This window comes from Artemia sp. Qi Xiang Cuo, chromosome 10, assembly GCF_049724085.1.
Source record: "Artemia sp. Qi Xiang Cuo chromosome 10, ASM4972408v1, whole genome shotgun sequence".
NCBI lineage: Eukaryota > Metazoa > Arthropoda > Branchiopoda > Anostraca > Artemiidae > Artemia > Artemia sp. Qi Xiang Cuo.
In genome coordinates, this window is record NC_142803.1 from 61,180,301 (window position 1) to 61,252,389 (window position 72,089).

At 35.1% G+C, this 72,089-nt stretch overlaps 1 protein-coding gene across 2 annotated transcripts; it reads right to left on the reverse strand.

Moving 5' to 3' along the window:
* Positions 1 to 12,482: 12,482 nt before the first annotated feature.
* LOC148947988 (uncharacterized) lies at positions 12,483 to 34,480 on the reverse strand. Of its 2 annotated transcripts, none has more exons than XM_089095638.1 (2): positions 34,360 to 34,480; positions 12,483 to 14,077 (listed from the first exon to the last, which is right to left on the reverse strand). In XM_089095638.1, exon 2 carries the CDS (start codon positions 14,073 to 14,075, stop codon positions 12,963 to 12,965), a length of 1,113 nt encoding a protein of 370 aa, XP_088951764.1. In that variant the 5' UTR covers positions 14,076 to 14,077; positions 34,360 to 34,480; the 3' UTR covers positions 12,483 to 12,962. The 2 variants fall into 2 exon arrangements, with proteins under 2 accessions (XP_088951764.1, XP_088951765.1); XM_089095639.1 differs by having other exon boundaries at positions 34,248 to 34,376.
* Between the last annotated feature and the right edge of the window lie 37,609 nt (positions 34,481 to 72,089).

Consider the following 72,089-nt stretch of genomic DNA (forward strand, 5'->3'; position numbering starts at 1 on the left):
TTGGTTACAAATGTTGGCCTTTTTTCAGCCATGCCAATTTTTGGAGATTAAGTGTTTGTCCCATTCCCTCACTCCGGTTTCAATAAAATAATTGGCTTGGAGGAAACTCTAACGGAAGACCCATACATCCTTTACTCAACTAAGCCTATTTTATTTTAGAAAAGTGAAAAAAAGAAGATTTATTCTACTAATGACTATACACTAGATTTATTATCATTTAAGAGATAGTTGGAAAAAAAATGCCGAATAAAAATTTTAAACATTCAGCTAAAACCTTCGGAGAATTATCGTCCCTACATCCTATAATTTGTTATAGTTAGAAAACCAGTCTCGCCTTTCAAATAGGCCAACGTTTAAATAACAAAATTTCATAAATTGACTTTCTATTTGAAATTCATTTAAATCTTTTTTGTCTTTTTGAATAAAATTAAATCCTGAAATAGGAACTAAAGGAAGAATTCATTTATCATTACCCAGACGTAATTGTTATTCAAGCAGTTCGTGGTAGCGAACTGTAAGTAAGCAGCGACACGTCTCAATTGTAACTAAAACTAAAAAAAAGGAATGTTAATGCCAATAGATATAATAAAGAACTGCCCCCCTCCCCTCCAGAGTCCCAGGGGAAAGGTCTTTAAGTTATAAAAATGCCCTTTGTTTACCCATAGGGTTTGTCATTGGGAAGTATGCATAAATTTTAGGGTGGGAAGAAGAAATTTCTGCTGGGGTTTCTTTCACGGGGGCCTTTCCTCGGGACTGGATAACTTGTCATAGGATTTTATACCCTGGGAGAATGTGCCAGAATTCCTCGACAAAATTCATTTTATATTTCTTGCTTTCTTTTTTTCGTCTTAATTTTACGCGTGGAGTAGTTACGGGTAATTTTCCCGGGTAAATATTCACCGGTATTGATTTGTCTAAGGGATGTATCTATGGGGAAGGTATTTCTTTATAGTGGTGGGGCTAGATTTCCTGGGATTGTTTAAAATACTATCAGAAATTAAATAAAAAAAACAAGTTTTTCAACTGAAAGCAAAGAGAAACATTGAAACTTAAACTAAACAGAAATTATTATGTTTATGGAGGAAATTGCTCCCTACTCAACCCTTCACTCTTCAAGCTAAAGTTTTGTAGCACTTTTAAAAATGTTTCGTATTGTTTAAATTAGTCGACCCTTGTGTTTCAAGAGTCGTTCCTAAAGAATTGGGACACAATTCAAATTTTAGCTTAAAGAGCGAGTTGTTTAGGAGGGGGTAATCCCATTCATATGCGTAATAATTTCTGTTCGTTTAAGTTTTAATGTTGCTCATTACTTTTAGTTGAAAAAAATTCTTTTTTTATTATTGACTTTTTCAAAACAACACCCGAAAGATTTAATACGGACATAAAAATTCACATTTACTTGGATTTTTTTTTACAGAACTAATTACAATTTCCATTTTAAGTATTCATTTCAAGAAATTGCCAATCATTAGACTTTAAATACAAGCAGGAAATATGATTATTTTGTACCAAAGTCCCAAAAATAAGTGGAGTTTGCAAATTATTCTCTTGGGCATTAACTTTAGTCCGAATTTTTGGCATGTATTTCCACTTAATACATAATATTTGGTGACAAATATCGGCCTTTTTTCAGCCATGCCAATTTTTGAAGATTAAGTGTATGTTCCATTCCCTCACTGCGGTTTCAGTAAAATAATTGGCTTTGAGGAAACTCCAATGGAAGACCCATAAATCCTTTACTCAACTAAGCCCATTTACGGAGAATTATCATTCCTACATTCTATGATTTGTTATAGCTAGAAAACTAGTCTCGCTTTTAAAATAGGCCAACGTTTATATAGAAAATTTTTATAAATTATGACTTTCTATTTGAAATTCATTTAAATCTGTTTTTTCTTTTTGAATAAAATAAAATCCTGAAATAGGAACTACAGGAAGAATTCATTCATCATTACCTAGACGTAATTCTTTTTCAAGCAGTTCGTGGTAATGAACTGTAAGTCAGCAGTGACACGCCTCAATAGTAACCAAAACTCAAAAAATAGAATTTTTATTCTAATAGATATATTAAAAGAATTGCCCCCCCCCCTCCATAGTCCCAGGGGAAAGGTCTTTAAGTTATAAAAATTGCCCTTCGTTAAAGTATAGTGTTTTTCATTGGGAATCATGCATAAATTTTAGGGTGGGAAGAAGAATTTTCTGCTGGGGTTTCTTTCACGGGGGCCTTTAGATGGGAAGGCAGAACTTGTCATAGGAAATTATACCCTGGGAGAATTTGCCAGAATTCCTCGACAAAATTTATTTTATATTTCTTGCTTTCTCTTTTCCGTCTCATTTTTCCGCGTGAAGTAGTTACGGGTAATTGTCCAGGCTAAATATTCACCGGGATTGATTTGTCTAAGGGATATATCCATGGAGAAGATATTTCTCGATGGTAGTGGGGCCAGATTTACTGGGATTATTTAAAAAACGATCAGAAATTAAATAAAAAACAAGTTTTTTCAATTGATAGCAAAGAGAACTTAAACTAAACAAAAATTATTATACATATGAAGAAGATTGCTTTCCACTCGACCCTTCACTCTTCAAGCTAAAGTTTTTCAGCACTTTTAAAAATGTTTCTTATTGTTTAAATTAATAAACCCTTGTGTTTCAGGAGTCGTTCCTAAGGAATTAGGACACAATTCAAATTTTAGCGTAAAGAGCGAGTTGTTAAGGAGGTGGCAATCCCCTTCATATACGTAATAATTTCTTATCGTTTAAGTTTTAATGTTTCTCATTATTTTCAGTTGAAAAAATTATTTTTTTTATATTTAATTTTACAAAACAACACCCGAAAGATTTAATAAGGACATAAAAAAGAGCGTTAACTTATTTCTACATCTTCCCTACTCCTTCATGAATTTCAGAACTTGAGAGTAAAATCCGAATTTTCAACTATTTCTTGAATTGAAAGCCAGAAATTATCCTAACTTTTCAACTGAAACGAAAAAAAGTAAAATACAATTTTTTAACTGAAAACATAAGATAATGATTTCATTTTATAAAAAAAGTGCTTGGTTTCAGTGAGTTTTAATTATTATTTGTTTCGAATTTCCATTGTCTTCCATTTTCTCACCTTTGAAACATGTTTATTTTCGAATTATTAACTTAACAGAAGGGCACGAGAGCCATGATTAAATAGAGTAAAACCAAGACAAATAGTCTCGGTGTGAGAGGCAAAGCTGGCTTAAATTTTTCAGAGTTGTATGAAAATGATTAGTATCAATTCTTAATAAGAGTATGTTATCCATCCTAGGTCAGAATAATATTTGTAGGCATGAATATACAATGAGTCAGAGTAATAGGCTTAAGATTGTCTGTGCAGGATTTCAACTCTTGTTGATAGAAGAGCATTTCCAAGTCTGAAAACCATGTTGTGACCAAGATGGGCCCAGAATTGCACAAAGCCTCCGTTCATGGAGGTTCCAGGTACTTCTTCCTGTCCCCGTCCTACACTGGTATCGAGGATCATTGCTTTTCCTGAGGCAAAAATAATTTCAATGATTTCTGTGTTTGGTCATAAGGTGGCTCATAAGTTAACACGGTATTCACGTGATGGTAAGACAGTAAAAATTATTGATAATGTTATAGTAAACCGAAGACTGGCAGGATCAATACAAGATACGATGGTATATAGGAGTGCCGTTATTGATGTTGAAAATAAAGATCATCATCTAGTAGCGTCAAGAGTTAATTTAAAGCTGAAATATCGGAAGGGTAACTACCTCCCGGGAAGTTAAGATGTTGGTAGACTCCAGGATGAGAATTGAAGATAAACTTTCCAGGAATAGTTGAATACTAAACCTGAGATTTTAAAATTTGATAGTGTGGAAGATGGTTGGAATAATTGAAAAAAAATAATTTGTGTGAAGCTGCTGAAGGTGTCTTAGGGAAGAAAGCTAGTATTGCAGCTAAGAATATTAGTGAAAAAGTTTTATGTTTAATAGAAAGGAGAAAGGACTTGTACAAAAAATTATCTGATTAATAGATCATATGAAAACACAAGGAATGTAAAGAAAGTAGAGAAAGCATTAAAATATGAACTAAGGAGGTGTGAAGTGGAGACCATGGATAAAATTGCAGATGATCTGGAAGATGCAGCTAGACGGCATAATAGTAAAATATTGTACTGGCATGTTAATAAAATGAGAGGGAGTAGTCAATCCAGACTTGGCCCAGTTAAAGATAGGAATGGGGCCGCAATTAGCGATAAAGAAAAAACTAAAGAAATAGGCCGAAAATTTTTAAAAATTTGCTCAACCGAGATAGAGTTGCAGGAAAAGATATGGAAAAATGAAAAAGTTTGTGATACTTTAGATGTGAAGGAAGATTTGTTTTGTGAGGAGGAATTAGCGAAAGTACTAAAAGGTTTTAAAATAGTAAGGATCCAGGTGCGTATAGTAAATGAGTTTATTAAGTATGCAGGCTCTGAGGTTAGAAATAAGTTACTGAAGATTATGAATATGATTTTTGAAAAGGGGGAAGCACCTAACAATTTTAGGAAAACCTTAATTAAGCCAGTTTATAAGAAAGGTGATAAAAGTAGGTGTGGTAATTATCGAGGTATTAGTCTGGTCTCAGTAAGTAGTAAATTACTTAGTGATATGATACTTTATAGACTGAGAGATGCCATAGACACAGTTTTGAGAGAAGAACAGTGCGGTTTTAGAAAAGGTAGAGGAGGTGTCGACCAAATTTTCACTTTTAGGCTAGTAATTAAGAAGTGCCTGAGTTTTCAAACGCCTTTGGTCCTCAGTTTTATAGATTATGAGCAAGCGTTTGATTCTGTTGATAGATGAGCTTCAGTAAAGGTTTAAATTCATTAAAGTGATGAGTGCTATGTAGGAGAATAACACTCCTGTTGTTAACATAGGAAATGAAGTTAGCAGCTGGTTTTATATTAAATCACGAGTTAAGCAGGGTTGTGTTCTATCCCCCTTTATATGGATTATTTTGATGGACTTAGTCTTAAGGAGCCCAGGAAAGGCAATGGTAGACCACGGAATCAAATGGGGAGGAAAAAATCTTCTGGACTTGGATTATCCTGATGATTTAAGCATCCTAGATGAAAGTGTGAGCAAAATGAAAGAAGTTTTAGAGGTTTTGCGAGTTCAGGGTGCTAGAATAGGTTTGAAAGTTAATGTAAAGGAGACTAAGTCCCGAAGGCTAGGAATAAGTGAAGATGAAAAGGTAACGTTGGGCAATGAAAAGATTGATCACGTGGGGAGCTTCACTTACCTTGGTAGTATTATTAGTAAAGATGGTGGGAGCAACGAAGATGTTAAAAGTAGAATAGCCAAGGGTCAGGGTGTTTTTTTTTTCAGAGTTAAAAAAAGTTTGGAAGAATAGGAAGATAAGTCTGCAAACCAAGATTAGAATATTAGAAGCTACAGTGATGACAGTTATTAAATATGTCTTTGAAGCATGGACGCTCCGACAAGTAGATGAAGATTTGTTAGATATTTTTCAGAAAAATTGCCTACGGATTGTTCTGAGTACCCAGCTGACTAACCGTATCATAGGCAGCGCAATCACGCTGCTAAGTAAAGTTATTTTTGCTCATGTTTAGTTAAATGGATTTCTTTACTTTTCTTTGAAAACTTATTTTGTGGAAAAAGTTTTTTTAATTAATTTATATTCGCCTTATATTGACACAGTCTTTTCAGGGAAAAAGAAAATAATAATTTAAATCTTTTCGTTTTTTTAAGACTTTATAATTTGGCCTGCTATTTGTATGCTGGAGAAATTTTTCCAGCAATTTTGAACAAAATACACCCTTTTAAAAATCTGGACACAAATGGTAGTGTTTAATTTAATTCCATACCTTCTCTAGTTGACCTGAAATAGAAAATTTGATACCATTCACAACAAAATCTGTTTACTTTCTTTGATAGCTTGGATACACTTACGCTATTTTGATTTCGTTAAATTTTAAGAGCAGAAGTAGCCCCGAAAGTTTTAACATAATTACCTCAGTCGTTCTTCGGATACTGCTGAGATGCCTTATTGGGAATTAGCATTACCACAGTGCATTTTGATTTAAACTTAAGTTAACATTTAGTTTTTAAACATAATGGGCAAATGAGAGGGTGGGCGTAGGGTTAGTTGCCCACCAATCACTTTTGACTATTAAAAAGGACATCAGCCCTTTCTATTATCAATCTAATGAGCCCTTTTCGAAGTTCCCAGGACAACTCCTTCGATACGAAGTGCCCTGGTCTAAACAACAAAAACAACTAAAAAATGATACATTATACCCACATCGATCTTTATTATAAAAATGTCAAGCCTTCCAATCCCTTTCGACTATTAAAAAGGGCACTAGGCCTTTCGATTTCTAAACAAATGAGCTCTTTTTGAAACGACAATGCTTTCTATAAGCACCTTATATGCCTCTACGTCATAAATTACAACCCTTACCCTAAGGGCTGTTAGGGTGGTTGTCATCCTTTAAGACCTAATTTCCAGAGTTTTCAACTACGTTGAATAAACTGGCTATCTCAAAAGTTTGTTTGGATATGTTTGGGGAAATGGTGGGGGTGAGAGGGGCGTTAGTCGCTCTTCAATCAGTTTCAACTATTAAAATGGCACTAGCCTTTTCCATTTCCAATCAATAAAGCCCCTTTGAAGTTTCTACGACAGCACTTTTAATAAAACCTTATACGCATCCAGGCCATAACTTACAACCCTCAATTTCCAATTGAATGAGCCCCATTTGAAGTGTTACGACAACTCTATCTATAAAGACCTTATATGCCCCCAGGGCATAAATTATAACTTTTGACCTGGGGGCTCTGGGGGGTTTGTCATCCTTAAATACATAATTTCAAGAACTTTCAACTACGTTGAAAAAATGGCTATCTCTAAACTTCGATTGAATGTTTTTGGGGAAATGGTGGGCATGAGAGGGGGTTATTTGCTCCCCACTCACTTTCAAGTATTAAAAAAGGCAATGTCAATTTCCAATCAAATGAGCCCTTTTTGAAATTTCTAAAACAAATTTCTATATAAACCTTATATGCCACCAGGGCATAACTTACAACCCTTGCACCTAGGGCTCTGAGGGGTTATAATCCTAAAAGACCTTATTTCCAGAATTTTCAACTACGTTGAACAAAATGAATATCTCCGAATTTTGATTGGATGTTTGGGAAAATGGTGGGAACGAGAGGGACGTTAGTCACTCTCCAATCACTTTCAACTATTAAAAAAGGCAAAAAAGGCCCTTTTGGTTTCTACGCAAACACTTTCAATAAAAATTTTATATGCCCCCAGGGCATAACTTAAAACCCTTGCCCTGAGGGCTGTGGGGGGGAGAATTATCACCCACCCCCCGTCCCCATCCAATTTTGATTGGATGTGTTTGGGGAAAAGGTGGGCGTGCGACGGGGTTAGTTGCCTTCAAATCACTTTTGACTACTAAAAAGCGCACTATCCCTTTGAATTTCCAATCGAAAGAGCCCTTTTTCAAGTTTCTGCGACGAAGATTTCAATAAAAACCTTATATGCCCCCAGTTCATAACTTATAACCCTTGCCCTGAAGACTGTGGGGGAGTGTCCTGCTCAAAGGTAGAATTTCCTGAACTTTAAACTACATGGATCAAAATTACTATCTAAAAATTTTGTTTAGATGTGTTTGGGGAAATGGTGGACGTAGAAGGGGTGTTAATTGCCTTCTAATCACTTTCAACTATTAAAGAGGGTACTAGTCATTTGAATTTCCAATCGAATGAGCCCTTTTTGAAGTTTCTACGACAACGCGTTCTATAACAACCTTATATGCCCCTAGGGCATAATTTACAACTCTATATGCCCCCAGGGCATTACTTACAACCCTCGCCCTGAGGGCTGTGGGGGGTTGTAATGGTGAGCGTGGAAGGGGTATTAGTTGCCTTCAAATCATTTTCGACTATTAAAAAGGGCACAGGCCATTTGAATTTCCAATCGAATGAGCCGTTTTTGAAGTTTCTACGACAACGCGTTCTATAAAAAACTTATATGTCCCAGGGACATAACCTACAACAATTACCCTGAGGGATGTGGGGGGTTGTCATCCTCAAAGACCTAATTTACAGAACTTAAAACTACGTTGAAAAAAATGGCCATCTCAAAATTTTGATTGAATGTGTTTGGAGAAAAGATGGGCGTGAGAGGAGGGTTAGTTGCCCTCCAATCACTTTCGACTATTAAAAAGGGTACTAGCCCTTTGAATTTCCAATCGAATGAGCCTTTTTTGAAGTTTCTACGACAACGCTTTCAATAAAAACCTTATATGCCCCCAGGGCGTAACTTAAAACCCTTGAAGTGACCTCCCCGAAAACATATTTTCTATCTGGAAATCAAGTACGCTGAGCAAAATGGCTAAATCAAAATTTTGATTGCATGTGTTTTTGGTAATGGTGGGTGTCGAAGGGGTGTTAGTTGCCTTCAAATCATTTTCGACTATTAAAAAGGGCACAGGCCATTTCAATTTCCAATCGAATGAGCCCTTTTTGAAGTTTCTATGACCATGCGTTCTATAAAAACCTTATATGCCCCCAGGACATAACTTAAAACCCTTGCCCTGAGGGCTGTGGGGAGTTGTCATCCTCAACGACCTAATTTCCAGAACTTCAAACTACATTGAATAAAATGGCTATCTCAAAATTTTGATTCGATGTGTTTGAAGAAAAGGTGGGCCTGAGAGGAGGGTTAGTTGCCCTCCAATCACATTCGACTATTAAAAAGGGCCCTAGCCCTTTGAATTTCCAATCGAATGAGCCTGTTTTGAAGTTTCAAAGACAACGCTTTCTATAAAAACCTTGCATGCCCCCAGGGAATAACTTAAAACCCTTGCCCTGAGGGTTGTGGGGAAGTGACCACCCCAAAAACATATTTTCTATCAGGAAATCAACTATGCTGAGCAAAATGGCTATCTCAAAATTTTGATTGGATATGTTTTAGGTAATGGTGGGCGTGGAAAGGGTGTTAGTTGCCTTCGAATCATTTTCGACTATTAAAAAGGGCACAGGCCATTTCAATTTCCAATCAAATGAGCCGTTTTTGAAGTTTCTACGACAACCCCCTCTGGCTCACCCCCTATGAAAAATTCCCTCCCTTCACCAAAAACTCCGTGAAAATCTACTAGGCCTACCGTGTAAAATACACCGCCTTCCCCTCTTAAAATTTCTTGCCGACGATTCAGCGTGAAAAATTAATTTGAAACAGACTTTAATTTCTAATAATGATTTTTCTGATCACTCCAGAAATTCCACCTTCCGTGGAATTCCAAACATGCTAAATATACGCCCTGAACAATTCCCTAGGAAAAATATCCCCATGCAAAATTGAGTTGGCAAAGAAAAAGTAAGTAAAAAGAAGTAAGTATGACGGCACTAGACCCTTAAGGTCCAAACCGGCGGTGCCGATCTCCATTTCGTGGCCCTTCAGTCAGGAAGTGCGATGGGGGCTGGGGGCTAGCCTTCCAGTACTGCCGAGTCACTACGTAGGCAATAATCCTCCAAAGAGAAAGTAAGACAAATATAAAGAATTTCGTATAGAAATTAAGTCAAATTTCTCCACTACCTTACCCTTAAAAAGCTAGCCCCAGTAATTTACTTCCCCACGGAAACTCTCTCCATGGAATCCCGACCCCAAGAACAACATCCTCCCACTCAAAATAAGTCTGTATACTTCCCTATAACAAATACTATACGCAAACAATGGGAAAATTTCATAACTTCCAGGCTCCAGCCCACGGCTGTGGAAGGGGGGGGATCTTGTTACCCCTAAGGGCATAGTTCAACTATGCTGAACAAAATGACTATCTAAAAATTTTGATTGGACGACTTTGGGGAAAAAATGGCCGTTGGAGAGGCCCCCTCCCATGGCATTTTTCTTGCAAATAACCCCCCGAGGTTGGTTATTTGCCCCCAATCTTTCAGGTCACTTAAAAAAGGTACTAGAGGTTTTAATTTCCATTCAAATGCGCTCTCTACCGATCTTTTATGACCATTATTTCGGTACGATCAACTCTGGGCAAAAACAAACAGAATAAACATGCATCCATTGTTCTGCCAAAATATAAATGCAAAATTCTACATTTTGCAATATAGGAGCTTCAAACTTCTACAGTAGGGTTCTCGGGTACAATAAATCTGATAGTGGGAATTTCATTAAAATTCCTTGACTTTTAGGGGATGTTTACCCCCTTTTTCGAAAATCATTCAAATTTTCTCAGGCTCTTAACTTTTGATGGGTAACATTAAAAATAAATTTTGTGATTTATGATTAAGAATAATTTTGTGACAAATTTTATATATTTGGTATCAGCATGATAAGACAATTCTTTTGATGTACATATTGATATCATAACTTCGTTTTTCAGAGTTTTGGTTATTATTGAACCGAGTCACTCCTCACTGACAACACGAACTGTTTGATATACAATTAGTTCTAAGGAAGAGACAAGGGGAGGGTGGAGGTAAAGATTGATGTATAATCCCCAGGGCCGTAACCAGGAATTGTTTTTTGGGAGGGGGGGGGGTACTAAAAAAACACATCAAAATGTGAAATTGATATTTAATCTCTCTTGATTTCTAGGAATATTTTTATTGTACGCCGTTATCATAAAAGTAAAGAGTAACACTTAACCCCAAAATGAGCATTCCGTATAGGAGGGGAATTTACTCTTCTCCAACCTCATGGTTGTAAACGTCGGCTCCCTCCTATCAGATCTCTATAAAGATTAGCATCTTTATATTCCTCTATAGCCGTCAACGAAGCAGTTAAGTCAAGCCGTAATAAAACAACCCCATTAGGAATAGACTTCTGCATGTCAAATTAAACGAACCTGTTTGTCAAAGTTACGATAGACACAGGGTTTTGACAAAATTGGACGTAGTCATTGAAAAAACCAAGGCAACATATAACACTATTATGTAGTAAAATAGTCAGTACCTGTTTAAAAATACATATAAAAACTATTAAACTCCGCGGAGCATTACTAACTTTATAAGCTGTAATCTGACTAAAAATAAAGTTAGTGGTGTCAAAAGAGGCCGTTTTCCCAAAAACTAAAACACAAGTTTTTGAAGAAATCAGATGACATAAATAAAATCCGATTCGTGCATTTAATTTAGATAACAAAGCCATTTCAAAATATATACCACTGTTATTTTCATTTATTTCTATCATCTTGAAAAAGAGCTTTTTAGAAGTTAAGAGTGCGTGCAACAGTTTATTTTTATTTAATTACCAATGGTGTTTTTTGGAAAAATACTTCGTACATATTTTTAGCCGTGTTTAGGAGTATACACATGGAATTTCTCACTAAAAAATACCAATTCCCGAGAAAAATATTGAACATTATTTAAGATAGGAAAATAGCATTAGATCAAAATGGAGCAGATCCACCTTAAGTCAGAATTCTGAAAATGCTAGATATGACCTAAAGACGTAATAATTGCGACAAAAAAAAATTTGTGAGTTTTCTTCTGTCATGATGCCATTGATACAAAACGATAATTTGAACTGGCTACTAGGTCAATTTCATTAATTTTTTTTTAGCTTTCTTCAAATTAGTGCGTGATTTCTACAGCAAGTAATCGATAGCAACGAAACAAAATCAGAGCAGGGAAACATACGCTAGTGTTAACCTGTCTATAGCTTATTTGTTTCTGATACATTTAAGGGTACATAACATACACGATTTCAGTGCTTGACTGGCTGCAATTTCAATATTTTCTTACTGATATCAACGGTAAATTACATGTATTTTAAATGTAAGCAAATTTTTTTCTTTGTATTCTGATCTAAGTTTTAAACCTACAACACTTGTTTGTAGGCCCACAAAGGGTTGTTGCGAAACTTCGTTTCGCCTGTCCAACCTAGTTTGTCTTAAGGTGCTTTGTCGTCACATGTATCACATAGCCGAACTGACTTAATTAGAATTTGTACGCAATGTTATATCCATCAATGTAAAAATACATAACTAGAGAAAAACAGAGTCGTAGACATTACGTGTTGCTGGTGCATGGATAGCATTATCAAAACTGCTCATAGGATGACTATTCTAACCATGGAAAATCTTAAGACAAGTCCAACTAATGACAAATATTCCAATACATGGATAATTTGGTGCATGGAGAAATTACGTGTTGCTGATGCATAGAGAGCATTAAGCATGGTGTGTGAAGAAATTACGTATTGCTGGTGCATGGAGAGCATTCAAACCATGGGAAATCTTAGACAAGTCCAACCAATATCTACATTTTTGCCCACTGATGTTTGACATATGTCACGCTCATAAATAAACACTATGTTAATTCGAAAATGAACAGAGAGCTAATTAAAATATTTCCCTTTCCTAAAAAAAATTATAAATTCAAATGAAAATTCATTCCCCTAATCATGTCTAGAATGAAAATATTATGTCTAGAAAATGAAGATCTAATACGATCTAGAAACTACGATTCTTTATTTTTAAAATCAGCACACTCAAAAGGGACCAATTTCTCAAGTTTGATTTCTTTTGCGTACAGAAATTCTTTTTTACAGAATTGAAAACTTTTTTCTACAAGCAAATCACTTAAATTGTTTTTTCTCATTTAAGTCCTTAGGTATTTCTATAAAAGGGAGCAAGAAACAATACTTGTAATAAATGATTGTGGGCTTCAAAGCCCACAATTCCCTTTCCAGAATGTCAAATCCGAATTTATTTTAGACACTGCGAGTTGTTTACATGCTGCAAAATCAAAAGTTATTTTTCCAGCGCAATTTCTATGTAACAGAAAAATAATAGTGAAATTGAAGTTTTTCCCATTCCCAGCATTAAACAAGTGTGTTCTCTGCATGATTTATTTAGTGTTTCAATAGACTGAAACTTAAGACAAAGCTTTCGGTACACGAATTACATTGCAATGCCTTCTCCCCAGTGTAAGTTATTTGGTGCTGATGAGTAGGGATTTTTTTGCATAGTATCCGGTATGCGTTCTTAAGTGTCTAGATAACTCAGAGCTGAAATAGAAGCGTCTTTCACATAGTTGACACTCGAATGGCTTTTCCCCAGTGTGCGTTCTTTGGTGTGAGGATAAATATGAATTGGTAGAGAATCTTTTTTCACATACTTGACACTCGAATGGTTTTTCCCCAGTGTGAGTTCTTTGGTGTGAGGATAAATGTGAACTGGTAGAGAATCTTTTTTCACATACTTGACACTCAAATGGTTTTTCCCTAGTATGCATTCTTTGGTGAATGTGACAACCTGAAGCAGAAGTGAAACGTTTTTCACATACTTGACACTCAAATGGTTTTTCCCCAGTATGCGTTCTTTGATGATAAAGTAAACTTGAAGCAGAAGTGAATCGTTTTTCACATACTCTACACTCATATGGTTTTTCCCCGGTATGCGTTATCAGATGTGCAGATAAATGCGAGCTAGACATGAAGCGTTTTTCACACACTTGACATTTGAATGTTTTTTCCCCAGTATGCGTTGTTTGATGTTTAGAAAAACCAGAACTAGTAGAGAACCGTTTTTCACATACTCGACACTCATATGGCTTTTTCCCAGTATGAGTTCTTTGTTGTCTAGATAAAAGACAATTTTCTGTGAAGTTTTTTTCACATAGTTGACACTTGTATAGCTTCTCTCCGTTGTGAAACTTTCTGTGTATAACTAAGACAGATTTACCAGCATAAGTTCTCCTACATACATCACACTCGAATGGTTTCTCTGTAGTGTGAGTTTTTCTGTGTACAGATAAAGCAGAACTCCGAGTAAACACCCTCTTGCATATATCACATTCGAATGGTTTTTCCACAGCAAGAGTCCTTTCTAGTGGTATTGTTTTTACTGAAGAACTTGACTCTTGTACAAGATTTTCATTTTCTCTGACAATATCTTCAGCAATTTCGCAAAACTCGATCGCCAGTCCATTATCAAAATCAAGATCCTGTTCTTGCTTAATATATAAATCAGTAGAACTTGGTACAAAAGGTGCTCTGTAATCTTGCTTTGCTTGAGAATCTTGGAATACCAACTCCATAGTCATATCTAGAAAAAAATAATGAAAATCAAACATATTCACAGGAAGGTTTGGGGTGGGGGAAATCAAATCCCTGGTTGATAGTTGGCAAGTTTAGGTAAAGCAGGGGAAGACAGAATATATTCATTAAAAGTGTAGCCATTTTCAATATGTAATTTGAAAATTTCTAGAGTGTTTTCGCTATTAATTTGCTTGAAGATTACTTACTCCTTATACCAAACATCCAGCTGTGTACCTGACCTGTATTTGAAATATATTGCAATTTAAAATTTATCAAAAATCATTCAGGTTTTGGGCACTTTTATTGCATTTAGTTTAACTTTCATTGAGTGTCTGAAAGGGAATTATTGAAACAGGAAAAAAAAAATTCCTTCTTTTTATTAGTGGGCGGTTCAGCTGTTTCCTTGCTCTTTCCCCTTTCTTATTTAAGCCTAATTAAAATCTATAAGACACAGACACCTCCGTGTTTTTATTTCTAGATTCTTGTATAATATTCAACTCTTGCCTAACATACACATAATGCAAAGAACAAAAAAAAAACAAAAACACATTAAAATTTTAGATCATTTATAAATAACTCAGGGCAGGAGTTAAGTTCAGTCTTGAGATGCCTCATACATGCACTTCCAAGAGGAGTGTGTATCCTCTTCCAAAGGAAACACTGTAATAATAAATTTTCCCTTCTTTACATTTGAAAAAACTTATAACTGATTACTCTAAAGAATTACTTCCAGTTTAACTTCATCCCCTCTCCTCCGCCATCTTGTGATACAAGAATAAGGTTTGAGGCAATATGCACATGAGAGTAATTACTAAAGTCACAACCTATTCAGCCCAACTCACCATCAAGAGGCTGCTGGACCAGGTTCTGCCAAAGGCATCTGTCCTTTATCTTTGGTAATATGAGTGGAAGCTAAAACTTGCCCAAACTTTAGCCACATTTCTGGAAACAGCATTCTTCTTCTTCTATTTAAAAGCAGGCGGGCTTTTCAGTAAAACTATTTAGCCCTTTTCCTTTTGCTTCACTCTGTGGGCTACAGAGCTACTGGCTTGATTGCCTCATATTTATTAGATATATTCAGATATCTTTCAGCATATCTTTCGACTCTAGGAGTTCAAATATAAGATAATAGATGTCGATTTATATGCTCTGTGTGCAGGTATAGTTGGCTAGGCTCTTGGCTGATAGTGGGATTTTGTGGTGTTTGAAGTATTTTAACAGTTTAGAAAACAAGGTATGTTGTGCAGACTTCAGCATATTACATTCAAATAGGCAATGGTCAAATGTTTCATTATTCATATTACAATGCCTGCAAAGAGGGGACAGGGGAATTGAACCACTTGAATTAGAAAGCTTATATGAGAATGCAAGGAAATTTAGTCCATTTGTTCTAGAACGAATTCTATGATAAATTTTAGAAAGATACTTATTGGGAAAGGGGGAAAGGATAGGATTAATCTTATTAAAATTAATATCTGATAGCCTCCATCGGTAAATATCTCTAACTGGGATTGGTCTCCAACTTGGCTGGTCAATATTTATAGAATTTTTTGCTATTTCATCAACCTGATGATTACAACTTATGCCAGAGTGGCTAGGAATGTACTGAAAGTAAGTTTTTATGCCACTTGAAGCAAGATTATCAATAATACTGAGACAATGATAAGTGTCAATGTCCAACTTATATTGAGGAGCTGAGGCCAGCAACTCAAGGCTTGATAAAGAGTCGGAATAGATGATAATATTATTCGAATTTTTAATCAAAGATTGGTTTTGCTTAAGGTGTTCTAATGCCATGGTTATGGCATTTAACTCAGCAGACATTATAGATAAATTATTAAATAATCTCTCACCCATTGCAATTTTCAGATGAGGAAGGAAAACACCACTTGCAACCTTCTCATTCATTTTTGACCCATCAACAAATATTTGGAAGTGATTTTTATAGGTAAATGTATTAAGTTCTGCAAATTTTTTCTGGACAAAACCAATGGGGGTTAAATCTTTATTCCATTTTGAAAATTCAGTATTTATTATGGGAAATGACCAATTCCATGGAGGGGATTGGGGGAAAGTAGGTGCAATAGACTTTGCTGGTACAGGGAACTTCTTTTGAACATTGGCATACTCATCTGCAATACCTCTATACATGGCTAAATTTCTTAACCAATTATGTAATGTGTGTCAGCTATTTGATTCAGTTCTTGCAAGATGTTTTATCAAGAGTAAACTACTTCTCTCCCTTATTTTTGTTAATCCACCCTCCATAAGCAGAAACTTGGTGCTTGTGGGTTTCCTAAGACCAAATATGAGACGTATTATATCATTTTATGTTGTTTCAATTTTTTGCATCTGGGTCTTTGCACATGCACCATAGACAATGAGCCCATAGTCAATATGGGGTCTTATATGTGATTTATAAAACTGGAGTAAGGTTTTCTCCTTACAACCCCAGGGTGTGGAAAGAAGTCTTTTTAGTATATTTGCTTTTCTATAGCATTTTCTTATTGTGTTTGAAATGTGGAGGTGGAAATTAAGTTTTTGGTCAAGCATTAGACCTAGGTAATTAATATGATTATCTTCTGGAATAGTTGTTTTATTTAGAGTTAGTTTTGCATTAACATGGTTTCGCTTCCGGTGAAATTGGATTATTTTTGACTTGGTGGGTGCAATGGGTAAATCTGAATGTTGAGAGAATTTTTCAAACTGGAAATGCGACTTTTGCAGATTTGACCGTGCTATCTGAAAGGTGTTACCAGATGACCATAGCACCAGATCATCAGCATATTGTAGATTCATGTGGGGTAGGTTCATGTCCCGCAGATATAAGACAAATAGGAGGAACATGAGGACAGCTCCCTGAGGTAGGCCTTTGGTTATTGTCTTTTGGGGTGAAGAGGCTGTACCAACACGAACAGTGAAACTTCGCACTTCTATGAATGATTTATTAAAGGGTATTAGCTTAGGAGGTACTCCAAGGTTGGCAAGTTTATTTAAAAAAATTTGGTGGTTCGCATTGTAATATGCTCCTTCAAAATCAAGGAAAGCTGCATCTAGGATATTATTTTTTGAGAAAGATTCATTTATTGCATTTGTTAGCAAAATGAAAGCATCTGTTGAGGAATGGTATTTCCTGAATCCAGTTTGAGTGTGTGGGATCATGTTATTTTTCTCAACAAACCAGAGGAGTCTGTGATAAATTATTTTCTCAATTATTTTCCCCATCACAGGTGTAATCAATATGGGCCTATAAGACTCAGGGTTATCTTTTGGTTTATTTTTCTTTAGGATTGGTAGGAGGGACGAACATTTCCATATATTGGGGAACCTAGAAGATGCCCAAGCGTGATTGTTTGAAGCGAGTTTGTATGAAGGTGTGAGATTCTTTATCCATGTAGGGTGTATATTGTCATAGCTACTGCTAGTTTTGGACCTAATATGATGTATTGCATTATTCAATTCCTGGATTGAAAATGGATTAGTTATGTACTCGGATCCGGGGTGAGGTTGGTAACTTGGTTTCATAGGAATTGGGGACAGTTTGCTTTTATTATTTGATGCTAGCTTATAAACAAAAATAGTTGCAAATAGGTTAGCCTTTTCATTATCATTGTCATAATGGGTATTATTATGTATAAGTTCATACAGGAGTGGGTTGGGAGAAGTCTTTTTCCCACATATGTGGCTTATGACTTTATGTATAATTGGCTCATGCGTTTCTCTGGAGAGATTATTTGCAAAATTATTCCATTATTTATATTTAGCATCTATTATAGTCCTTTTTAGATTAGATTCTGCTTGTAATTTTTTTAAATATGTAGTAGGTGATGGTTTTTTTTATAAAATCTGTCCTAGCTGCCTTTTTTATCTTCCATGTATTTAGGCACTCATTTGTCCACCATGCTTTAGGAATTTGTTTAGGGAATGTTTTCTTAGGTGTTGTCCTGGGGATAGCATGATTAGCTGTATTTATTAGTCAAGATGTCAAGGCTTCAGCATGTGTGTCAACTGTTGTGTTAGAAATGCATGAACTTTGGGTGAAACTTGTAATTTCATCATTTAGCTTATTTTGGAAAATAGACCAATTTGCTTTAGTGTTGATATATTTGGAGGTATGAGATGAAGTTTCAGCAGGTTCGTTTAGGGAGCAAACTATAGCAAAGTGGTCTGTACATAGACTATCAATTTTATTTATGTAAATTTTGTTCAAAAAATTTAAAGACACAATTTGTAGGTCAATTGTGGAGAATTTGCCCCTTTTGGGGTTAAAATATGTATTCAGGTTTGGAGGGGTAGCAACAGCTAATTCATTATTATTTGAAGTCATATGCTCAATAAATTTACCAGCTTTATTTGCTGGTTTATTCCCCCACAAAAGGCTGTGGGCATTGAAATCACCACAAATAATGATATTATTTAACATATTAGAATTATTTATATGATTAAAGAAATCCTTGGCATTTGTAATTTGGCCATTAGGGTTATAAAAGCTTATTATGTAAGTTTTTAAATTATTCAGCCAAACACTTATACCAATGACATGAACATCATTTTCAAAATCTGGAAATTTGATGCCACAACATTTTATATTATTATTAACTAATAAAGATACATCACCTCCTATTCTCACTGAAGATCTATCCTTTTTCAGGATAGTATATCCCAGAGACTTAATTTGTTGATTTTGGATTAAATGAGTTTCCTGGAGGCAAGCAATATTAATGGAATTATTATTCATAAATGATATTAGTTCATTTAGCTTATTTTCTGTGAGTGATCTTACATTCCATTGGAGTATTGATAAATGTTGTGTTGTTTATTTATGCTTTATATGACTGTGTATCAATTTTCAGCTTTGTTAAAAGTAAAGCAAGATCGTTTTTTGCTTGAATGAGCATATCTTCTGGGATGTAGATTTTTGCCAATTCTGCAATAATTTTGTTTTCTGTAGTCTATGTATGTTCATGGTCTGCACTGCATTACAGTTTAGAATGAATAAGCATATGTTTGGGGATTGCATTTTTGGTAGTGCATCCTGTTAGTTGGTTAAGGGATTGAGTCCTGGTAGTGCTTTTGGTTTGTTCCTTCTTGGGAGGGAGGGCCAGGCTGGCCTCATCTCACCGGAAAACGAGGCTTGCTGGCTTGGTGATTCCTTCTGATAGGGATTTGAGCTAGGGGGCTTAGAAGATATTGTTTTATATGGGGTGCTTGATGCATTTGGGGCATTTGACTTAGGGGTTTTGGTTGGTTTCATTACAGGCTTTATTTGGTATTGTTGGGCACAATTTGCTTCAATTGCTGCAAAGGGGGATGGGATGGCCTTCTCTGTTGATATTTGGAGTGTTAGAGCTCTTTTCTTGTATGCAGGGCATAATGATTTATTTGTAGATTCATGTGGGCCTTTGCAATTGATGCATGTAGGCTGGGTGTTGTTGCAAGTTGTCAGCTCTTTAGGATGGAAAGATTTACAATTACTACACTCTTGGAGAATTTCATTGCATTTGTTTGTTGTGTGTCCCAGTTTGAAACACTTCTGACACTGAATAGGCTTAGGTTTGTATTCCTTGTGTGGTTTGATTTGCCCAAATAGGAATAATTTTTCTGGGATATCAATTTTATCCTTTAGTGTGAATAAGAAGGATCTACTAGTTTTTAGGCCAGTAGAGTTAGGTTTTCCAAGTTGGGTAACATCCTCAACTGGGATTGTATTTCCGGCCCTATCTGAGAGGCCTTCTTTTAACTCCTGAGTAGATATCTCTGGGGGACCATTAAAAACTACAATTTTTGTTGGTGATTGTTTTGGGTTCCAATTAGATGCAATAATTGGGATATTCAGAAGGGATTTAAGGTTAATTATTGTATCTACTGATTTCTGATCTTCTACAGCTATTAGCAGAGATCCATCACGGTTAATGTTAAGAGAGAACATTGATTTTAGCAATTTAAAAATTGCAACTCTTATTGCAGTGATCATTTTTATTTCAAAGGGGGTAGTGGGAGTAATTTTAAGGTAAATTCCTAAGTTTTTGGAGGGAGGATCTTGGGCAGGGAGGGGGAAATGCTTTTAATTGGGGAGATTTTTTCCTTTTTTTAGAGCTTCTAGAGAGGACCTCTTGAAACCCATTATCATCATTTATGGTTGCATTAGGACCTACAGTTATCATTGTCGTATTCTCTGAATTGGATCTATCATTAGAACTTTCAGATAATGTGCTTGACCAGCCAGGATGGGTATATTTCACTATGGATTTTGATTTGGGATCTGGGGGGATGTTTTTTTTTGGAGGACTTCTAAACATTTCCTATTGGAAAAAGCTTTAATAACAAATATAAAACTAAAACAAGAAGGGAAAATAGATGATATCAAACCGTCTGCACTATACTATGGGGAGGAGACGTCAATTTTCAACATAGAGGCTTGACGTCATTTTTCACGATGTTCTTCCATGACTTGATCTAGCCTCCCAATGCTTTTCCTTACGAAGGGAGGCATTACAGAAGGAACCTGGCGTATTAGGATCTTCTTTGGGTATCGCATTACATGGCCAAACCACTTGAGGCGGTTTTCTGGGATTAGGCTAGATATTGTAAGTTTTCACCTTCACATCTTCATGAGCTAGTAGTTACTGATTCGTTGGTACTGTCTGATGCTACAAATAGCTTTTAGGCGTTTCCGGTCTAGGATGTCTAGTTTTTGGTCTTCCTCTGATTTTAGGGGTCAAGTCTCGCAGTCATATAGTAGTATGAAGTGTATGCAGGCCAAGCATATTCTGAGTTTCGTTTGAGCCCTGTTTCTCGTTTCGACCATAGGGGTTTGTGCAATTCCCCAAGGAAACACCATGCTTACCTAATTCTTGTTAATTCCAAACTTCTATAAAATTGAACAGAATTGGGGATGTTGGACAGCCTTGGCAAAAACCATGCTCGACCATGGCAATATACAATAAATTACTGATTTTGATGAGTTTTTGGAGGTATTTCTTCGCAACATTTGATTCATACAACAGTATAATGTACAGTATCGATTTGAAAAAAAACACATACTCAGTAAACATTTGTATACAGCCTAGAGTGACAGATTGAATATGCACAAGAACTGACAGCAGCTCTTGAAATTCGATATAATTCGAAATATGAATAAATTTTTCAAATGTAATGGGGCACAACTTTTGTGTGGTAGTTTTCAATCATAATATTTTATACAGCCCTTTTTTGGTTATTTAAACATACCTTATACTAATATATATATTTACATTATTGAATTCGGCTTGCTAGCTCAAAGCAAGAGAAGTTGTTGTGGATTAACAAATCCAATAATTAGCCTGATTCTTCAGAATAAAAATTGACTTTGACAATATTAGTGGAATATCCCATGGCTGACATCATCATCTATTTCCATTGACCTGTTCAAATTGTTATTGTGACAAATCAGTTGACAAGATCAATTGACCTATGCAACTTATTAGTCAGTTATTTTCTATCCCTTCCATCAAAATTCAGTTTTTGAATTTCGAAGAGAGGAAAGCTCTGGTTCTATTCCTACCTGCATGCATGATCAAACCCTAGATCATATTTAGCTCAATTTGACAGTATCTAAATTCTAAAAGTTTATATATGAAAACTAGAGATTCAGGATCGCTTCACAAGACCAAAATAGGCTTTATCATGCAAGGTATTTAAACAGGTTACTCATCAATCAATAACTGGTGACCAATTTAAAGGTATACTTTATAATTTTTTCTTAGCTGAGACTGAATACCAACTGCTGTCACGCACTGATGCAGAAAACCGACCACTGTGATGCAACAGTAGTTTATCGAATACACTTGCACTTGCCAAGCACTTTAATTATATTCATATGTTTAAACTGACCCCAAATAAGAACGACCACTTTTTCAACCTGTCAGTGCTGAATCTTAAAGATTTCATGGAAGTACCCATTTTTTGTCTGGCTAAACCATGTATATTTATCAAACCACCAATAGACACTCCATGAGCACAATAATCTATTTTCAGCAGTCCAGTAAAATTATTCATTTTATTAATTTGAATAATGCAAGCGAAAATAGAGTTTTTCAAGAAAAAATATAGTCATGTTAAAACCTGAGACAAATAAAAAATAAAGTCATATATTGATTCAACCCTAAAACAGTCCTTAATTACTACCAATAAATAACTGATAGTAAAAACCTGTAAAAATAGAAAAAAGGATATAAAACAATAAAGATAAAAGATACTGATACTGAGAAGTAAATAAGTCCTAAATTGAAAAGAAATTAAAATGAATAGTCAAGAAAAACTTAAAATAAATAGAAGAGGGGTCTCTCTCCATTACATTTTAATTAGATCTAGATGTACTGTGAATGGGGAGGTTAAATGTTTTAAAACAATGACGAAAAAGAGAAAATAATTTGAATCAATATAATAATCAAGATGACTTGAAAGAACTAATGAAATCAAACTGTATATTTTAACATTTAATAATTTTAATTCAAACTGATCTCAGAAATTCAGAATTTTTTTAATTACGATTTTTCATACATATTGGAGCAAACATACTGATCTGAAATGCATGACGCATGTAATATTACAAAAGGAACATAGCTAAGAATAAAACACCATGTTTAATGATTTTATTTGCCAAAAGTGTTTTAAGTAGTTTTCATAAAGCCTAGGTACAAAGCAACAAGCCTAGAGCATCAAATGCGATAATACTAATCAAAGCAGTTGAGGTAAAGGGTATGAAAAAATGTCTAAAGTAGGCCTACCATAATGATAAACAAGAATGAAACACAAAGAAATAGACAGTTAGAATACTTGTGTTGGCAACAATTACAACAATTGAAAAACAGAAGAGAAGAACAAGTTCAAGTTCAAGTTCAGATATTTGTTTAAAGGATATGTGACAATGAGAAGTAGAACAAGTTACAAATGAAAGTGAAGAACGAACAAATATTTGGTTAACATATACGTCACAGCAAGAAAAAGAAATATATAGTTATAAGATAAGTGACAGTGAGAATTACAAACAATATCAAGAAAGCAAGTATCAGAACATATAAAAGTGAAGTGAAGAAAGAATTTTGCTGTTAGAAGACAAGTAACAGCAAACATCAGAACAAGTCAAAAACAAAACTGAAGAAGAAAAAAATATAACATGAGGTCACAATCACAATTATCAGCAACAGCAACATTTTACGAGATTTATAAAAAAAATTCTTGTGTTTATTTATCTGGAGTTATCAGAGGGAAACCAAACAAATCGTGCACCAAACCACTTTTTGGACTACACTGTGGTGGTTCTTGGTGGATGGTGTAGACCTCCCTTCATAATAGTGCAGATGGTCTGGTATTGTAATTTCCCTGTGTTGGCATTAAAGCTTGTTCAAATCTGGCCATGGCAATGCTACCCCCCCCCCCCAAGGTCCCCCAGACCCTACCCCAAATATTCCCGAAAAGGGAATATAACCAAATATTCCACACCATCTTGGTTGGTCAAGTCTCTCTCTAAGCTCACATGATGGGTCAAATTCAATTTCAATAATGGATAAGACAATGATGGAGGTGGGGTTGTATGTCACTATCCAAGATGAAAATGACTTTCAAGAGGTCCTTTCAAAGAACTCCAAAAAAAGGAAAACTCTCAACATTGAAAAACAGCTCCCCTTCTCCCCCTCCTCTTGCACCAACCCCACCCTCTCCAAACCTTGAAATATACCTAAAAATTTCTCCTGAAACCCCCTTTGATATAAATAAGATAACTGTAATAAGGGTTGCAATTTTCCAATTTTTAAAGTCAATGTTTTTGTTAAAAATCAACTGTGATGGATTTTTGCTACTAGCTCTCCAAGATTCCATATCAGCACAATTACTACTTAACTGGAAAACACTTCTTAACATCCCAATAAAGTCTGCTCTCTGAACCCCAAAGGACTACCCAACTAAAATAGTTGTGTGTAACATTCCTCCAAGAATACCAAATCAGGAACTAAAGAAAGGGCTCTCTGGCAGAATTGGAAACCCAATCCCAGTTGCAGATATTACCCAACTGGGAAAACCAGATGCTAATTGCCGAAAGTCTTTCTTATTCACACTTAAAAAAAAAAATATTCAAGGCCAGATATTCCTCTTTGGACAAATGAAACCTCACATACCCTACAAGCCAAAACCAATACACTGCCAAAAATGTCTAAAACTGGGACACTCAACAAACAAATGCAGAGAAATCACAAACCTGCAGTAAATGTAAGAACTCTCAATCCAAAGGAATGAAAATTTGTAAAAATGATCAGCCCACATGCATTAACTGTAAAGACCCCTATAATTCTTCCAATAAAATATTATGACCTGAATACAAAAAACGAGCACTAAATCTCAAAATAGCTGCAGAGAAAGCTATAAAGAATGCTAAAAAAAACATAATTATTTGTGGAGATTTTAATGCCCACAGTCTTTGTGGGGGGATAAGCCAGCAAATAAAACTGGCAAGTTTATTGAATGTTTGATCTCATATAAAACTGATTTAGCAATTGCTACCCCTCCAAATTTAAATCTGTATTTTAACCCCAAAGGGGGTAAATTTTCCACAATTGACTTACAAACTGCATGAATAAATTTGAATAAAACTTATATAAAGAAAATTAATATTCTCTGTACAGACCATTTTGCCATAGTTTATTCAATAATTCAACCCATTAGAATTCAGCCCCATACCCCAGAAATATATTAAAACTAAAGCAAATTGGACTATATTCAAGAATAAGCTAGCCTAGATGATGACATTATAAGTCTCGCCCAGGGATCATATATTTCAACTATAACAGCTGAAACACATGCTGGAAGTTTTGGCATCCATACTAACATATACACCTAATCATGCTATACCCAACACAACAACCAAGAAAACAATCCCTAAACACCCTAATAAAGCATATTGGATAAATGAGTGCCAAAACAAATGAAGGCAAAAAAAGGCAGCTAGAAAAACATATCTGAAAAAAAACCTCTTCTACTATATATTTAAATAAGTTACAAGCTGAGGCTAATCTCAAAAGACTATAATAAATGCTAAATAAAATTACCGGAATAACTTTGCAAATAGTCTATCTACAGAAACACGTGAGCCAATTATACATGAGCTCATAAGCCACATCTTTGGAAAAAAAAAACCTCTCCCAACCCACTCCAGTGTGAGCTATTAAATAATAATACCCATTATGATAATGAAATGGCAAACTTATTTGCAACTCTTTTCTCTAAAAGCTAACATCAAATAATAACAGTAACACCACCCCAATCTCCATAAATCCCATATAACAGCCTTGCTCAGGCTCAGAGTACATAACACGCCCATTCACAATTCATGAACTGAATAATGCATCACAAGACATTAGAGCCAAGGCTAATAGTAGCTATGACAACATACACCCAACATGGATAAAGAATCTCACCCCTTCTTTTAAACAGGAACACCTTAATTGCTATAGCCTAATCATGAATGGGCTACATCCACACTCCCCAATGTTTGGAAATGTTTATCCCTCCTACCAATTTTAAAGAAAAATAAACCCAAATATGACCCTGAGTCTTATAGGGGTATAATGATTACTCCTGTGCTGGGAAAAGTAATGGAGAAAATGATTTAGAATTCACTTCTTTGGTTTGTTGAGAAGAATAATATGATACCTCATGCTCAAATATAGCTTCAGGAAACACTAGTCCTAGACAGATGATTTTATCTTGCTAACAAATGTAATAAATGAATCTCTATAAAAAAAAAAAAAAATCCTAGTTGTTGCTTTCCTAGATTTTGAAGGGGCATATGATAATGTGAGCCACCAGATTCTTTCAGCCAAACATGCAAATCTTGGATTACCCCAGAAGCTAGTATCCATTATAAAATGTTTCATTAAAAATCGAAGTTTTGTTGTTTGTGTAGGCTCAGCTTCCTCACTCAAAACTACAACAAAAGGTCTTCCAAAGGTCTTCCACAGGGTGCAGTCCTGAGCTGCCTCCTCTTCTCCTTGTTTCTCTGGGACATGAGCCTCCCACACACCAATTTATAATTTGCTGAAACTCTAGAATTATGGGCAACTGGCAACACCTTTGAGTTTGCACATTCAAAGCTGCAAGTCACTTTTCCAATTTGAAAATTTTTTACAAAAATCTGATTTACCCATTGCACCAACAAAATAGAAAATAATCTAATTCCAGAATAAACAAAAAAAATGTTACTGCAAAACTAACACTAAATGGTAAACTCATTCCAGAGGATAATTACATCAATTACCTAGGTCTTATACTTGACCAAAAACTTAATTTCCACCTTCACATCACAAATACAATAAAAAAAATACTATATAAAATCAGAATAATAAAAAGACTTCTATCCACACTATAGGGTTGTAATGAGAAAACTTTACTCCAATTTTAAAAATCCCATTGAAAACCCTATTTTGATAATGGAATCATTTTTTATGGTGCTTTTGCAAAGACCCTGATGCAAAAATTGAAACAACACAAAATGATGTAGTCTGTCTCATATTTAGTCTAAGGAAGCCAACAAATACTAAGTTTCTGCTTAATGAGAGTGGATTATCAACAATAAATGACAGACAAAGATTTCTTCTAATAAATTATCTGACAAAAATCGAAGCCAATAGCTCACATACCTGGCATAACTGGTTAAGAAATACATCTATGTATAGAGGCATTGCAAATGAATTTCCAAATACCCAAATAAACACCCAGTGCCATCAGGCAGCTGAAATGGCAAAAAAATGCTCTAAATATTGACAAGCCAAGTGGGAGACAAATCCCCATTAGAGATGAGTATAAACAAAATTTATCCCCCTTCCCCAATAAGCACTTTTCTAAAATTTATCATAGAATTTGGTCTGGCTCAAATGGGCTTATCAGGCGTTTTTGTATCAGTTTCCAAATTCAAGTAGTTCAATTCCCTCTTCCCCTTTTTGCAGACATTGTAATATAAAAAATGTAGCAGTTGACCTATTTGAATGTTATAATCTGACATCTGCAGAGTATACCCTGCAATGTAAACTGTTAAAGTACTTGAAACACCACAAAATCTCACTATCAGCTAAGAGTTTAACTCACCATATTTGCACACAGAGAACAGAACTCAATGTATATCCTCTGATATTTAAACTCCTAAAATCAAAAGATTTACAGCAAGATATCTAAGCAGTTTAAAGATAAATAAGGACCAATCATTGTAGTAGCTCATTTCAACTCTCAGAGTGAGTCAAAAGGAATAATGCTGGATAGTCTTGACTGAAAAGCCCATGTTTGCTGAAATAGAAGAAGAAATCTTCAACACTAACAAAATGTGGCTGTTGAAAAACAGCTCTGGTTTGTTGAAAAAAATAATATGATCCCACACACTCAAACTGGATTTAGGAAATACCACTCCTCAACAGATGCTTTCATTTTGCTAACAAATGCAATAAATGAATCTTTCTCAAAAAATAAAATCCTAGTGGCAGCTTTCCTAGATTTTGAAGGAGCATATGTCAATGTGAACCACCAAATCCTTTTAAATAAATTTGCAAACCTTGGAGTACCCCCTAAGCTAGTATCTTTTATTAAATCCTTCATAGAAGTGCGAAGTTTCATTGTTTGTGTCGGTTCAGCCTCTTCATCCCAAAAGACAATATCCAAAGGCCTACCTCAGGGAGCAGTCCTCAGTTGCCTCCTATTTGCTCTGTATCTCTGGGACATGAACCTACCCCACACGAATCTACAATATGCTGATGATCTGGTGCTATGGTCATCTGGCAACACCTTTCAGATAGCACATTCAAATCTGCAAAAGTCACTTTTCCAGTTTGAAAAATTCTCTCAACATTCAGATTTACCCAGTGCACCCACCAAGTCAAAAATAATCCAGTTTCACCGGAAGCGAAACCATGTTAATGCAAAACTAACTCTAAATAAAACAACTATTCCAGAAGATAATCATATTAATTACCTAGGTCTCATGCTTGACCAAAAACTTAATTTCCACCTCCACATTTCAAACAAAATAGAAAAAAGCTATAGAAAAGCAAATATACTAAGAAGACTTCTTTCCACACCCTGGGATTGTAAGGAGAAAAACTTAATCCAGTTTTATAAATCACATATAAGACCCCATATTGACTATGGGCTCATCGTCTATGATGCATTTGCAAAGACCCAGATGCAAAAAAATTGAAACAACTCAAAATGATACAATACGTCTCATATTTGGTCTTAGGAAACCCACAAGAACCAATTTTCTGCTTATGGAGAATGGCTTAGCAACAAAAAGGGAGAGACGTAGGTTTCCTTTGACAAAACATCTTACAAAAATTGAATCAAATAGTTCACATACATTACATAATTGGTTAAGACATCCTGCCATGTATAGAGGTATTGCAAATGAGTATGCCAATATTCAAAAGAAGTTCCCTGTACCAGCAAAGTCTATTGCACTTACTTTCCCTCAATCCCCTCCATGGAATTGGTCATTTACCATAATAAATACAGAATTTTCAAATCGGAATAAAGAATTAACCCCCACTGCTTTTCTCCAGAAAGAAATTGCAGAACAATAAATTACTAATAAAAATCACTTCCAAATATTTGTTAATGGGTCAAAAATAAATGAGAAGGTTGCAAGTGGTGTTTTCCTTCCTCACCTGAACATTGCAGTGGGCGAGAGATTATTTAATAATTTATCTATAATGTCTGCTGAGTTAAATGCCATAATCATGGCATTAGAACACCTTAAGCAAAACCAACCTTTGATTGCAATTTCGAATAATATTATCATCTATTCCGACCCTCTATCAAGCCTTGAGTTGCTGGCATCAGCTCCTCAATTTAAGTTGGACATTGACACTTATCATTGTCTCAGTTTTATTGATAATCTTACTTGGAGTGGCATACAAAGTTATTTTCAGTACATTCCTAGCCACTCTGGCATAAGTGGTAATCATCAGGTTGATGAAATAGCAAAAAATTCTATAAATATTGACCAACCAAGTGGGATACCAATCCCAATTAGAGATATTTACCGATGGAGGCTATCAGATATTAATTTTAATAAGATTAATCCTATCCTTTCCCCCTTTCCCAATAAGTATCCTTCTAAAATTTATCATAGAATTCGTTCTGGAACAAATGGACTAAATTTCCTAGCATTCTCGTATAAGCTCTCTAATTCAAGTGCTTCAATTCTCCTGTCCCCTCTGTGCAGGCATTGTAATATGAATAATGAAACAATTGACCATTGCCTATTTGAATGTAATATGCTGACGTCTGCACAACATACCTTGCTTTGTAAACTGTTAAAATACTTCAAACACCACAAGATCTCACTATCAGCCAAGAACCTAGCCAACTATACCTGCACACAGAGCACAGAAATCGATATCTATCATCTTATATTTGAACTCCTTGAGTCAAAAGATCTACTGAAAGATATCTGAGAATATCTAATAAATTTGAGACAACCAAGACAGTAGCTCTGTAGCCCACAAAGTGAAGCAAAAAGAAAGAGGGCTGAATAGTACCAACATATATATATATATATATATATATATATATATATATATATATATATATATATATATGTGTGTGTGTGTGTGTGTGTGTGTGTGTGTGTGTGTGTGTGTGTGTGTGTGTGTGTGTGTGTGTGTGTGTGTGTGTGTGTGTGTGTGTGTGTGTGTGTGTGTGTGTGTGTGTGTGTGTGTGTGTGTGTGTGTGTGTGTGTGTGTGTGTGTTTGTGTGTGTGTGTGTGTGTGTGTTTCTTTTTTTCTGTGTGTCTCTCTCTCTCTCTCTCTCTCTCTCTCTCTCTCTCTCTCTCTCTCTCTCTCTCTCTCTCTCTCTCTCTCTCTCTCTCTCTCTCTCTCTCTCTCTCTCTCTCTCTCTCTCTCTCTCTCTCTCTCTCTCTCTCTCTCTCTCTCTCTCTCTCTCTCTCTCTCTCTCTCTCTCTCTCTCTCTCTCTCTCTCTCTCTCTCTCTCTCTCTCTCTCTCTCTCTCTCTCTCTCTCTCTCTCTCTCTCTCTCTCTCTCTCTCTCTCTCTCTCTCTCTCTCTCTCTCTCTCTCTCTCTCTCTCTCTCTCTCTCTCTCTCTCTCTCTCTCTCTCTCTCTCTCTCTCTCTCTCTCTCTCTCTCTCTCTCTCTCTCTCTCTCTCTCTCTCTCTCTCTCTCTCTCTCTCTCTCTCTCTCTCTCTCTCTATATATATATATATATATATATATATATATATATATATATATATATATATATATATATATATATATATATATATATAACCTTAAAAAGAACCCTAAAATACTTACATACAGCCTATCATTACTTAGTGCATCATATTACTTAATCCCTAACTCTTACTAATGTGCAAACATAAAGTTAAGCCCAACTACATATTTCTTATTTATGTTGTGCTACAGAACTTTTTTTTTTTCAACCCAATATGCATAAACTTAATCAATATTGATAAATTTAACATACTGAAGATGCAAGGGAAATATATAGTTTGTTCTATATGTTACTATTTTAAGATTCTATCAAGATTTAAAACTAATTTGAAAATTGTCTAGTTTTTAATGTTCTTTTCAGATTTGTATGGGGATTTGATTTACTGTCCAAAACACAAAAATGTTCTTTCTTGTGTTTTAGCATGTAACCTTCTGAGGAGAAGGTATTTTAGACCAATACCTATATTTAAAAATTAGGCAGGGAAAGAGCAAGGGAAGGGAAAGGGAAAGAGCAGGGAAGGAGCAAAACAGTAAAGTTAATAGGATTTTCAACACATTTCAATTTGTCTTTTGTAGTTTGTGTTTCCTTCTAAGTAGACCAATCCTGGGTAAAATTCTACTTTAGCTACTTTTGGCTATCTTGGAAAGGCGTTAGGTTAGGAAAATGAAACTTTCATGGACAGAATCCATAGACTAAAATATGTCCCAAGAAGGTATTTTAAAGTGCCTACCTCCAATCCTTCTCTCTCTAGAGGGTCTTGAAATTTGCCTACATGACTGGTCTATACCTACTAAAATTTTGATAAAACAACATTTTACCTTAATTTTCAGATATCAGTTTCTTTTTTCTTCTGGCTTTAGTTCTGAAAATGCAATTCCTGTTACTTTAGTGGAATTTTAAGCCATATCAAGTTTTTCAAAATTTAGGAAATATATTTGCAGATCTTTAAAACTTTATAAATTAGGACTGAGCAAAGTTATGAAGCTGAAAACAACTTTTTTGAACTTTATTTAAGCGAAACATTAATTTTGAAAGATTTGACTTTTAAAACAAACAGATTTTTTAAAGGTCACCAAAGGTCAGGATCCTTGAGAGGGAGAAGGAGAGAGAGTAGATGCTTTAAAAACACCTTCATGAACATACTTTAGCATGCAGACCCATCAATGAAAGTTTAATTTTCCTAATCTAACCTCTTTCCAAGATAACCAAAAGTAGCTATAGTAGAAATTTACCCAATCTTTTAATAACAGGATCCTGTAATTACAGACGAAGGTATGTAATTAATAATATACTTTAATAAACAAGTTTAAAACCAGAAATTTTGTAACATAAGTACTGATTTATGACTATAACAGTAATATAGGATGAATTTTGAGTAATCATAAGCAGTAATGTATGATAATCTGCATTATAGCATATAGAGGGAGGAATGGGGGTAGGTTTTCAAATTACCTTCCTGGGCCATCTACTTTATTTTGTTAATCCATCACTAAAAGTTCCATTTTAATAACCTAACCCCTTTCCAAGAAAGCCACCAGTAGCTAAACTAAAATTTTACCAAGGTTTTAAATTCTTTTCAAATTTTTATGATTATTGCTTCTCATGAGCAATGATTTGGCTTTAAAATTCATTAAAATTTACTGGATGAAACTTTTTCTTCAAAATTTGCAGTAGCTAGGCTATTGGTTAACTATATTTCCTTATGTTTAGTTCTTGATTATGATTTAGTAAATTATTGTGTAACTCTCACAGAATGGCATATGACTACCAAGACCATTATGGGGGGACACCTGCTAATAATAGTACAAAATACACAAAAAAAAAAATTAAAACTTCTCTCTTTTATTTTGGCATGTCACCTTCTGAAGAGAAGCTATCCTAGACCTTTTTAGCCTACCTAAGCCGGGGAAGGTGCCCAATGGATATTCTTAGAAAAATTTCATTCTATAGAATGTAAAAATAATATCCAACTACACTTGTAATAAAATATAAAATATCATGCTAGACAGATAATAACATTTTTAAGACTCTTACACCTTTACCTACCTAGCTGAATATTTGACTGTCTATGCAATATACAGAATATCTACCTAGTTGGATAATAGCATAGCGTAGTGTTTGGGATATATATCAAAATTGGTAGATAAGAAGATGCTCTAAGCAGTTTAGGGTTAATATCCAACTACCCAGATAAGATGTTTCTCATAGGCACAGCAAGAATATCTACCTAGTTGGATAATAATGTAGCTTAGTGTTTCTGATATATATCCAACTAGGCAGATAAGAAGATTCTCTAAGCAGTTTGGGGTTAATAGGGTAAGACACCCAGTAGTTGGCCACCTGCCTATTCTTGGACAGAATGTAACTAACAGGGAACCTACCTCTAAGCTAATGTGCTTAGAAAGTTTTTATACATAGCTGGTTTCCCTGGTCACTATTAGATGTCTATATAGATATCTAATAGTGACCAGGGAAACCAGCTATGTATAAAAACTTTCTAGCATAATAAACTTTCTAAGCACATTAGCCTAGAGGTAGGTTCCCTGTTAGTTACATTCTGTCCGAGAATAGGCAGGTGGCTGACTACTGGGTGTCTTACCCTATCCAACTAGCCAGATAATTCATTTCTCTTAGGCTTAGCATAAACATCTAACTAGGTGGATAATACCAAGTCTTAACACTCCTGATATATATCCAACTAGGAGGATAACTAAATTCCATTATACAATTTTGGGATAATATCCAACTAGCCAGATAAATTGTTTCTCTTAGGCACAGCAAGAATATCTAACTAGGTGGATAATAATGTAGCTCAGTGTTTCTGATATCTATCCAACTAGACAGATAAGAAGATTTTCTAAGCAGTTTGGGGGTTAATATCCAACTAGCCAGATAATTCATGTCTCTTAGGCACAGCATGAACATCTAACTTGGTGGGTAATACCAAGTCTTAACACTCCTGATATATATCCAACTAGGATGATAAGAAGATTTTCTAAGCAGTTTAGGGCTAATATCCAACTAGCCAGATAAATTGTTTCTCTTAGGCAGAGAGAATATCTATGTAGTTGGATAATAATGTTGCTTAGTGTTTCTGATATAGATCCATCTAGTCATACAAGAATATTATGTGAGTAGTTTGTGGATAATATCCATCTAGCCAGACAATTCATCTCTCTTAGGCATAGCATGAACATCTAACTAGGTGTATAATACTAAGTCTTATCACTCCTTATATATATAAAACTAGGAAGATAAATGAATTACATTATTCTATACAGTTTTGGGATAATATCCAACTAGCCAGATAAATTGTTTCTCTTAGACACAGCAAGTATATCTAACTAGGTGGATAATGCTGAGTCTTAAATCTTTTGATATATGTTTAACTAGGCAGGAAGTTACTTAACTACCTAGTTGGATTAATATCAGAAGGGCTAGGACAAAGTGTTATCCACCAAGTTAGATGTTCATGTTATGTTTAAGAGAAAGAATTGTCTGACTAGTTGGATATTATCACTAGTCTGCATTCAGAATTTATTTATCTTTCTAGTTAGATATATATAACAAGCATTAATTTATAGCATTATCCACCTAGTTAGAGATACAAAGCTGGCTCTTATGCTTTATTGTATTTGACTAGCAAGATAAAACTATTTTTTTTTAAATTTTAATTATTTTCCTAGTTGGATAATTTCTTACTTGCTTAAAAGGATTGTTCAGATAGCTAACTAGTTGGATAATTTTGGCAATAACTAAGTATGGTTGGATATTATTTTTACATTCTATAGAATAGAAATTTTTAGATAATATCCATTTGGTATACTCCCCCTATTTTGAAAAAATTATGAAAGAAAGGAGCAAAAATGTAACATTAAGGAAAATTATATTCAAAGTTCTGAATAGGATGTTCAATAAAAATTACTCACTCTTCTGCACTTAGTGTTTCTTTCTAAGTTGACCAATCCTTTAAGATTAGCCTATTTAAAGCTATTTTGCGCCTATCTAAACCAAAGTAAGAAATCATAATAAACAAATTACCTATTGAAAAGAAAAATTTCAAAGTTTAATTCAAGCAGATTTTTTGCTTTCATTTGAGTCAAACTTTCAGCTTTTAGTTAATTGATTTAAGCTTTAATATAGATCTGTTTTTATAAAGTTTGTGGATCGTGGGCAATGTTGCCACTTGACCAATATCAATAAGTGGTGTCGGTCAATGAAAAAAGCGGTGTTTTTGCGGTATCCTTTCTACCGAAACATGGTTATAATATATGATGTATTTTGGTACCCCTAATACAAATTCGTTGTAACTAGTTTCAATAAAAAACTCACTTGTCAAAAACAATTAATTCCTTACTACTTTTCTACAAAATTGTTACCATTCTTTATTATTTTTTAAGTGGTGGATTTTGCAATGGACTTTGAACAAGAAAGGTAGAATAAAATGAAGAGAAACGTCACTCAGATAACGACCCCATATAAAAAAGGGAAAAATAGTCCCAATGATGAATTCATATTTTTTTCCCACTTTCTGGAACTCTCCCCCTTTCTTCATTACTAGTAGCTCGTCCGACAACCCATTCTTTAGAAAATTGGAAGTAGGATAATCTCTTTTCTGTTTTAAACTAGATTAAATGTCTTCACTTCCAGTCTTTCCCCACATTTTTTTTTTTAAAGAAAGTAGACAGTTTGACGCACTCCAAAAGACGAGAATGCTCGATTGAAAAGTTTTTACAGGCTCAGCAAATATACCAAACGACATTTTCGAGCCAGATGCTAATTTTTTCCCCCTTTTTACTTTTAGATGCTTCGCGCAACAGAAACAGTTTTTACACAACTTAGCCTACGTCCTTCAAATATATTTAAAAAAAAAATTAATGTAAAGAATAATAAAATTTGAAGTGATGCCTTTCTTCAATTTTCAACTTTTCGAGAGAGCATATTATTTAGCCTACTTGCTTTAAAAAATCCTCAGCATGATTCAGTTTCCAATTCGTCAGTATATATTTTATTCCTTCTCTCGCCCTAAAGCAAAAAAGGTAGTAACACCCTTGTCTACATAAGTGCCCAAGATATAATTGTCTGAAACTTTATTTCTTTTTTTATAAATTTTTATTTCTTTTACCGTATACTCTTCAGTCTATTGGGCTGTAAAAGTGGAAAGGTAATGCCCAAAAGAAGCAAGATGGGACAGCCCGGGACTACTTATTTATTAAATTCTACTATAGTATTCGCTCTGCTTTGCAGTGTCTGTACACCTTTACCATACTAATGGTTGAAAATTACTTTCATTCTGGCACCTGACTGATATGTAAAATATTTGCTCTTGGAAGCACGTTAATTACTAGTTTGAATCTTCGCGAGTTCCTCAGTAACCTATTTAGCCGTATGTCTTTAGAAGTAGAAAGCAAACTATAGTCCCTTTTCCCGTACGGTAACATTACTTGGGATAAATTCAGTGATAAAGGTCATTTCGGTGTATAAATACGCTGATCAAAGTCATTTGGCGGTATAATTGCGGTATGCGGTATAATCAGAAAAAAGTGCGGAATTTCTTTCCAAATTGCGGTATGATACCGCAAAATTCGGTATAAGTGGCAACACAGATTGTGGGTTCTGTAGACCATGCCATCTATTTCATTTTTATTTCATTTTTGTGCGCAGGTTATAGGGAGCAGACATTTAAAAACTACTTTAAACAAATTTTTAATTTGAAATTTTTACGAAATTTTGGAAAAGTAAATTTCCTTTCCCATTGCTTATTTCATGAATAAAGTAATGGTGAAATCCTCAGTCGATTTTGATAATATTAAATAGAAATTTTTTTGAACAAAAAGAAAGGAGGGACATTAAAGCTGAAAACAAACAGAAATTATTATTTATATGAGGGGGATTGTCACATCTTCAATACCCCGCTCTTTATGCTAAAGTTTGACTTTTTGTTCCAATCGACCCCTGAAACACAAGGGCCCTTCAGTGGGAATAACAAGCTTTTTTAAAAATTTGAAAAAAAAATCATTCTTAAAAGTAATCTTAAATAACTGAAACAAAAAATCAAACTTTAGCGTAAAGAGTGAGGTATTGATTAAGGGGAATGCCTTCAACTATACCCATTAAAACATACGCATTACAATTAGCATTAAAGGAGAGTTTGAGAAATGATTTAAGGATCTTTTGGGCCAAAACATTTTATACAAAACAGTAAATTACATAAATACTAATTAGAAACCAAGGTTTGTTTCATATTCGTGAAAAAGAGTAAGCTAGTGTAACTTTCCAATAAGGATTGGGTACATATTTTCAAGTTACAAACTGATGCCTTTTTCTTACAAATTTATCTTGTCAAAAATTCAAAACATATAAATAAGGCTATTGAGCCTCATTTAGAATTCAAATCTATTTAAATTTCTTTTCGCAACCCAACTAATCTTGGCAGATCATTCTGGGAACATCCGGATCTTTGCTTAGCCTAACAAAAACGGACAAAAGGCCGCCTTTTTGGCAACCAGTAGGCTTAACCCGTTGCGGCCAACTGTCTTATTTATAAGACAGCTGGTTTTACATTATCGTGGCTAAATTTACGCTGTCCACAATTTGCTTTTAGTGATAAAGGCTTCCCTATTGACCAATTTAACTAGGTTAATTTTTCCATGTCGGTTGATCATTCAATATCAGATCGGTGGCGTTATTTAAGTCACAATTAGCATAATTGCACAGCGGTAGTTTTAAAAATTCAGTAAAAAATAGTGAGCGCTCCCCTAGACAGTAGTGGCTTTAAAAGCAGTACGACAACTGTATATTTAACTGTATTCCTGAATAACAACAGAACTGACAAGTAAATTCAAAGATTTACGGCGTTTTACGTTGATGTCATATTTATAGGACAGTGGGCTGTAAGGGTTGCTTTTTGTACGTGAAATTTTAAGGATTACGCTTTTGTTACTAATTTCGCTTGATTTCTTATATATTTTTTTTTTTAATGAAATTCTTTTGGTTGGTTCACTAGATCGTGACAATTTGGGGGAAACTTGATCTACGCTTTTCGTGTTTCGTGTCATAATTCTCTCTGCAATTTTCTTCGGAGTTTTCACTTATACGTTTAGTTTACTTGTAATATCCATGTGTGTTTTTCTTGTTTTCTCTAATTATTAATCCGTTTTATCCCTCTTTTTGATCGGGAATAAGTAAAATAATAATGCTAATGTGGGTTCTTTATCATCCTTCAGTTTTAGCCTATCAGTCGACATGGAAAAAATATCTTAAAATTTTTCTGTACATTTTTCTTCGTCTTCCAGATTTCTGAAAATGAAGACAAGAAACCCCTGCATTTCACTTAGCGAAGCTCTAGAGCTCCTGGAAGACATTGTCCTGCCTGCTGATCCCAATCAGGCATCTGATGAAGAGGAAGGAAATGACGACAACATGGCGGCTCCGATTTTGAATGACATCCTAGGTACTGTTGAGGTAGATTTTGGACCAGGTCCTCTTGAAGAAAAACAATTTGAAGACATTGACAAGATCATCCTCACAGAAGAAGAGGGTGCCTCAACTTCATGGGCCACCGAAGAGGCAGACCAAAGCCGCAAACCCTAAATGGAGGAAGCAAAAGAAAGCTTTCCTTGGCAAAACTTGGGTGAGGGAGTGGCTCAGGCGCTTGAGAAAGCCCGAGAAGCAATAGAAGGAAAAACACCAGTAGAGGTTTTGGCCTTGTTTCTAGACAATAAATTCTTTAACCTCATTTCTCGTGAAACGGTTAGGTAAGCGACGTCTAAGGAAAACTTTGACTTTAGCACATCAGCTAACGAAATCCGTGTGTTATTGGGAATACTGATTTTTCGGGTTATAATAGATTGTACTCCCAAAGAGCTTATTGGGCCGTGTTGGTCTTCCACCCCTGCTTCTTTTCTTTTCAGATAAATGACCCATTTTCTTTTCTGTAATTATATTTGCCTATAAGATAATTTTAATCCTAAGTTGAATTCTGGTTGCTAAGCTAAATTCTTTCGCAATAAGTAAGCTTTGAACTAAATTCTATTTTGGACTTTCTGGTCTGAGCCATTGAAAGGTAAAGTTAAGAAAAAGTAGAATGGGTTTTGAATGGGGATCGAGAAGATTGGCTAGGCCAAGCGAAGGTCCACCCCTATTAAAATTTGTTGTAAAGAACGAATTTTTCAGTTAATCTACATCTAGATCCCGTTTGGGGAAGCCTATTCTTTCTGTTATGTGCGACCTTTGGAAAATAACAAGTAAAAACCTTTCTACAGCTGTGTAAAAAGTTTCAAGGAATCCAGACAGGGTACAAACAGAGTTACGAGATACCGTCATTATTGTATTGACAGGGGCGTTCCTTACCTCGAAGGAAATAGTTAGAGATTTTTAGTGGTGACCCGGGTCGGGTACACTTTTGGCCTTAAAGTGGCCTTGTGACCTCTCGATCACATTATGATACCCTGGGGCAGGGTATACTGTAAATTGGGTACTAATACACCCTATATTTACAGAACCGGTGGTGTAGGCGCGGGCATCCTATTATAATATTTGGCGCCGCCGGGGGCTTTTCCCTCTAGTAAGTGGTGTAGCACCATTTTTGCACCAATAAGTGGTGACACCCGTACCTTACCATAGCAGCACTGGTCGCAGCAAGAAAAGGAGCTATCGACAGCACTGATAGTAAAAGAATTCCGTGTTTTCGAAGAGAAAAGTTAACTTAGCCTACAGAGTAGCCTATTGTGATCACATATAAAGAGAAAAAAAATACGGAATCAATTAATAGAATTATGAAGGTCTATAATGGGCTGTAGCTTGTTAGATAAAAATAAAAAAGAATAACGTGAAATTAATTGATTTTGAGTTTACAGTAGGGGAATCTCCGTATTGAAAAGTATTACAGGACTCAAGGACAGATGAGAAAACGTTGAAAGTTGGGTTATTATTTTGAGTGAATTGGCGGACTTATATATAATATTCAGGGACGCAGTTTATAAGATTATTGAAGACGGCAAAGTAGGAGGATTTGTCAGTTTATGCGCACATTGGACAAGGAAGGTGGGAGCCACCGGTCCTATTGAGTAATCTGCCTAGGAAGAGATTAAATTTGGAGTAGGAGTATCCAGGGAGGATACGTGATTTGTTTTACAGGGTAGTTCCCCGGTCTGAGTTTTGTCAATCTAATTCACTAGTGGAATATTCGTGCAGTTTTTCGGTTTACTTTCTCGTTCAGCCCCTGTTAATTCGTTTTTCGGAGTTGATTTCACTCGCGTAAAATTGCTTGCTGCGAAAGAAGTCGTTATTCCCTAATGAAATCTAGATGTTCCGGTTATTTGAAAAATTGTTGATTCTCAATACACGGAGCTGATAATTCACAATAGCGATTGCGTATCATAATTTTTGTGTGTGCCAATTGCTAAACTTGCCAAGATTAACTAATTGATTAAGAGATAATATAATCGGAAAGAAGTATACGCGGTAAAATAAGGGGGTACGAAATAAACAAGGAAGATATAACATATGAAAAAACAAGACGAACTCACCCCTCAGATGCTGTGCAAAATGAAGGGGAGTTGCGGATAAGAGAAAATACGGATAGAGAACGAACAGATTCAGAAAATGGATTAAGAAGAAATAATGACAGACGGAATCAAAGTGGTACGAATAGAAGGAGCAGTGTTTCATTCAGATCCTGCAGGGGCTCAGGAAAAAGTTGTCATGTAGATATAACACAATACATATTAAATTTCATGAAGGAAGAGAGAATAGTCAGAGAACGAAAGGAAGAGGCTGATACAATAGCCAGAGAACGAAAGAAGGAGAATGATAAAATAGCTAGAGAGAAAGAAGAAAATATCACCAAGAGTTTAAAAAAAACATGATAGGCCTAATAGAACCCCGCTAGGGAATTCCAGAAAGTGAGATTTTATCACAGCTAACTTTTAGGCTGTCAGATAGCCACAATAAGATAAGATAACGTGTATTTCAAGCCAAAATGTGGCCATGTACACAAATAAAATACACTGTAACAAATTACAGTACTCGCCACAATAATAAAGAAAAAATAAAAATAAAATAAAAATAATTTGTTTAAGAATCAATCGCGAGAAAAAGAAAATTACCAGACATTAAACACTTTTACGGAAAACATGATACTTCGTTGACTACGGGGGAGGTGGACCGGCTCATAAAACAAATTACAGAACCAATTAACAAATTAGTAAAAACAACAGGTTAGTACAGAACGAATTTTTCAGTTAGTCTACATTTAGACCCCGTTTGGGGAAGCCTATTCTTTTTGTTATTTATGATCTTTGCAAGATTACAAGTAAGATATTTTCTACAACTGTGTACTAATTTTTCAGGAAACCAGATAGGATAGGAACAGAGTTACTAGATACCGTCATTATTATATTGACAGGAGGGTCGTTTCCTCCAAGAAGATAGTTAGAGATTTTTAGTGGCGACCCTTGTTGGGTACAATTTTGGCCTTAAAGTGGTCATTTCACCACTCGATCACGTTATCATACACTGGGAGCAGGGTATACTGTAAATTGGTTACTAGTGAACCCTGTATTTACAGAACCGGCATGATAGGCACTGGCATCCCACTATAATATTTGGCGCCGCCGAGGGCTTTTCCCTGCAGTAAGTGGTGTAGCACCATTTTTGCACAAATAAGTGGTGACACCCGTACCTAACCACACCAACAGTCAGTCGATGAAGATCTTGGAAGTGACATGGTCAAGCAAGCAATGTCCAGAAATCGATTCATGAAGATAGAAGAGAACATCCAAGTCTTGGACAACTACACAGTTCAACGCTTCAAAGATCTCCCAAATTTCAAGTTGAAGCCCCATTTCGACATAATTAATGTAAACTCTAAGCAGTTTGGAATTTTCTCTCAGCATCTATTCATCGACGAAATGACTGTGAAGTATTACGGAAAACTTAGCCTGAAGCAGTTCATCCAAGGCAAGCCCATTCGATTCGGATATAAACTATGGGCTATATGCACTTCGGATGGCTATGGCCTTCCGTTTTATCTGTACTCGGGAAAGGAGCCTAGTGCCCCATTTCAGACTGCTAAAGAAGAGCTGGGGTCTCGAGTCTTGAAAAAACTTTTGGAAATCGTTGAAGATGGCAACAGCCACGAGGTATATTTTGACAATTTCTTTGAAAGTCATCAGCTTTTGTGTGATCTGAAAGGAGCTGGATTTCAAGCAACTGGGACGGTTAGAGAAAACCGATTGACATGGTGCCCTCTCCCTTCCAACAAGAATGTTAAGAAGGAGCAACGTGGAGCGTATGATTATCGGTTTGATGTAGCCAACAATATATTGGTCGTAAAATGGCAGGACGATAACGTTGTATCTGTTGCATCAAACCATCTCAGCCTAGATCCACTAAGACCGGTTGAACGAGGAGTTAAGGAACCGATGGGAAAGAGGGCAGTGCAGAAGCCTCATCCACTCAGGCAATACAACCGGTACATGGGTGAAGTTGATTTACATGACTGGCTTGTCAGTAAGTATGCTGTGTCTATTAGAGGAAAGAAATGGTATTGGGCTCTGTTCGTGCACCTGTTATACATGGCTGTTGGTAATGCTTGTACATTATTCAACATGGTGGTTCACAAAGAAAAGGAAATGACTCTTGTAGATTTTGGACGGGAGGTCACACGAGCCCTTTTGAAAACAAATTACGGAAGAGGGGAACCTAAGCCTTCAATGTTAGAAGGAAGACCAGTTTCTGTGCCACCAGTCAGCACCCGATAGGATAGAATAAGACACATCCTAGTGAAGTGCGAAAAGCAGTGACGATGCCAAGGCGAAAACTGCAAGAAAAAATCGGTGAGCTTCTGTGAGAAATATTACGTCACCCTGTGCACTGGCTGTTTTGCGTCTTACCACACTAAGTTTTGATTTGTTTGGGTTTTGTGTGGAATTTAATTCAATCTTTGGTATTAAATATATACTTGATGAAATTGTGTATACTTTGATACCATTAGAACCGACTGTCCTATAAATTGGACAGCTTGTATCTCTGAAACTGGAAACAGGAAAAATCTATAAATGCAGTTTTGGCTTACTTATATGATAAAAATAAATTGGTGAAAAGGACTACTAGAATCTCCGACATTTTTTTTCTTGGGTCTTAACGGGTTAAAATGTTTATAACGATCAGTTAAACAAATATTTACAACACTCGATTCTCTGGAAGAGTTAAAACACATCCTTTTTCAGCCTTTAGAAGTAACTACATCTAAGAGTAAGAGCTATTATTGTGGGCTTGACATTATAATTTTATTGCAAAGCCTAGCTCTGTTGTCTCTCAGTGTGTCGACATCTACATAGAGTAACGGCATTGCTTTGAGATTACAGGTTTAGTGGGTGCAACGAACAGTTTCCAGAGAAAAAAAAACAGATTTATAAGGATTTATTGGAGCTTTAGGAATTTTACATCAATAGCCTAATATTTTCAATCATTTTAGATGTTTTAAATCTTTGCCCACGAAGAGTCTATTCTCAATGGCAAACAATATGTTTTGTAAAAAGTCCCAATGAATTTATCAAGTTTTTAATAATACCTTTAAATAAATAGGGTGGGGCACTGAAAAAAATACAGATTATAGGAGATTCTGAATAATCAGCAAATTTTAAACACAAACCTTTCATTCTTTTTGGTCTTGGTGGCAAAAAAGTTAATCTAGTGAATCCTTTTAAACAGCTTAGAATACTAATTTTGCCCAATTTCCTATAGAGGGAAATGATACCCTAGGGTATGTTTAGCAAAGTAAATCTTCATAAGCTCTACTTTAGTGCTTGTCTGGCTAATGCTAATGAAATAAAATAAAATGGGATGAATGTAAAATAGTTTAAAAACAAATTTGGGCTATACATTTGCACATTAGCGGGGTGGGCGTAAAAGCATAGCATATATTAAATACGAAGCATAACCTAACGTAGGTACCTTTTTCTCCCCCTAAACCCAAAAAAACAACAGTTTACATATCGTCAACGCATTGAAAACCCGGCTAAGCATTCAAAACTGTATAGAAGTGTTTTGAATTAACCCTTTCAAAACGGGTATTCTGCCGCGTCTCCAGTTTGACATGTATAAAAGAGCACGTTTAAGATAGAAATAACCTACTTTTTATCAATTTTCTAGGGATGGAAATGATACCCTATGGAATGTTTAGCAAAGAAACTTAAGGTAGTAAGTTTCTAACCTTAAAGTTTTGATAATTTTTATTCATAAAAGTAAAGAGAAGTGAAAACATTTAAAATGTAATTTGTTTTCAGTAAACCGAAAAATTATGTTCTGGTCTTGAGTAACCTAACTTATGTTAGTTTCTGCTCGTATTTAGTTTGACTCGGCTATTTGTAGTAATTTCTGTTCCTTTTGAGTTTTCTTTAATTATTGATTGTGGTTTCTGGTAGTCTTATGCCTGGAAGAATATTTGACTATTTGTGCTTATTTTTGGCTAAATGAAGCTATTTACTTTTCTTTAAAAACCTGCTTTGTGGAAAAAAGTTTTAAACTAATTTCTGTTCGTTTTTATTGACTTTTCATAAAAAAGGCAAATTAATACCTTTTCAGTTGTTTTTCTATAAGAATCAAAAGTTTGGGTTGATATTTGTATGCTCTTACAAAATCTATGGTCTTTGACAACCTGGATACACTTGCAATTTTTTCATTTATTTAAATTTTAAGAGCAGAAGTAGTAATAGTAGTAGCCGCAAAAATTTCAACTTAATATCCACAGTTGTTCTAAATATGTTACTGAGCAGTCTTATTGGCAACCATAGACAAAATACGTTCTGATTTAGTTTGTAAAGCAACATTTATTTTTAGAGCATAATGGGCTCTTCGCATAATTATGAGGGGTTGACATGCCCAATGTCCCTAAGGACATAGTTGCTGGACCGTTCTACTATGTTAAAGAAAATGACTGTCTCAAAATTTTGACTATATGTGCTTCGAAAATGAATTGGCTTGAGAGAAAAGCTACTTACCCTCCTATCTGTTTTTACTCTTAAAAAGGGCACTATACCTTTTAATTTCACTTCGAATTAACTCCTTTACAAGTTTCAATTATATTTCTAGTAATTATAGAGTGGTGCTACCTATGATATTGCTTACATGCTCTTTTGAAAACCTGTATGCATAAAATCTTTTCATTCAATTTGTAATTGGTAGATAAAGAGTGTTCTAAATCTTGTGATAGGTAGATTTATTTTGCCACTTGTAATTGGGGAGAAATAGTTCAATGAGGAATTAATTTGGATTGGGGAACCACCAGTCTAGAAGCGTAACCACATCTCCTGGAGTCATTTCCTTGTCAAGTTCCTCTAATATTACATGGAGATCTAATTCCCTTTGGGAGTGTTTACCTATGGAGACAATTGAACTAGTTACCTACTATATAGCGTGATACAGACATATATAAAAGAAAAATACAAATAACACGATAATAGATTTATTGAGACTTACATTTAAGTATACAGCATTTTAGAAATATAGACAAAGCTTCAAATCAATCGTACAGAGAGAATAATCTTTCCTCAATGATCTTTGTATTCATAAAGATCCTTCCTCCATGATTTATATATTCATAATCCCCCTCAAAACACCTTTTACTACCTTATAACATGGGTTTTGCTTCTAAGCAATAACAACTATTTCACGATTGGCCTGAATTCTCTTGGAGGATCCCCCACCTTATTCTTATGCTTACAAAATAAGATTATTATGCTTTCAGACGGTCCAATAATGTTCCCGCACCATTTTGATCTTTAAACGCTCACATTCCTAAGAGTACTTCCAAACTATGTTTAAAATAATGTCCCACTATTTTTGTCGAGTACTTCCGCGAAATTCAAATCCGTCTCATTTGCTTTGTACTGCAATTCAACACGTAGTTTCTTCCACTTTTCACATCTGTCAAGAGCTTTTGAGAATATTCAAGTCCCTCTTGTTCTGTACAACAAAAAGTGTGGAATTCAACAAAGTACAATAAAGTATGCTTGAAATAACGCGAATATTAATCATTGTTTTTACTTGGTTTTTAAAGGGATATTTGGTTGAGAATAAATGCGGTTTTCTTTCCCTGTTAGGAATTTAGACGAAAGTTTGAAATGGGATTCAAGCGCAATTAAGGGGAGTTTAATTTATCTGGGAAGTATTTTCAGAAGGAAATATGTTTCTTTTATTTTAAATAATTTTATTCTCTTCTCACGGTACATATTACCCTTCCCATTATTTAATGGCGTCCTCATCATAAGGACTTGCTTGCCCTTGTGTTTTGAAATATTTCAAAATTAATTTATTATTTGTCTTATATAATTTTGTATCAACATCATTATATTTTTCCTTTTACGTAAGCATCCCTGACTAATTTTTTGTTTTTTCCTTAGCATTACTTTTCTTATTTTATTATATTTTTTTAAGGTTCCTCTATCGGACTAAGATCATCTATGGTTACAGCTTAGCTACTACACAAATTTTATTTTGTTTTCTATTTCTACATTTAACACCGATAACTCTTAAATTTCCAACATTATCAAACATTATCATGGGATATGTTTTATGTGGTTGGGACTTTGCTACCACTACTTTAAGATTTCTCATAATATGATTATACCCATATTATTTGAAAATTTACCATTTACAAGTCTTTATCTTATGCTAACTATGGGATAATTATGCCTTCTATCTACGCTAAGTTAATAAAGTAATACAACGATTCTACAAATAACTCTATTTAAGGAACTAGCAATACATATGTATATATAAACGATTTAAAACATACAATACTATGTTCAACACATTCACCGGTAAACATAAAACATTTTCACTGGGTATGTTTGTTATATAATTTTATTGATAAGTTATCGAAATTATTGATTTATCAAAATTATCAAAATGTGATACATGCAAATTCACACCTACTTCACCATCTTACGTGTCTCTTATCATACTCACTCATTTTGTTGTTGATTATTGTCTTTCGCTCTTTTCGTCTGGTGTAAAAATGTTAAAACACTTACAGTATAGTTTTTCACAAAATTGTTCGAACATGGCTGTGTTCATCTTGGACGAAGGGCTTTCTCTAATTTGTAAAACGAGAATTGATACTTCCAGGCAAAGGTGCGTTGAAATTTGATATCAGAGTTCATTTTCACCTGCTATCTTTGGATAGCTCATTAGGTATCTTATCGTTGAGGGATTTATCACTGGGATTGTGTCGTTAATAGATGGATTGGTTTTTTTTTCAACATTTCATTCTTTGGAGATTTTTAAAGCACATAGAGAATGTGTTTCTCGTATAAAATTATTCGTGCGTTTACTTTGATATTATGTTTCTCGTATAAAATTGTTTCTGCGTGGCTTGAATCTATTGACGTTGCGGTTATTTCTTGATTAATCACAGGGGGATTGATGTCTATATTTAGAATGAGTCGACACTAAATTTTAGTAGCTCCTTCAACCTATTGTCTTTAACTTGTGGGTGAAGTATATTGTCACTCAGGGGCTAGTAACTGGGGTTACTTTTGCTTTCTATGATTCAATAGTTGGTCTTCCGGTTCCTTCTTCAGAAACTATCTTTTAAAATTCACGGGATAATAGAGACAGGAGCTTTTGGACCATTGTTTCCTCGGGATTCAACACGTTAATCTATGACATGTAAATTGATTGGGTTTATCAAATATCATAACCATATAGTTGTATGGTATATCGGTCCATTGGGATTATCATGGAGATATTTAAGCATTTAAATATTATGCTGTTGATGGGGGTTCTCTGGATTGTTAGTTTTTATACAATTCTGTAATAACATGATTACTCAGACTTATTTGGTATTGTTACCTGATTCTTAATATGGTGTGAGATAGTTTTTGGTAACAGCAATTTTTGTCCTGACATGGTTGCCTGGGATTTAATGTGAGCACTCTTCGTTGGTTGAGGAATGATAAAGATAGATGCTACTGGGTTGTATCTGCAATGGATTGTGCATTTGTAATGATTGATTTCCAATAGGTCATTCCAATTCCTGGAATAAAAAAAACTAGGCAGAATCACATGTTCTTCATAACGGGTAAGTCATAATACATAAAAGTGATGGTAAGCAATACGATTGGGCACATTTAACGGTGATAATTATGTTACAAGACAACATTAAACAAATAGACTGATATTATTACACATATATTGATTTTGAAAATGCGACAATATTATCACACTATTTTAAAATATATAGAATTTCCATTGGAAAATCTGAAACAGAGATATTTCTTCTAAATTGCTGCCTTAGAAGAACGACGATATTAAGAGATTATGGTACCTTTAACATGAAGTAATGTCTCGTATTATACTCTTTAGCATATTTTATTGCACACATTTTATTTAATGTCCTTCAACGCTTACTTAATTCTACATAAGGTTTAAAACAATCGTTTAAACATAAGCTATACTACATCATTAAATGTGACTTTAACAAGATAACAAAACTTTAAATAAACTTTAACAAGAAACAAAACTTTTCTCACAACCATCAACTTTGAAAGATTTTGGCTTTTCTTCAGCTCTCTCTTTTTCTCTTATATCAATTTCAGCAAATTTATGAATGGTACTTCTGAATTCGTGTTTGCGGTCAGATTTAAGTTCCTGCTTAACATACACACTTGTAAAACTGGGTACACACTGTGTTCTCAATTTTTTTGAAGAAGGATCATTCTCAAGCAACAATGTATGAGTGTTATCTAGAAAACAATCATATTAAATGACAAGTCTTAATAGAAAGTCACAAGGGGGCCGTGGGTCTTCCAACCTTCGAATCCAAGCAAGAAAAGAAAGAGTATCTTGAAACTCTAAAAAATCTCCAAACGTACCGCATCGCAGAAGGACCTCTAAACTGTACCAAAAACGTTACAGTTGTACAACGATAGCAAGGCTGCCTCTGATTTTAATTTAATTATGGGTACTTTAAACACCTTGTTTTCTCGCTTACTAGAAGATATAAAAACTAAACTGGCCTGATTCAAGCTATGAGCTTCCTCTTTTCTCTTCATTTCCCTTCTCCACCTTTTTTCCTCAGTCAGATATCTCTACATTTTAAAAATCAAGGTTCAGATGAGTTTCAATTGTCCACTCAAGAAATTAGTATTAATAGACAGATCCCATTTTTGTTTTAAATTTCTGAATTATTCACAGCTGCGTATGACTAAATCTAAAAAACCTGACGGATGAAAGTTTATTTGAGCATAGGTATTTCGATTATTTGAAGCAGAAATACTTCATGAAACTACAACACTGCAAAATATTTTTGTATTTTTTTTAAACTGTTAAGGATGTAGAGATGCGGCGGTAAAACTACCAGCCCTCCTCCCATGCCTCTTTTAGCTACCGACCTCCAAGACCTCTGATCAAAGCTCTGAAATAGCAATCTTGTGTAACTTAGTCTAAATTTCAAATAAGTATGTCTATAGAAATTACAAAAACCCCTAAATCTCTTGTAAAAAGGTCTTAAGTTATAGAATTACCATTGTTTATTTACAAATTTTGTTGTTGGGAAATAGTCGTGTTTGAAATAGTCTTTAAAAGGCTAAGGGTATTGAGATGACAATTTCAGAAAATTTTAAAAGAGATGCCGAATAAATTTGAAACTCACCATAAGCCAATTGGGATATGGAGTACCAACAGTATATATGTAACGGCTTTGGGTACGGAGTTTAAACTCTCAGAGCATTTTGAGAGGGATATTGAAGAGTAATTGGAGGGCAACTAACCCCTCTCACCCTTTTGGACGCTCTCCCCTCAAGACTTGTAGAAATTTTGAAGACCATTTTTTTCAAAATTGTCAAAAGGTCTAACAATTGTGCCTCCGGAGATGCCATGCCCCCAGAGCCCCTACGACAAGATATAGAAATTTTTAGGTTTCTTTTTTTCCTTTTTTTCATTCTCAAAGACATAATTTCCAGAACTTTTAACTACGTTGAACAAAGTGGCTATCTCAAAATTTTGATTGGATGTGTTTGGAGAAATGGTGGGTGTGAGAGGGGGGTTATTTGCCATCCAATTACTCTCGACTATTAAAAAGGGCACTGACAGTTTCAATTTCCAATCGAATGAGCCCTTTTAAGTTTAAACGACAACATTTTTTGTATAAAACTTATATGTCCCCAGGGCAAAGCTTTTTAGGTTTCTTTTTTTCCTTTTTTTTGCATTCTCAAAGACTTAATTTCCAGAACTTTAGCTACGTTGAACAAAATGTTTATCTAAAAATTTTGATTGGATGTGTTTAGGGAAAAAGTGGGCGTGAGAGGGGGGTTAGTTGCTCTCCAATCATTTTCTAATAATAGAATAGCACTAGCCCTTTCAATTTCCAATCGAATGAGCCCTTCTTTAAGTATCTACGACAAACCTTTCTATTAAAACCTTATTTGCCCCCAGGGCATAACTCACAACCCTTACCCTGACGGCTATGGGGAGTTGGCATTTCCAAAGAACCAACTTCCAGAACTTTCAGCTACGTTGAACAAAATGACTATCTTAAATTTTGATTGAATGTTTTAGGGGAAATGATGGACGTGAGAGGGGGGTTAGTGGCCCTCCAATTATTTTTGTTTATTAAAAAGGGGACTAGCCCTTTCAATTTCCAATTGAATGAACCCTTTTTGAAGTTTTTATGACAACGCTATGTATAAAAGCCTCATATACCTCCAGGGCATAACTTACACCCTGAGGACACTGGGGGGTTCATCATCCTCAAAAACATTATTTCCAGAACTTTCAACTATGTTGAACAAAATGGCTATCTAAAAATTGTGATTATCTGTGTTTGGGGAAATGTTGGGTGTGAGAGGATGGTTAGTTGCTCTTCAGTCACTTTCGACGATTAAAAGGAGCTAGCCCTATTAAATCGGCACTAACCCTTTCAACTTCCAATCCAATGAGCCCTTTTTAAAAGTTTTTACGACCACAATTTCTATGAAAACCGTTTATGCCCCCAAGGCATAGATTACAATCCTTGTCCTGAGGGATATGGTGGGGGAGGGGGTTGTCTTCCTCAAACCCCTAGTTTCCAGAACTTTCAACAACGTTGAACGAAATGTCTATCTCAAAATTTTGATTGAATATGTTTTGGGAAATGGTGGGCGCGAGAAAGGGGTTAGTTACTCTCCAATGACTTTCCACTATTAAAAAGGGCACAAGCCCATTCAGTTTCCAACTGAATGAGCCATTTTTAAAGTTTCTACGACAACGTTTTATATAAAAACCTTATATGCCCCCAGGGCATAACTTTTAACCCTTGCCCTGAGGGATATGGGGAGAGTGTCCTCCTCAAAGATACAATTTACAGATCTTTCAGTTATGTTGAACGAAATGGCTGTCTCAAAATTCTGATTGGATTTGTTTGGATAAATGGTGGGTGTGGAAGGGGTGTTCGTTGCCTTCCAATCACTTTTGGCTATTAAAATGGGTACAAGCCTTTCCAACTTCCAATCGAATGATCCCTTTTCGAAGTTTCTACGACAACTCTTTCGGTACGAAGGTTCTTGTCTAAAAGAAACAAAAAAAAAACATTGTGCGAACATCGTTCTTTACTTTGGCAGCGCGATTGCAGTGCATATGACTTAGGAATTATGTGATACCTTATATATTCTAATCCATATTCTAATACGCAAATCCAGTTTAAGGGTGTCAGAATCAGGTTTTAGCTGTTCAGGTATACTAAGTAATACCTCAAGAAGATCATCATCATGTTTAGGTCATTACTTCAAAAAACTCTTCATTGTGATTTGAATATGTACTGAAAATATATAAACACTTTTACTTTTATAATTTCAATATCAAATAATATTAAAATTTTGATTACTAAATATCAGTATATGTATATTGAACTGACAATGCACCTTCATTTGTATTTTTTTCAGTAAAGTGTAAATTATGTTCTGGCCTTGGGAAGGCATAGGGGTTTTGAGCCCAACTCATGTTAATTTCTGCTCGTTTTGAGTTCGACTCGTTTATTTATTGTAATTTCTGTTCGTTTTGGGTTTCATTTATTCATCGATGCTGATTTGTGGTAGTTTGAATCTTGGTAGTTTATTTGTTTTTATTTTTGCTCATTTTTGGTTTAATGAAGTTCTTTACTTTTCTATAAAAACTTATGTTGTGGAATTTTTTTTATTAGTTTATGTTTGTTTTATATTGACATAGTCTTTTCAGGGAAAAGAAAATTATACTTTAAATCTTGTCGTTCTTTTAAGACTTTATTATTTGGCCTGCTATTTGTATGCGGGTGAAAAATTTTCATAATTTTTAACAACATACACCCTTTTAAAAATCTAGACACAAATAGTAGTGTTTAGTCTAGTTTCATACCTCCTCTAGTTGACCTGAAATGGACAACTTGATACCATTAACAAAAAAATCTGTTTACTTTCTTTGATAGCTTGGATATACTTACGCTGTTTTGAATTGGTTAAATTTTAAGAGCAGAAGTAGCCTCGATAGTTTGAACATAATACACTCAGTCGTTCCTAGGATACTGCTGAGATGTCTTATTGGGAATTAGCAATAATACAGTGCATTTGAATTTAATCTTCAGACAACATTTAGTTTTTAAACATAATGGGCAAATGGGAGGTTGGGCAAGGTAGCCGGATTAGGTGTCCTTCAATCTCTTTAGAATATTAAAATGAACATCAGCCCTTTCTATTTTCAGTCGAATGAGCCCTTTTTCAAGTTCCTATAACAAATCCTTCGATACGAAATACCCTGGTCTAAACAAAAAAAATAATACATTATACCCACATCGATCTTTATTATAAGAATTTCAAGCCTTCCAATCGTTTTCAACTGTTAAAAAAAGCAATAGGCCTATCGATTTCCAATCGAAAAAGTTCTTTTTGATTTTCTACGACAAAGTTTTCTATAAACAACTTATATACCCCCAGGGCATAAATTGCAACCCTTGCCCTAAGGGCTGTGAGGGGATTTGTCATCCTAAGAAACCTAATTTCCAGAACTTTCAACTACGTTCAACAAATTGTCAATCTAAAAATTTTGATTGGATGTGTTTGGGGAAATGGTGGGCATGAGAGGGGCTTTAGTCACTCTCCAATCACTTTCTACTATTGAAAAAGGCACTAACCTGTTCAATTTCCATTCAAATGAGCCCTTTTAAAGTTCTTGCGACAACGCTTTCAATATAAACCTTATGTGCCCCCAGGGAGTAACTTACAACCCTTGCTCTGAGGGCTGGGGAAGGGGGTCGTCATCCTCAAAGACCTAATTTCCAGGTTGTCATACTACGTTGAACCAAATTGCTATCTCAAAATTTTGATTGGATGTGTTTGGGGGAATGGTGGGCGTGAGAAGGGGGTTAGTTTTCCTCTAATCACTTTTGACTATTAAAAAGGGCACTAGCTCTCCCAATTTTCAATTGAATGAGCCGCTTTTGAAGTTTTTACGACAACGCTATCTATGAACATCTTGTATGTCCACAGGGCATAACTTTACAATCTTTGCCCTGGGGGTTCTGGGGGATTTTTAATCCTCAAACACATAATTTCCAGAACTTTCAACTACGTTGAGCAAAATGGCTATTTCTAAACTTTTATTGAATGTGTTTGGATAAATAATGGGCGTGAGAGGGGGTTTAATTACTCTCCACTCACTTTCAGCTATTAAAAAGGACACTAGCCTATTTAATTTAAAACCAAATAAGCCCCTTTTGAAATTTCTTCAACAACTTTCTATATAAACTTTATACGTCCCCAGACCATAACTTACAACCCTTTCGCTATGGGCTTTGAAGGGGTTATCATCCTAATAGACCTAATTTCCTGAACTTTTAACTACGTTGAACAAAATTGATATCTCAAAATTTTGTATGGATGTGTTTAGGAAAATGGTGAGCGTGAGAGGGGGGTTAGTTTCCCTTCAATCACTTTCGACTATTAAAAATGCAACTAGCCCTTTCAATTTCCAATTGAATGAGCCGTTTTTGAAGTTTCTACAACATCGGTTTCTATAAGGACCTTATATGCCCCCAGGGCATATAACTTACAACCCTTGCCCTGAGGGCTATGGGGGAGAGGGGTTGTCCTCCTTAAAGACCTAATTTCCAAAACTTTCAACTCGGTTGAATAAAATGGATATCTAAAAATTTTGAATGGATGTGTTTGGGAAAAAGCTGGACGTGATAGGGGGGTTAGTTGCCGTCAAATCACCTTAGACTATTGAAAAAGGCACTAGCCCTTTTAATTTCCAATCGAATGAGCCATCTTTCAAGTTTCTATGACAAATATTTCAATAAAAACCTTATATGCCCCCAGGGCATAGCTTGCAACCCTTACCCTGAAGACTCGGGGAGGTTTGTCCTGCTCAAAGGTATAATTTTCAGAAGTTTCAACTGCGTGGAACAAAATGGCTATATCAAAACTTTAGATTTGATTGGAGAATTGATGGGCGTGGAAGGGATGTCAGTGGCCTTCCAATCACTTTTGACTATTAAAAAGGGCACTAGCCATTTCAATTTACAATTGGTTGAGCCTTTTTTGAAGTTTCTGCGACAACACTTTCTTTAAAAACCTTATATACCCCCAGGACATAACTTACAACCCATATCCTAAGGGCTGTGGGGCGTGTCATCCTCAAATACGTTATTACCAGATACTTTAAGCTACGTTGAACAAAATGGCTATCTGAAATTTTGATTGGACGTGTTTGGTGAAAAGGTGGGTGTGAGACGGGAGTTTGTTAGTTAGCTGCCCTCCGATCAGTTTCGATTATTAAAATGTTTCTAGCCCTTTGAATTTCCAGTCGAATGAACCTTTTCTGAAGTTTCTACGACAACGTTTTCTATAAAAACCTTATATGCCCCCAAAGCATAACTTACAATCCTTGCCCTGAGCGCTGTGAGGGAGTGTCTTCCTCAAAAACATAATTTACATGAGGAAATCAACTATGCTGAACAAAATAGCTATCCCAAAATTTTGATTGGGTGTGTTTCGAGAAATGGTGGGCGTAAAAGGGGTGTTAGTTGCCTTCCAATAACTTTCGACTATTAAAAAGGGCACAAATCACTCCAATTTCCAATTGAATGAGCCTTTTTCGAAGTTTCGACGACGACTTCTTCGATACGAATTGCCCTGGTCTAAAGGAAAAAATAATAATTAATACATTGTGCAAACATCGTTCTTATATGCCCCCAGGGCATAACTTAAAACCCTTGCCCTGAGGGTTGTGGGGGACTGTCCTTCTCAAAAACATAATTTGTATCGGAAAATCAACTACGCTGAACATAATGGCTTTCTCAAAATTTTGATTGGATGTGTTTGGGGAAATAGCGGGGGTGGAAGGAGTGTTAGTTGCCTTCAAATCACTTTCGACTATTAAAATGGCACAAACCGCTAAGATTTCCAATCGATCGAGCCCTTTTCGAAGTTTTTGCGACAACTCCTTCGATACAAAGTGCCCTGTTCTAAAGAAAAAAAAAATAAATAAGTAAATTGTGCCAACATCGTTCTTTACTTAGGCAGCAGGATTTCGCTGCCTATGATTATTTGTTGTTCCTTTGTTTATAGCTAATTATTAGTTTGTAGGTGAGTTGTATGTGCCCGTCATGTCGCACGTGCTTTTTGTATCTTTCTTGTGGCTGGTATTGGAATGTTAGTTAAGTGTATTTTGATGTTAAATAATATGAACTGAACTGAACTTATAAAATTATACATTGTATTTATATGTTTTTGTTTTTTTTTCCTTTTGTAATATAAATACCTTTATTTTCAATATTGTATTAATACAATTTTTTCTGTCTCAACACTGAGGCTGCCTTGTTGCTTAAGGGCCTGTTAATTTTAAAGAGGCTTTCAGGAATATCATATTTTGCTTATTAAGATACACTCGGGACCATCTAACTTGATTTTATTTGTCATCTCTAAGTTAGAGTTGCATATCTGTTATTTCCTACTAATTACTAATTTCTATAGTAAAATCATATTGCAAGATTGTTGCTAAGAGTTAATAGAGCTTCATTTTTCTCTATTATTCTTTAAAATTTACGTGTTAAAGTGTAAAGATTTTTACGTTTGAAAGGCAGTTTCTTATCATGTCAATTATTTCTTCATAAACAACTTACATTGAACTACAACCTTTGATTTCAATAGTACTGCTCAGTGATGCATAAAGATTTTTTGTTGTAAAATAATGTATGTAGAAATAAACAGTTCCTCCCCATGCCCAGAAACCTACTAATTGAAATTGTTTCCTTAGAGAAAAGGATACATCCAGACTATTCTTGTTTACTCCTTTGACAGTAAAAATGTAACCTTGTAAATGAAAGAAAACATTGAATAAATTTATGTATATGACCAATAACTGTTCATTTTTCCTCGTAGGCCTACTTGTAACAATTTAAGCTTCATGCGGATACTTGTATCTAAAACTTATATTCACGGAATACTTTTTATTTTTGCAACCAAAATTTAACGTGTTTTTTTATGCATTTTTAACCTGTTGTCGACGAATTTTGAAGTTACCACTAACAAAAACCACCAAGTCATTTCAACCGTAACCTAGGCTATAGATGAAAGATGAGATAATTTTTATTTTGAACAAATAATTACATCATACTTAACTGGCACTTACCACATTTTTTAAATAACATTATCAACAAACTTGGAAATCGTAAGAACGTATGACGTTTTATTAAGCCACCATTGTGGCTTGAGCAGCGTCACACAATCTTTCATCATAAACCAAAATCATTCGATCTTCCTACTCTTTTCTTACCTTTCAATACTGTTTAACTCTCCCGAAAAATAACAAAAAAAAACACAAAACAAACCCCCAAAAAATAAAAAAAGATAACAAACAACAATCAAAAATATTTAATTCCCACCCAACAAATACTTTTTTAATCTAATTTTAAACTGAAACTGGTTTTTTGACTCCCTAATTCTCTCCAGGAAACCATTCCACAAATTAACTGCATAATTTCTAATTACAAAACTAGATTGACTCGTACTCCTTACTTCTGAGACTAAGCTTCCACAACCTCTAGTCCTATATTGATGATAACCTGAATTAAACTTTAAAAAATCTCTAAAATATTAAGGAGATATTCTATTAAGCACTTGTTAAGTAAACACTCCCGCCTGATGGTCCCTGATCTAATGAACATTTAAAATTTTTAAACTTATGAAACATTCACACTTGTGCTCATACTGAACAAACTCACCCAGTACTCGAATCGCCTTATTCTGAATAATCTGCAGTCTTTTAACATTTGAAGAAAAATTAGATGAATAAATACAGCAACCATAAACAATAAAAGGATGAAAAATAGTATGATATATATTTCTTAAAACAATTAAAGGTAGCACGTGTTTCAAACGCCGCATCACTTCAAGACCTCGTGCAAGTTTAGAAGAAATCATATTTATGAGTTTCTTCCAACTAAAATTATTATTAACATAAAATCCTAAATAATTATTTTCAAAAAGCTGTGAAAGTGACAAATTTTGAAATAATATAGAAGCACTATTTACAACTTTTCTACCCCACTGAAAATCATATAACATATAAAATCATATACAAGGAGGTAAACACCAAAAGGTTTTCCATTGTTCGGTTTGCTTTATCCACTATTTCTTGCAGTGACCGTGCAGAAATCGACAAAGCAGTATCATCTGTAAATGCTATGACAGTTGCTTCAGACACGTAGAACCTCAGAGTATCCAAGTGTGAAACTACCACAAATCAGAATCGATAAATAAATGAAACCCAAAACAAACAGAAATTACAATAATTAACCATGTCAAACTCAAAACGAGCAGAAATTAACATAAGTTGGGCGAAAACCCCTATGCCTTCCCATGCCCACAAAAGAATCTGCACTTTACTGAAAAAACATAATTTTTTTTTACTTTTGTAACTTTAATAAATCAAATATTATTAACATTTTAATTACTAAACTTCAGTATATGTATATTAAACTAACAATGCACATTCATTTGTATGTTTCAGTAAAGTGCAAATTTTTTTTTGGGCTTCGAAGGCATAGGGGTTTTGCGCCAGATTTCAATATAAACCTTATATGCCCCCAGGGCATAACTTATATCTCTTTCCCTGAAGACTTTGGGGGGAGTGTCCTGCTCAAAGTTATAATTTCCTGAACTTTGAACTGTGTGGAACAAAATGGCTATCTCAAAATCTTTATTGGATGTGTTTGGGGAAATGGTGGGCGTGGAAGGGGTGTTAGTTGCTTTCCAATCACTTTCGACTACTAAAAAGGGCACTAGCCATTTCAATTTCCAATCGAATGAGCCCTTTTTGAAGTTTCTACGACAAAGCGTTATATAAAACCTTATATGCCTCCTGGGCATAATTTACAACCCTTGCCCTGATGGCTGTGGGGGAGTTGTCGTCCTCAAAGACCTAATTTCTAGAGCTTAAAACTACGTTGAATAAAATGGCTATCTCAAAGTTTTGATTAGATGTGTTTGGGGAAAAGGTGGGCATTAGAGTTAGTTGCGTTAGGTTTATTGCACTCCAATCACTTTTGACTATTAAAAAGGGCACTAGCCCTTGAATTTCCAATCGAATGAGCATTTTTGAAGTTTCTACCACAACGCCTTCTATCAAAAACCGTATATGCCCCCAGGGCATGACTTACAAACCTTAATCTAAGGGCTGTGGGGGACTGTCTTCAAAAACATAGTTTCTATCTGGAAATCAACTACGCTGAACAAAATGGGTATCTCAACATTTTGATTGGATGTCTTTGGGGAAATGCTGGGCATTGAAGGGGTGTTAGTCGCCTTCTAATAACTTTCGACTAATAAAAAGGACACAAGCCACTCCTATTTCCAATTGGATGAGCCCTTTTCAAAGTTTCTACGACAACTTCTTCGATACGAAGTGCCCTGCTTCAAAGGCTAAAATTAATAAATAATACATTGTGCCAACGTCGTTCTTACATGCCCCCAGAGTATAACTTAAAACCCTTGCTCAGAGGGTTTTGGGGGAGTGTCCTCCTCTTTACTTAGTCCCCGTTTCTTGTCTCGTTCTCGAGTGTCCCCATTCTTCACTTAGGCAGCGCGATCGCGCTGCCTATGATTTATAGAGCAACTTTCTATATAAACCTTATATGCCCCAGGGTATTACTTACAACCCTTGCACTGAGGGCTCAGAGGGGTTATCATCCTAAAAGACCTATTTTCCAGAACGTTCAACAACGTTGAATAAAATGGATATCCCAAAATTTTGATTTGACGTGGTTTGGAAAATGGTGAGCGTGAGGGGGGCTATCCAATTTGTTGCTATCCAATCACTTTCAACTATTAAAAAGGCACTAGATTTTTCAATTTCCAATTGAATGAGCCCTTTTGAAGTTTCTGCGACAACGCTTTCAATAAAAACTTTATATGCCCCGCGGCATAACTTACAACCCTTGCACTGAGGGCTCTTAGGGGGTTATCATCCTAAAAGACCTAATTTCAGGAACTTTCAACTATATTGAACAAAATGGATATATCAAAATTTTAATTTGACGTGTTTGGGAAAATGGTGGGCGTGAGAGGGGCGTTAGTCGTTATCCTATTACTTTCAATTATTGAAAAAAAGCACTAGCCCTTTCAATTTCCAATTGAATGAGCCCTTTTGAAGTTACTATGACAATGTTTTCAATAAAAACTTTTCGTGCCCCCAGGCCATAACTTACAACCCTTGCTCTGAGGGCTCTGGGGGGAGGGGTTGTCCTCCTAAAGAACTAATTTCCAAAACTTTCAACTACGTTGAATAAAATGGCTGTCTAAAAATTTTGATTGGATGTGTTTGGGGAAAAGGTGGGCGTGACTGGGGGGCTAGTTGCCCTCAAATCACTTTCGATTATTAAAACGGGTACTAGCCCTTTGAATTTCAAATCGAATCAGCCCTTTTTTAAGTTTCTACGACAAAGATTTCAATAAAAATATTATATACCCACAGGGCATAACTTATAATCCTTGCCTTGAGGGTTGTGGGGGAGTGTCATCCTCAAAATTATGTTTTCTATCGGGCAATTAATTACGCTGAACAAAGTGGCTATCTCAAAATTTGTATTGGATGTGTTTGAGGGAATCATGGGTGCGGGGGAAGCTAGTTGCCATCCAATCCCTTTCAACTATTAAAAAGGGCACAAGCCCTTTGAATTTCTAATCGAATGAGCTTTTTGAAGTTTCTATGACAACGCCTTCTTTAAAAACCCTATATGCCGACAGGGCATAACTTAAAACCCTTGCCCTGAGGACTTTGAGGGAGTGTCCTCTTCAAAAATATATTTTCTATGTGGAAATCAACTACGCTGAACAAAATGGCTATCTCAAAATTTTGATTGGATGTGTTTGGGGAAATGATGGGTGTTTGGGGGGGGCTAATTGCCCTCCATCACTTCCCACTATTAAAAAGGGCACTAGCTCTTTGAATTTCCAAACGAATGAGCATTTTTTGAAGTTTTTACGACAAAACCTTCTATAAAACTTTATATGCCCCCAGGGCATAACTTAAAACCCTTGGCCTGAGGGTTGTGGGGGAGTGTCCTCCTCAAAAACACTCCCTCACATCTCCCCCTTTATCTATTTCAATCTGAATAGAAAAAAAATCAATCTTACCTTCATTCCATAAATAAAGGTAAACCCTTTCCTTGAAATTCAATCCCTCTCTCACCAAAAATGTAAGTCAACCGCGCCCCATTGACCGCTGTGACTTTGATATCAGTTGGTAACCTGGAAAAGGGTAGGAAGAGAGAAGACTATACCTACTCAAGAATCATTCAAAAATTCCAAAAACATCAATCACACTATCAATATTACTTAAAAACTGAACTATTTCTTCAAAAGCCGACGTTATATGGCAATTCCATTGAGCAATACACAAACCATTCATCTCTTTTTTAAGTTGACCAAACTCTTCCGAACGAACGTAGCGGCTAGGACAGAGCGGCTTTGGGCCTTCATCAACTCGATCTTGAAAATGGAGACATATATGATGTGATAAAACATCATCAACTGAGAGCAAATTTTTTGCAAGCAACTTTAACCGAGGTACTGGTAGTAGACTGACCATAATAAAAAAGTAAAATAAAAAGCCTAGATCCCATTTTCTTCATTAGGCATAAAACCCATACATAAACTGGAAAAATGAAAATAGGAATAATCGAATAATAATAATGAGAATAAATAAAGACATAGAAAGACTCAAAATTAAAACACAAAAAAAAAAAAAAAATAGGACTCTCAGTCACGATTGAATATGTCATTCAGAGACGAAAGTCTACGAGCAGATTTTGCATTCTCCGGACGGACATAGATCCCACCTTGGTTTGACCAAATGAACTTATTGCAGCATTTTTCCCTTGCAGCATTCAACAATTCTCTTTTTTTCTTTGTTAGGTTTTCAGTCACAAAAATCTTCGTGTCCACAAGTTTTTTTTTTGCAAGCAAAACTGTCACAGCTGTGTGGCGGTCTTTAAACTTCACTAAAAATGGAGCAGTTTTATCAGAGCGGCTATCACCAGAGTTCATCCGAAACCTATGCATAGATATAATATCGCTATCAGCAAGACCTGAAAACGCCATCTTATTGCATACAATATTCATTGTTGCATCTTTTACTTCAACACCGGGGGGTTGCTCAACACTATCGAACAGTAGTATGTCCAGTATCAACTTTTGATCAGCATCATCAAGCTTGGCCTCAACTCTAGAAACTGGATTTTCAAGCAATTCCAGTTGATGTTGACATATTTCCAGTTCTTTTTATATCCTGTCAAATCTCGGAGTAAATTCCAATATTATCGAATCGTGAACTACGCCAAGTATCTTTTCAATTTCAGCAGCGGATGGTGCGGTCGAGGGGGTATTTTAAGTGCTTTGTTAACTTTCTGCGCAATAGCCTGTTTCATATTTTATTTTGTTACTGCTACATCTTTAAGAGTTCGCTGAATAAGCCCCGTATCTGAACTTGTAGCCAAATTTTTATAAACAAGTGGGCTGAGAGCAATTTCCTCAAAAGCACCTTTAACTCCCTTTTCCAACTTTTTTCATAGCTTCGGTTTTGTTTGATTCGAAATTTTTGAAATTTTGTTCCCAAACCATTTCAACTTCATGCGATCCGTAGCAAAATACTTGGAACTTAAATTGACCCAATTTATCTGTGACAGAACGAAGAGTTCTAACTGGCCATAAAGGATAACCCGTAAAGCTTGCCAGGGTAAGGTCATTATCCTGAAACAAGGGCATCACGGCTTCGAAGAAAAGGCAGGAAAAAGAAAAAGGTGGGAAACAGACTCATCTTTACGTGGGCAGGCCCTTGGCTGCAGTGGCTATCAACTCTATGGAAAGCTGGCCCAGTAATCTGTGAAACCTGCTAAGCTTCGCCACTGTTTCCTGACATCCCAGTTCACGAAAAGTAAATATTCAATCAGTGATTATCCAGTCTCAAATTCACCAAAACCTTCAAGAGAAATATGCACTTCTGGCCAAAATTCTATCCCCAACGAATTGATTGATAAAGATAGGAACAGATTATACGTCACTATAATCCCAAGCCAATTTTGTTATGAAATTCACTGATTTAATAATGTTCATAAGATATCCAATTTTAGATTTTAGATGTGTTTGCTCTGAACTCTGAAATAAGACTTGACTTGTATAACTTCCATCAATATTATACAACAAGCCGCAAATAGCAATACCTTGGAAACTAGATGCAGTATAAGTGAGAATTTTAACTCAAATTCAAAGACCATAAAGTGAGATAAAATAAATTGTATATATAGGCTTAGAACCAAAAATGGCCATCAATATTGTACAACAAGCCGCAAGTAGCAATACTTTGGAAATTCTGTGCAGTATCAGTGTAGATTTTGCTACAAATTCTAAGGCCATAGTGTGAAAGTAGATCTATTGTATTTAGGCCTAAAAGAGAAAAGTGCACAATTTACCTAGGCCAATGAGGCTCAAAACTAAAGTTACTTTTAAAAATGTGTCGTTTTGTTATTTAATGTAATGTTACAAAAAATTTGTTTTGATGTTAACCCAAATTGAAAATATATGTTTGAAAAGTCAAACGTTTTTATTTTTGTTTTTTTATGTTTATCAAAGAAATCAAAAGAATTAATCAGAGAATAAGATTGACAATTTAACTACTCATTCCTTGTGGCTTAGTCATTCCATGAAAATTAAATAAATCATATTAGGAAAAATTCATGATTTTGTTTAGTCAATGATACTATTTTTATTCATATTGTCAAATTCATGTTTTTCAATTTGCTTATTTGAAGCAATTTCACATAAAGTGTTTTAAAATGGTGAATCTCATTCTATAACAGCTAAATAAAAATCAGTAGGCTTATAATCATAGAAGCAATTTTCTTCACTTCGATAACGTAAAATCGCTCAGAGTTTTCATTATTGTAGTCTGTGGGAAGATACACACTAGTACACACAGAACAATCCACTCTCACAGCTAGACAATAATCATTTGCTTTGAAAAAGCTTGAGCAGAGAGTTGATTTCACAAACGTAAAACATCCACCCCAGGGTTGGCCTCTATTTTTCAGCTGTCTAGGGGGTATACAATAAGTTGTCATATCCTCAAACTCAAGTATGCTCAGACCATGTTTAGTAAAAAAATTTTCCTGGAGACAAATCACACTAAACTCAGAAGGGAGGCTTTCCAGAACCAGAAGCTTATTAATAAAAAAGCCGTTTATATTCCACGATAGAAGTGTTAGTGACGAGGTTATTAGTTCGAGGGTTTACAGTTTTTTGACCACTTTACACTATAGCAAGCATGGCCCTGCTTTTTTGCAACCAACGCAAAAGGCGGCCTTCTGACACGGGGTATTGGACATAGATTTGTGAATGGCGGAGCCACATTTGGAGTAGAAATAACCGCTTTTACAATCTGCAGCTAGGTGACCGATTGCGTGGCAATTCAAGCATTGCTGAGGCAAGAACACGAAGTCTTCAACCGGGAGGCGTTCATATCTTATTTTCACTGAAACTTCGAGGAAGGTATTGGGGTCATTTCGTTTCGGAAAGTAGACTTTAAATGTTCGAGACTCACCACACTGTAGGGTTTATTGCACTTGGGGATTAGTTGTTTTAGAGATCGTTCATCTAGATCCTCCGGCACTTGCTTGATCACAGCAAAAATATTAGGTTCCTTGAGTGAGATGTTGAGTGACAGTTTTGCACGTTTAGCTAATTCTTATCATCATAAATATTTTAGGCCTACTGGGTGCCCAAAATGTGCTTGTTGTCCGTTTTTGTTAGTCAAAGCAAAGACCTGGATGTTCTCAGAATAATCTGTCAAGACTAGTTGGATTGCTAAAAGGAATTTAAGCAGATTTGGAATATAAATGAGGCTCGATAACTTTATTGATCTGTTTAAAATTTTTGACAAGATAAATTTGTAAGAAATTTGTAACTTGAAAGTATGTCCTTAGTTTCTTTTGGAATGTTACGCTAGCCTAACACATTTTGCATAGGAGAACCTGCATCTTCACTTCTTTCATTGTTGTACAATTTTTTAAAAACAAATTTATGAAAACAAGAATCAATTTGATAACAAGCATCAAGTTAGCCTAATTAACTCAAATTAATTCAAATAAATCTATTTGCTACAAATTAATCATCAGTACCATTTAATTATTTCTCATATCACATGTTAATAGAAAATAAAAGAAATTAAGAATCTGCTGGAGGAAATACTAAGCTCTAATATTGTCTGACTTGTGAAGCTAGGCTTCACAAGTACTAGTGTTTGCAATGTTTAAATGTCATAGTTATTAATTATTTAGCCTAGGTCATAGTAGCTGTATCCTAAGCTTTACAGTATCAGGACCTGGTTCTATGACAGAAACTAGAGTTCAGTCAGTCTACCACATGTCGCAACTCTATATAACTGGTAGCCTACAGTCAGTCATTACTTTACATCTGACCATACTTTAAAAACAGATATTTTGTTACAGTCCCTAGTCATTAAAATTAAGTAAAATTCTAGACAAGCTACTTTTTGCTATATTGGAAAGGAGTTAGATTGGGAAAATGAAGCTTTCAGGGATAAATCTACAGACTAAAGCATATCCTGGGTAGGTATTTTTAAGTACCTACCTCCACTCCTTCTCCCTTGAGAGGGCACTGACCTTTGGTGACGTATGAAATCAATTTTTATAGAAGTGAAACCTAGAAAACAATACCTTCTGATTAAAAGAAGTTCAAGAAAAGTGCTCCCAGTTTTATAACTTCGCTCAATCATAATTTATGAGGATTAAAAGATCTGCAAATACAATTCCTAAATTAAAAAAAAAACCTCTGACATGGCTTATAATTCTGCTCAAGTGACAGGAATCGCATTTTCAAAACTAAAACCAGAGAAAAGCAAACTTGAAATTAAGGTATAATGTCAAGCCTATCTATAATGTTTGCCTACCTGTCAAGTTGGCAAATTTCTAAGACTTAGGAATCAGAAAAGGGTTAATGTAATAGCTTGGCAATGCATTCCCAAAGTATGTTTTTGGCCCTGGATTCATTACTGAAAGCTTCAGTTTCCTAACCTAATCCAGAATTGTACCTCAAAATTAATAGCGGTTTTGAACACAATAGACCAAAATTCCCACCTCTTCACTCAGATAAAACCACAGATTTGTGTAATACCAATCTTAATAAAGTGGAGTGTATTATAAACTTTACATTTCTATCATTATCTTGTGGGTCAGGAAAATAAGTCAAAAGAGCTATTTCCTGCTGCTGTTTGCAGGAAATAAGAGTAGCAAGAAGTTGCTACATAGCTCTTCTTAATACCAGCCAGAAAATACAGGAATCCAGAATCTTGATAAGATTTGACAATAGAGTTATATTGTCTAGCAAATATGAAACAAAAACCTAGAAAGAGAAATCACTTCAAGCCTTAATTAAAGCTCTGAAACTAGAATTAAACCTGATTAAAGATAAAAAAGAGTTGCAATATTCATATCCACTAAAATTGATGTTGAAAAAGCATTAACAATCAACAAAGTAGGTGAAACAGAAGTCCATGTTGAGGAATATAAACCCAGATGTCAAGGAACATTAAGAGGGTTATCAAATGAAATCCACAGAGTTAGGCCTGCTAGATCAGAACTAAATTTTCCAGTGAAATTTGTAAGACTATTGAAAAGATTCACTTGGGAAGAAAAAAAAATGCAAAACAACTTATCAATATGTATTAGCTTACTTTTGAGAACAACGTTTTTCCCTTGTTTCTTAGGCTATTCAGAAAGAAAAGGGAAGTTCAAGAATACAAAAGTCTTATTATTCAGTGTTTCTACTGCCAAAAGTATGACCATATGCAGGGCACCATGCCTAATTCATCTCAGATTCAATGTGAGATTGCCTCAAGTTCCACAGAGCGTTTGATGTTTTGCTGTTTCAACAACACAGAATTTATGGTGTTGTATATTTAAGTTGCCTGTGTAATATGATGAAGTTATGTCAGAAGAATTTTGGAGTTAGGGGTCTTGAAAATGAGTAAGGTAGCAAGTTAGTTTGTGCACAAGTGTTGATTTTGAAACCTAATGAGGTTTCTTGTTATTAAGGGGTTTGTTTCTATTGGCCTTGATAATTTTTTTTTTGGCAGCATGCTTGTGTTCTGTCTCCTAAATACCGCCGCTACTACTATGTGTGCTACCACTTCAGTTTCTTAGTAATTCTATTTGTTTTTAGCAAATATATTTCTTTAGTAAAAAAGTTTATTTTTAATAAATACATTTGAATTAATCAAGAATATGGGAAGTTTTTGTAGTTTGTTGTAAAAATAGTGATAATCACACATTTTTGGCCATTTGAACTTTACTAGTTGAGGTAGTTGGTTGTCTAAATTACTCATTTTCTTTGTTTCCAATAATAAAACTGCACATTTTTCTTATGCCCCTTGTTTTCTAGGACAGGTAGCCTGAACATGTGACGGCCTATTGGAAAAGTAATGTGTCTCATAGAGCTACCTGAAAATTCAACTTGACTGTGAACCAAGGGACCCTGGTGATCAAACTATGGTTAAGGAAGGTAACTTAGCAAAATACTGACAAGTCTTATTGTTATTTTTATTTTTTTAGACAATATAGGCTTAGTAAAGGAGTTGAAAGTCTCTGGTTTCACCCAAAACAAGAAAGACAAAAAGGGTTTCATCTGTTTGGGGACTCATGTCCAGACATTGGTGGTAGACTGAAAAAAGTAGCAGGGGGCAGGAGGGAGGTTTAGGTTCAGCACATAGCAACAATTTGTTACATCCTATATTGTGGGGTAATTGGGGATTTTTGCAATCTAATATTGGAAGAGAATATATAAATTATGTGCAAACTCCATCAAGGACCAATCTAAGGTAAGCTAAGGATTGTAAAGGAGAATGGGTAAGATTGGAAGGTAGCTTTTGCTCAAGACGTTTTGATAACAATATATATCAAGAAGATTGGCTTTTTATGAAGATTCCAAATATATAAAATGCATTAATTTTAATGTTACCTATCAAAAGCTACACGCCTGTGAAAATTTACATGGTTTCCAAAAAGGGGGAAACATCTCAAAAGTCAAGAAATCTTAATAAAAATGATGTGTTTTATTGTGTGTTTTGCCATCACAATTGTATCAAACCATTGGTCATGGAAGAACATGATAGGGCTCAACAAAAATTAAAAGTTATAGTGCCTTTTCTAAGTAACCAAAAGAATGAAGGGTGACTAACCCCCTCCCATGCCCCTTTTTTCCCCAAAGACATTGATCAAAATTTGAAATAATCATTTTATTCAGCATAGTTGACAAGTCAAATAACCATTCTTCCAAGAATAATGTGACCCCCCAGAGCATCTGGGAAAAGGAGCATAAGCTATGAAATTTTTGTTGTTTGCATATGCTATATATTATTGGGAAGTAAACAGACCTTTTTCAGGGATTTCCAAGGGAGAAATTATGCACAGGGAATTTCCTCCAGGAGGAGTTTTTATGGAAGAATTTTCTATGGGACAAAACTTACCATTTGGGGGATAATTTTCAGTAGAAATTTTCCACAAAGATGGATTTCAGGCATGATTTGGAACACAATTAGATTTTAAATGAAAAACAAGTATTTTTTTCCAATGTAAGTATGTTAAGTAGAATTTTTCAGGCGAAATTGTCTGCAAGAAGTTTTCTGGGGTGAATTTTCATTAAGTTTTGAGTTTTAAGTTTTGATGTTGCTCCTTACTTTCAGTTGAAAAACTTGTTTTTTTTACTTAATTTCTGATCATTTTTTAAGAAATGCTGGGAAATCCGGCGCCCCCTTCATAGCGATTTCCCTTCCCCCATGAAAACTTCCTTTATGGAACTATCCTCCACATTAATCCCCTACCCCCTCCCTACTACCAGAAAAAATTCCCCGTGAAAATATCTGTATACTTCCCAATAAATAATACTATATGTAAACATTGGGTAAAGTTCATAACATTTAGCCCTCCCCCCTGGGCGGTGGGGGATTAAGTCATCCTAAAAGATACTTACTAGATTTTCGACCATGCTGAACGAAATGGCTATCTCAAAATTTTGATTGTGCGACTTTGGAAAGAAATGAGCGTGGGAGAGGGCCTAGTTGCCCTCCATTTGTTTGGTCACTTAAAAAGGGCACTAACTTTTATTTTCCGTTCGAACGAACCCTCCCGCGATATTTTAGGACCACTGGGTCAATATGTTCACCCCTGGGAAAAAAACAACACATAAAGACACATCCATGATCTATTTTGTTGCAAAAAATACATAAGTCTAAATCTTTGCAATTAAGAGTTTGAATATTCTACAGTAGAGTTCTCTAATGTACTTAATCTGAGGGCATGATTTTCATTTAGTTTATATGGCTTTTAGTGATTGTGTAACACCTTTTTTCGAAAATCAGTCAAATTGTCTCAGGCGTGTAACTTTTGATTTGTAAGACTAAACTTGACGAAACATATATTTGAAATCAGCATTAAAATTTGATTCTTCTGATGCATCTATTGGTATGGAAATTTCGTTTTTATAGTTTTGGTCACTATTTAGTTGGGTCGCTTCTTACTTTCAGTTTTTTATCACAAACTGTTTGACAGTGAGAGAAGGAGGCAATACCCAAAATCTTGTTTGTAGTGATTTTTGTTTATTTCAAGCTTGATTTACATATTTAATTCAAGTTTCACTCGTTTTAAGATTTATTTATTCATTTACATTAATATCTACTGTATGTTTATTATTATTATTATTTATAGAAAACCCGTCATACAAAAAAGGAAAAGACGGAGCAATAAGCAAAAAAAAGCAATAGACATAAACTTAGGAGTTATACATGTGGTTTTTAGTGACGAACGCTGGAACTAAGATCCAGATCAGCTCTTAGAACAAATTACTCAAAACGAGAAAGAAAAACTCAATTATACACTGCTCTGTAGGTATGCAACATTTTTCTTTTTTTAGGCTCCTAAATCCGGAACAAACAGAACCAATATGAAATAGCCCCCGGCGCTGCACCGGTGGATCGACCAAACATCGTCGACAAGAGGCCCGGGTAAATGCCGCCAAAGTGTCGTAACGCTGCCGGCGTGCCGTAGGCGCGCCGCTGCCGGCAGAGGCGGCGGCATTCGGTCGAGTTTAAAATAATTTTGCGGCAATTCTTTATTGCGTCAACCACAAAGTCGGAGCTTTTCCTTCTCGTGTGGTTTAGTATTTCGATTTCCCTGATTAGAAATCAAACAGGGCTTGCACTATCCCCGAATTTTCGGGTGTTTCCCAGAAAATCTATACATCACCCAGAAAAACAAATTTGGTTCCCTGAATCCCCGAAAATCACGCAATCACGGTGCCAACCCTATTGATTTATCACCAGTTACTTTCCCTGCCAAATATTACTTTGCATACCATAATTCATCACTACTCTCTTGTTCATTAATTTTCGTCTCTTTTTTTACTTAACATAAAACCAGACAGATGCAATATGCAATTGCAAATATTGCAATATACACAGTTCTTCATATGTTGACAAAAGAAGCATCGTCTTTATGAAATGAGTTTAAATAATTCCGAATGCAGTTTCCCAATCGCTATACATCATTCGTAGTCTCTTACATCATTCGTAGTCAAGAATTTTATTTTCAAGTTTAATAGAATTATAGAACGTATTCACTACTATACAGCTTCAGCCTTCAGTTGGATTTTGAAATTGACAGCTGACAAATTGTTTCAACAGCTGAATTGTAAGTTTGCAGTTTTTTTTGCTGTTTTTAGATAAGATTTTCTTAATGTTTAATACTCAATTGTTGAACGCCTGATAGAAGATACAATCTTCTATCTGAAACATTTCTACCCCCCCCCCTCCAAAAAAACACCTTATGTTTAGAATAAATTTAGATATATAATAATAAAAAAAAAAGTGTTAGTAATAAAATAATTACCCGTACTTTACCCAAAACATAATATTAATAATTAAATTTTAAATTTTGGCCTATAGGGGGGGGAATGGCGGGAAATTCTTTTAAATATATAAGACATCCTTTTATTTTATTTAAACCAGGGAAGAAAAAAATAAAATTTTTTTTTAATTTATCTTGGAGACGTAAGAAAATGATAGCAAAGTCCCCTAGAAAACATTGAAATATTTTGATAGACCCAGGTTCTCCCAAGGAGACTTGTTCGTTGTCTTGGATATTTTACAAGCTTTCTTAGGCTCCTGGCCTAATTTACCTTATGTTTGTGGTCCCTTTTAATTAGTATATTTGGACCCCATTGAATGCCACAATAAATCTATTAATCATTTTTCCAATAATTTTATTTATGTCTTAATAATTTCTATATTGTTATTTTTGCATTTGTACCTATTTACTCGTACACTCAATTTTTTTTTTCAATTAACACTAAGCTTTTTATAGTTCTTTTTATTTTTTGTTTTAAAAATAGAGTGAAATAATTAATTTTTAATTAAATTATTTTTATAATTAAAGCTTTTGTGTATTTTTTTTTTAAATTTAAATGATAATATATTGTTTTTTTTCTTTATTAAAAGTAGGGATCCATAACAGTTAATTTTTTTTAATTTAAATAAGGTACGGCATATTTTCATTGTGTTTTCCAGAGGGGGGGGGAGTAGTGAGCTATCATATTTAAATGATAATACCTCGATGATTTTTTTTTTTTGAAAGCAGGGGTGCCAATAAGTTAATTTTTTTTATTTAAAGCAGAGACGGTATCCTATCAAGATGGCATCCAGGGGGGGCAATGGGCGGGAGTATATTTAAAATATATTGACTTGATTTTTTTTTTATTGAAAGCATGGATGCCTAAAAATTGAATAGTTGACAAAATTAAAAAGATTTTTGTGAGTTATACTTGATACAGCACTTGAATGGTTTTATCGTCCAAAGGGAAAGGGACATATGGGTCCAACCCGTTTTTTTTTCTTATTGATGAAACGGGTTAACTTTCGAAACATTCATTCATAAGTACCAGGCAGATCCATACTAAAACGAATTGGTGTGACGAGAGCGATATCGATATCACACCTAACGTTGCGCTCGAGTGACAATGGCGCCCTTGGTCCAGTGCCCTAGTTACATTAAAAGGCCAGGTCATCATAAAAGCTGTTAATTTTGGAGGTTCAAGGAGGAGTCTTATGACGGTCTTATGATCTCAGGGTATGACCTCAGATGTTGCAACGCTTTGCGTATCTAAAGTGGTTTAAAAATTGTTATGAACGCTCCAATGGTGACCAACAATATTCACAAAAATAACAAATGTAACATTTGGAATGTTATAACACTTTTTTCAAATCTTTGAAGAAAATCAAAAAAGGCTAAATATCCATAACTACGCTTGGAGGCTGTTTTAAAAAGAAACTCTTTGGGGATTTCCATGGAAATAACCATAGCAGAAGCTTTGAGCCTGGGTGGTGATCAAAGAGGAGTCTTTGAGTATTTTGACCACAGGCGACTTATTGTTGCGAATTGCTTAAATTTTGTAATTTTTGTGAGAATTTTGAAGTAAAAGCTTAAAATTCATAACTTATACTAGGTAACACAGTATTTTGCTTGTATTAAAAGTAAAAAACTAGGATGAAACTCTTAACATCTTCATGTACCTACTTTCAGTCTGCATATTATTTCATTTAATTACATTTAAGGTCCAAAAAAAGTTTAAAATGTATTTTTTTTAATTTTTCTTAAAAACCAGGTTTTAATACAAGAAGGCTTTTTAGGAATCTAAAAGAGAAAAAAAACAATCAATATCATAGTCGCCCATTTCAACTTTTTAAAGGTGACAAAACAGATACAGGCAAAGGGTATTATGAAAAAATTAAGCTTCTAAGTTCAAAGTTATATTCAAAGTTGTTAACCAGATAACTGACGAATTTTGTGATATAGTATTTAAAGTTTTGTAAGCAGTTATGCTCGATGAAAAAAACTACTAATTTTGATAGTTATTTATGTTAAGAATACTTAGCTAATAGATACTTCAACTACTCGTATTATGCAAAGGTTCTGAAACGCCACAGCCATTTCTTTTCTATCATATTTCTACTTCTCTTGATGAATAACGAAGAAGACCAGTTTCCAGCCAGCGACTTGTGAATTTTTGAACTCATGAATAGGCTCGAATCTGCTGTAAATTTAAGCTGTGATTTGAGAAAGACTGATGAAAACATTAATGTTTGCGGTCAACATTGATCGCAGCGCGCCGCCAACATCTTACCCGTGGCGCGCC

Bases quoted from the DNA above. Each gene is read 5' to 3' on its own strand.
- LOC148947988 (XM_089095638.1), bottom strand. From the start codon at position 14,075: ATGACTATGGAGTTGGTATTCCAAGATTCTCAAGCAAAGCAAGATTAC.